This window comes from Salvia splendens, chromosome 7 (assembly GCF_004379255.2).
Source record: "Salvia splendens isolate huo1 chromosome 7, SspV2, whole genome shotgun sequence".
Taxonomy (NCBI): domain Eukaryota; kingdom Viridiplantae; phylum Streptophyta; class Magnoliopsida; order Lamiales; family Lamiaceae; genus Salvia; species Salvia splendens.
In genome coordinates this window covers 16,910,687-16,982,775 of record NC_056038.1, presented here as the reverse complement: position 1 = coordinate 16,982,775, position 72,089 = coordinate 16,910,687, and the positions used below count along the sequence as shown (strand labels likewise).

The 72,089-nt window shown below is 39.1% G+C and overlaps 4 protein-coding genes and 2 long non-coding RNA genes across 7 annotated transcripts; 4 read left to right on the top strand and 2 right to left on the bottom strand.

The window, feature by feature from the left end:
• The first annotated feature begins 31,841 nt into the window (after positions 1–31,841).
• LOC121810501 (probable ATP-dependent helicase PF08_0048) lies at positions 31,842–32,327 on the top strand. The gene has a single exon (XM_042211265.1). It carries the CDS (start codon positions 31,842–31,844, stop codon positions 32,325–32,327), a length of 486 nt encoding a protein of 161 aa, XP_042067199.1.
• Positions 32,328–40,059: 7,732 nt separating this feature from the next.
• Positions 40,060–40,433, top strand: LOC121741437. The gene is made up of 3 exons (XR_006037866.1): positions 40,060–40,121; positions 40,208–40,327; positions 40,418–40,433. It is a non-coding gene; the product is annotated as an uncharacterized LOC121741437 (long non-coding RNA).
• Positions 40,434–52,565: 12,132 nt separating this feature from the next.
• On the bottom strand, positions 52,566–53,576 carry LOC121810500 (L10-interacting MYB domain-containing protein-like). Its single transcript, XM_042211263.1, has 2 exons — positions 53,241–53,576; positions 52,566–53,155 (listed from the first exon to the last, which is right to left on the bottom strand). Exons 1-2 carry the CDS (start codon positions 53,574–53,576, stop codon positions 52,745–52,747), a joined length of 747 nt encoding a protein of 248 aa, XP_042067197.1. The 3' UTR covers positions 52,566–52,744.
• A 1,232-nt stretch (positions 53,577–54,808) lies between these two features.
• On the bottom strand, positions 54,809–58,433 carry LOC121741250. 2 transcript variants are annotated; one of them, XM_042133960.1, is made up of 7 exons: positions 58,151–58,433; positions 58,026–58,080; positions 57,078–57,167; positions 56,313–56,874; positions 55,984–56,209; positions 55,432–55,877; positions 54,809–55,297 (listed from the first exon to the last, which is right to left on the bottom strand). In XM_042133960.1, the coding sequence occupies exons 4-7, from the start codon at positions 56,841–56,843 to the stop codon at positions 55,283–55,285; spliced, it is 1,218 nt and encodes a 405-aa protein (XP_041989894.1). In that variant the 5' UTR covers positions 56,844–56,874; positions 57,078–57,167; positions 58,026–58,080; positions 58,151–58,433; the 3' UTR covers positions 54,809–55,282. The 2 variants fall into 2 exon arrangements, with proteins under 2 accessions (XP_041989894.1, XP_041989895.1); XM_042133961.1 differs by having other exon boundaries at positions 58,026–58,433.
• On the top strand, positions 57,183–58,647 carry LOC121741252. The gene is made up of 2 exons (XR_006037811.1): positions 57,183–58,095; positions 58,440–58,647. It is a non-coding gene; the product is annotated as an uncharacterized LOC121741252 (long non-coding RNA).
• Positions 58,648–62,323: 3,676 nt separating this feature from the next.
• LOC121810867 (glycerol-3-phosphate dehydrogenase [NAD(+)] 2, chloroplastic-like) lies at positions 62,324–65,111 on the top strand. The gene is made up of 9 exons (XM_042211590.1): positions 62,324–62,724; positions 63,215–63,351; positions 63,443–63,548; positions 63,617–63,818; positions 63,892–63,979; positions 64,072–64,219; positions 64,346–64,495; positions 64,560–64,709; positions 64,785–65,111. The coding sequence occupies exons 1-9, from the start codon at positions 62,434–62,436 to the stop codon at positions 64,797–64,799; spliced, it is 1,287 nt and encodes a 428-aa protein (XP_042067524.1). The 5' UTR covers positions 62,324–62,433; the 3' UTR covers positions 64,800–65,111.
• The last annotated feature ends 6,978 nt before the right edge of the window (positions 65,112–72,089 follow it).

Here is a 72,089-nt window from a genome sequence, read left to right as displayed (position 1 = left end):
TTGCGAGTTATTCGACATATGGGGAATGGATTTCATGGGGCCTTTCCCTTCATCCTATGGGAATCTGTATATCCTAGTTGCTGTAGACTACGTCTCCAAATGGGTGGAAGCCAAGGCCACAGGCACGTGTGAAGCCAAGGAAGTGGCCAAATTCTTAAAGAGTCATATCTTCAGCCGATTCGGTGTGCCCAGGGCGATCATATCCGATCAAGGTACACACTTCTGTAATCGCACAATTGAAGCTTTAATGAAGAAATACGGTGTGCACCATAGACTATCCAGCCCTTACCATCCGCAAGCAAATGGTCAAGCAGAAATCTCTAACCGCGAAATAAAGAAAATTTTGGAGAAGACGGTGAACACTTCTAGGAAGGATTGGAGTGTAAGGTTAGAGGATGCTCTCTGGGCGTATCGAACAGCCTACAAGACTCCCATAGGCATGTCCCCTTACCGGATTGTCTTTGGAAAGATGTGCCATTTACCAGTTGGAATCGAGCATCGAGCATACTGGGCAGTACAGAAAGTGAATATGGATGCTACAGCCAGTGAAGAGGAAAGGAAGCTGCAGCTGCAGGAGCTTGAGGAACTTAGATTGGAGTCATTCGATTCCGCCATGTGGTACAAAGAACGAACTAAATTATGGCATGATCGAAATCTGAGGACTAAGGAGCTCCATGTTGGCCAGAAAGTACTACTCTTCCAGTCAAGATTGAAGCTTATGCCAGGGAAACTCAAGTCCAAATGGACAGGACCTTACATCATAACTGTACTCCGGTCCAACGGGGCAGTAGAAATTTCAGGGAGTTTTTCTAACTCTGAACCTTTCATAGTAAATGGGAATAGGTTGAAAATATTCAGGGATAATAGCGAGGTGGGTGTAGTGGATGAAATTCCACTACAGCCACTTACATCGGTTTCATACTGATCAGTAAGATAGGAATTTGGAATTCCGCGCGGCCAGTTTCCCTTTGAATAGTATGCATATACTGGCCAAGTTGAATTCCAAATTACCTAAGAAAGTTGTAAATATTGTAAATACGTAATTAATATTTGCACGCTAGATAGTTCCTAAAAATCCAAAAAAAAATATTTTCGGGCCTTAATTTTAATTTGAAGTGCGCATAGACCAAAGGATTGCTTATCTGGTGCTATTTCAAAATGTTATTTAAGTGCCCATTTAAATTAGTCTCCTTTTTTAGGCAAGTAGAGGAGGAATTATGGAAAGGACAAAAATTTGAATTAAAGCTTGTGCAGCTTTTGCAGGGTGACAGCAAGAGAAATGGCGCGTGAGCAGAGGGAAAAGACGCGCGGACCAATCAGAGGCCAGCAACATCAACCGCCCTTCCCGTCTGAAACGTCGCGACCGGCTACCCCTGATAACCGGTTACAACCACCTGCAACTGCTCTCTCTCACCCGAATTAAACTTACCGTCCCAACACTTTTCCCTCACAAACCCTCATTTTCAATTCGCTTTCAAGAAACCCTTGTCCATCTCTCTCGCGGAAACATCATTCTCAACCCTCAACCCTACCTTTTCACCACTAAATCGCAGATTTCCACTCATGGGGAAGAAAGCTTTCGCCCGGAAAATCAAACCGCGCCGCCAAGAAACCCAGGAGGCACAACCACAGCAAAATCCACCGCCACCAGCACCGACCGCTCCGCCACCACCTATGATCTCCATGGATGCCATGATGGCATTTCTTCGTCAACAGGACCCCACTCGGGACTGGACGGCGGCATTGACTGGTTTTGATCAAATGGAGGGCGTAGGAACCACGCCCAGTGAACTCCCGCCTGCGCCGGACAGTCATGCAGCAGATTCAGTGCCGAATTCGGCAGAGCTCGACGCTATCACCGCACATTACGACTCCGACTCTGAGGAGCGTACGAAAAAGTCGAGTCAAGGCAAGACAACTCCGGAGGGGAGCGAAGGAACAGAGAAAACGCCCGAAGCGGAGCCGGTAGTTCAAGAAGTGAGAAGGCCGGAAATAGATTTGAATGAATCGGCCAGAAAACAAGGCCTAATGACAGACGAAGAATTTGACTCGATTCTGAACAGGGTCAACCAGAGAGAAGAGGACACTGCACCAATGGCTGAGGGTCTAGACCTCGTATTGGGGGCAGTAGGAAACAGGGAGAAAGCCACATCAGGAAACATACCGGAAGGCCGACCTTTCCAGTTGGTAGGAGGGGAAGGAGAAGCACCGAGTAAAGAAAAAGAGCCAGTAGATCCCCGAGTAGAAGTAGGGGATGGTAGAATGCAGGTAGGAGAGGAGGAAACAGCTGCAGAAACCAATAAACCAGAACCGGTGGCACCTCCGGTAGTGAAGCCCAAGCCCATAAAGCGGGAACTGGTGGTGAAAGCAGACCCCAAGGCAGACTCGCCCAAACCGCGGAGAATTTCGCAGAGATGCTTGGGAAAGTGGGCAGCTAGTAGGGATCAGCCGAACACAGAGGCAGATCCCATGGAAATCTTGAGTGAAGCTGAGGAGGAAGCCAGGTACCAGATAGAAAGAAAAAGGAAAGGAAAAGCCGTTGTGAAGAACAAGCCGAGTACCAAAAAACCGCGTACCGTGAACACAGGCATCGTGATCACTGAGGCTGACCAGAGGACCCCATCAAACCGGCAAACACCGAGTGACAGTGAATATGAGATCAGTGAAGAATCTGAATCTGATAGCGATACGACCATGGAAGATGAGGAGTACAAGGAGCAGCAACTCCCTAACGATCATCGGGAACTATTGCATCCACCTGCAGAACCACTCCGATATAAGCGTTGGACGGTGGAGCTCACAGATGACGTGGTGGAGGGGATGCAATTTTTTGACTCCAATGAGCTCCAATCCATCTATCGCACCAAGAACGCAAAAGGCAAGAAGGTTAAGTGTGGAAAGGTAATTCATCTCCCCTCGTTAGATGAATTGAAGGTTCGGGAATCGTTTCTCGCCCTTTTCCACGAATTGGGTTTTGAATGGCTGTTAAGGAATGAGAATTTGAATGTTCCGATCGATTTGGCCAAAAAAATTTTCGCGACCTTTCGATTCAAGGTCACAACGGATTTGGATGTAGAGTGCATCAGTTTCAGAGTATTTGGAGGAGAGATTAGGATGAATTTGATTGAATGGACTGTTCGGCTAGGGATATGCAGTTTGGAGGAGGCCATAGGGCCCGAGTGGAGAGATAGGGAGCGGGGGATTCCCCGCAGGCATGTGGACTTTGAGCCCCAGGTAGCTTGGGAAGAGCTTACTCACCCCGGGGCAGGACAGTTTCAGACCACTATCTCCCGATCTATCCATCTCAACGATCCTAATCTACGCCTGGTTCAACTCTTCTTGGGTTACAACCTTTTAGGACAGTCGAATTCGGCAGTCCGGACATCGATGACGGAATTGTATCTTATGTGGTGTGCCAAGAGAGGCAAGACGTTGCACTTAGGGTTCTGGACTGCATACACATGTCACCTCATCGCTACCCACCCAGCACGGAATATTTCCCTCTGCCATATATTGGGAATCTTTGTGAGAAACAACGTCACCATTTCAGAGGACAAAGACTTAACCCCCTTGACGATGGTGGACGCCCCAGGATTGTTTGATACCCCCCTATTCGTCCGGACGAATGCGGTATACATAAGGCAAGGCGTGCCACACTTCTACGCGATGGGAGAGGAAGCTACACCCACTGCTCGGTTGGCAGCAGCTCATGAAGCACCGGCACACGACCAGAGACAAGAGGGGATGGAAAAAGCTATGGAGGATATAGCGGAGGGAAGCAGACAGATACGGGCAGAAATGATCGGATTGACATCGGACCAGGAACAGCGTCAAGCCAGAATGGAGAAGGAAATGGATGCAGTTAGAGAGGAGAATAAGCAATTGAAAGTAGAGATGGTCAAGCTAGCGGCAGTGATGGAAAGGATGTTGGAGAGATCTGCAGAGCAGAAGACATTGGCTCAAAAGCAAGACGCTATGGAGACGTTAGTGACTACTTTGGGAGAGGAAAACCATTGATTGATCACGGAGATGGGCCGGATGGCATCCGTGATAGATGTGTTGTTGGAAGAAGTGACCAGCCGGAAGAAAGAACAAGCTACAGGAACAAGCGGCCATGGAGGCCAGGACGATGAGACCCACCCACCAGAGACAATGATAGACGAGCCCGAGGAAGAGAACGCCGAGGTGCCGGCAGCAGCCGAGGAACCGGCGAAGGAGAGTGAGGATCACACTGGAACGGAAGAGGAACCCCTGGAAAAGCATCCTACACCACCTGCCCCACGGAGGAGCATGAGACTTCGCTAAGACCACCCCCATCTGACTAGTTAGTTTTTCTTTTTATTTTCTCATTTTTAGCTTTTCGTTTTTAATTGTGTTTTGTGTGCCTAGGTAGTATAATTTCTGTTTGTGCGCGAACCCCGTTCATAACACTTAGCCTATTCTATAGTCTAAGTGTGAGAAGTTAAGGGTTTGTCTTTTGACGCATGTGTTGTGTTTTCTGTTTTTCGTAAGCATGATTGACGCACACTTAGTCCGTTGCACGGCCTAAGTGTGAGGAGTTTTGTATATATATGTGTTTTGTTGGTTGCTGTTTAGGTTTTCAAAATCTCACACTTAGCCTATTCCATAGTCTAAGTGTGAGAAGTTTTAGTTTTAATTTGTTGTTTTTGTCTGTTTGTCTATGTGTTCATCATACTGGCCATTACCTTTTCCACTTCACAGCCCTATCTGAGGGCAGACACTTGTGAAGTGGGAGGGGGGACGCAATGACCAGTATGATGAGTATGTGTATATGTGTAGTTTTTGTGTTCGTGCTTGTGTTAGTGTCCTGTTAGGTTTAGTTTTTTTTTTATTTTGTGTGTTGATTGGGCTTAAAACTCAACCGTCTTGAGCTGACGGTGAAGGGAACTGAGGGAGATAAGACGTGCTGGAAAACCGAAACCACCCTCCCTAGTACCTCCTAGTCAGGATAGATGATGTGAGTATGAGAGAAAAGCCCATACTTAGAGCCAAGCGCGAAAGCCCTCTTAAAATGTGAGTTATAAGCTTTAAGTGGAACCACTTTCCACATATATGGAAAAGAAAGAGAGGCTGCCACAAATTGCCTAGGATGAAGTGACCACGGGTAGCAAAGACTGAAGGCAGTAGGAAACCCCCCATCTGAAAAAAAAAACCACCCTTAGAACCTTTTTTTTCCTAACTCTTTTACCCAGATAAATACCCCTAGCCATTGGGACTGTGTGTGTGCAAAGCGTGAGGCGAATGAAGCCTACTGGCCAGAAAGATGTACAAGGAAGCAGACTCCAGCTGGGCAAGAAGGTTCGGAAGAAAATCGACCAGGGAGTTATCCCGAGTCCACAAAAAGGAAAAAAAAGGGAGAAGAAGAAGGAATAAGGGTGGCGAAGCCAAAAAAAAAAAAAAAAAAAAAAGAGAGAGAGAGAAGATTGTGGAGAAAAATGGTCAGAAACTTGACCACAAAAAAGAGAAGGAATAAGGGTGGCAAAGCCACAAGATGATACTGAACAGTTGGAGACCCAAGCCAGAAGCGCCAACTAAAAATCAACTGATCAAAAGCCTACAGCACACAGTTCTCCCGCATTAATAAAATAGAAATTTTGAAAACTTAGAGCCTTAGGAACATCTACCCCAAAACGCTGCAACCCAATAGCCCCATTACAAGCCTTTAAGTCCTTCAGTAGCTGCATGTGAGATCTAAGTCCGAAGCAAGTGTGGTTGAGCATATTGAGAGAATGCGGTCCTAACATTCCTGGTGAGGTATGAGAGACCGAGTGAATCTAGTGTTTGGCCGAGAGTTTGGGCGATCTTGACAAACAGATGTACTGACCAGGAAGGAGTGGGGGTGGCAGGAGTTCAAGGCTGTCTAAGGCCGGATTGGACCAGATCCCGAGGTAAGGGATGGTTGAAAATATAGCCCAATTCTTTGTGTTTTTGTGTTTGTGTGTTTGTATGTTTTTTTTTCTGTGTTTGACCAAGTGTTTTTCTTTGCGTCGAGTCTAGTTTAGGTAGAGTCGGTCAGGGGAGTAACCAGGCTAGAATTCGACTTAATCGTTTTTTGTTTGTTCTTCACGCTTGAGGACAAGCATGTGGTAAGTGTGAGCAGTTTGATAAGTCGTATTCTAGGCCTAGGTTACTGGTCAGTATGATGTGCGTAATTGAATTATATCTGCAAAAACTAGTTGCTTAAGCGTGCAGGGTAAGCATTCTAGCCAGTAGGCAGAGTTTCAGACACTTCAAGTGAAAAGGGCGTCAGGACGATTACGTACTGACCAGTATACATGCAAATATGGCTCGAGATGGAGAAGGAGGATAGCTGGGACTGCTCAATCACAATTAAGGGCAAAGAAGTCATCTCACCGCAAGGTCTTACCCTAAAAATCAAGGGTAAGCCTCCCTATAAAAGGAAGCCACTTGGAGAAAGAAAGAGGATCATCAATAGAATCATCATCATCACTCTTAGGTAGAATTCTCTCGGAGTTCAGTCCTTCAGCCCAGTCCAGAATCTCGTTTCTCGCCACTGCCATGGTCACTTGAAGATCTAGATGTTCTCGGAGTTCCAAATCGTCCGTTCCAGCCAGCAAGACCGTAGTTAGAGATATCATCGCCCGGAGTGGCAAAACACTTTATTCGCTTTCGTAGTTTAATTTACTTGCTTTCTTTACGTTGGATCTTTGTTGCTTTTGGATATTTTCTGCTTTTGAAGTACTTGTTGAAGATCTGAACGTGTTTATGCTATGAAGTTGATTTCCGTTTCGGTTATTGTGTTGATTTATTTTCCTTCCTATTTCGCCTAGTTAGCTTAGATCTAAGGTTCCTTGGTGTTTTAAGTGTTGAATCTTTTCTTTCTTTGTTTCCATCAAAATTCCTTTAGTTAAGTGTGGAACTGTTGATCGTGAGTGAATCGCTGCATGTGAAGTCTTGTTTGAGTTCGTTTTCGTTTTCCTGCTGACCAGTACGCGGAGTTGCATTTTCTGTGTTTTGATTTCAGATTTGGTGTTCTTATTTGTGGATCTGTGTTCGCGATTTGATAAACTGTGTTTCCGTGTTGAATCTGGAATTATTTTCTGATTTTAGTTTGTGTTGTTGAAGAAGATGATGTCCCTGTCTAATGTTGGGGACCACTTTGCTTTTTAGATGTTTTTTGCTTTTTGTCCTTTACTTTTAGTTATAACCTGCAGATCTGTCAGCCTAGTCACCTTGACTACCACCACCCTCTGAATATTCTGTCTAGCCCAAAATAGAATCCCATACCTTCCAAATATTTTCTGTTACAAAAATGTCTCCCTATTTCCACGTACACAGCTGCACCCCTACACTCCTTTCCCCATTCTAGTCAGTAGGAAATTACCTTTAAGTTCTTGCCTAGGTAAAGACTCAACCCGAGCGTGGTAGCTAACCAAACCATCCAGAATATCACCACAATAGTTTTAACGCACCATCTCTGTGGGATTCGACCCTTACCACCACTATACTGATCAGTAGAAGTGGGTTGAGGAATTTTTGAAACCAGAGTCTAGGCTTAGTTAGGATCTCTATCCTGACCAGTAGGATATATCCTTGCTTGAACGACACCTAAGCACCCTGAGGAGAAATCCAATCGTTTCATGGCTCATCGGAAAAATACTTTCAGGAGGGGCGGCGGCAAAATAGGCTTCGTAGGCGGCATAGCATTGTTGATAGTATTCTTGTTCTTCACACTCCGCTTCCACAATGATCCAATCCATATCGTTCGGATCTATTTTTGAATTTAGAGAGTGTTTGAGTGAGAGAGGAAGATGAAGGTGAGTTGTATGAAAAAATATGAGAGAAGTATGAGTGAGAGATAAGTTGATATAAAAAAGGATGATAAAGTGGGTATTTTTAGATGATTTTGGAAAAAAAATTTAAAAAAACGGTTGAAAAACGGCTATATTTTTGGGAATCCGAGTTTTTTTTTCATATTATTTTTGATTTTTTATGAATTTTTTAAAAATATTAAATTTAACGGAATAAAAACGAGTCCAATCGCGCATGGGGCGATTGGGCATCACCGCCCAACCGGAAGCTGCCACATCGCTTGCTCTTCCACAAGAGCATGTCTGTACCGTCGGCAAGAGCGCAGCGGCGAGCACGTCGCTTACCGCGCCGTCGGCACGGCAGGTGCTCTTGCCCAAGAGCACTGATGGGGGTGCTCTAAGATCTTATCCAATTGATTCTTATTACCTTTAGGTGTCTCTAGTATTATTAAGTCAATCACTTAGCTAGATTAAGCCCTTCCCGAGGTGAGAAGTCCATAGGTTAGGCGTTAAAATTAAAGGCCTCACACAAAACCTCAACTCTCCCGAGTTCTATTGAATTTATGTGTGAATTATTCCTATTTCAAGAATAACTATTTCATCTCCAGATTTTTCTAATTAATCCTAACACATTCAATAATTAACTACTCAATTGAATGAAGAAAGCTCAATATAATCAAACAATAACAAGAGCTAGGTAAATAAGAGATCAATTGGATAAAAACTAGTATAAACTTAATGCATCATCACCAAGAATTCTACAAGGAAAACCAAGTTTAGATCAAAGGGTTCAATCAAATACATAAAAAAAATTAAAATCAAACTAGATACTCTTGTGGAATGAATATATGGAGTGGAAACTCTAATCTTCGATTTGAAGTCTTCAATCTTCAATTCCTTTCCAAAGGGTGTTCTTGGATGAGTGTGAAAGGTGAAGGAGGCGGCTGGGTGTAAAGTTCTCCCAAACCCTAGGTTATTTTTCCTCTTTATCTCTCTTTCAACACAAAATTCGCGTAAGTCCGACTGTTTTTCACCTTTCCGGCTGACTTAATGACATAGAGATACCCAGGCAGGTGAAATTATCTGGAATTCTCACGATTTGGGGTTAGCATGTTGGAATTTTCTGGACAGCGTAGTGTTCGTATAACGTTCATAACTTCTTCTACCGGACTCCGATTGAGGCGTTTAAGATACCCACGCTAAGCTATTTCGAAGAAGAGAAGAAACATATGCATTAAGGTTTAATTGGACTTCAAAATCGCCAGAAATACTATCTCGAACCAAGGCTGCTGCACATCCACATATTTTATACCTTTTCTACACATTACTCAAAAAATGGTCAAAATACCAACATAATAGCGAAATAGATATAAACATGCCTAATAATAGAAGAAATGTGATCAAATTCATACAAAACTACCCTCTAAAATCATGTAAAATCCAAGTATGTCAGTGTCAAAGTTACGATTTCACGCGTTTTAATACTGGGAAATCCCAAAAATGTGGGATTACTTACCAAAAAACCGTCCATGATTCAATTTCGTAAACGTTAATACAGTAAAAATAAATGTCAAGATAAAACTGAGAGATATATGGAATTTAATATGATAACATGGAAAGATTGAGGGGATCTAATAATTGTCCTATATAATGATTAGAACTTTGTAAGTGAATAAAATTAGTGTTATTTTGTGCATCATCACAATAGAACGATTTTAATGGTGTTGATATTCTCTCACGGCAGTATATTCATGTCATGTCATTGTGTGATATTTTTAATATATTATATTGATTTTGTTTATTAAAAATATATAAATTTTTTAGATAAAATCAATTCTTGCAATTTAAATATGTTGCATTCTAGGAACGAAGTTGATTGGTACTTTTTCATATGATGTTCTTCAGAACTCGATCACGGATCTTCTAACTGTTTCCCGGACTTCAGTTTTGATCTTAGAGTGAACTAAACTTATCAAAATTATCTAAGTCTTAAATAGTGAAGAGACAAGAAAAAGGGAAAAATAGTAGAAAGAATAGCAACAAAATAAAGAATAGGAGAAGAAAAGAAAGAAAGGTTGGTTATAAAAGAAAAATCGAAGGACGTGGGAAAGTGTGTTGAAGTTAGAAAAAATGTCTAGATTAATGTAAAAAAAGTCTTGAGTTTTGAAAGAAGAAATGGAGTCTATATTACTCTACATAGGATTTTTATATTTAGTCACTTTTTAGCTAAATACTCTTAACCTACCAAAGAGCCTATATTACAACCAAAATAAAGACAATGAGTAGAAAAGAGACGAGATTTTGAGCAAGCCTTGGGTAAACTTTGCAGGATTCATTATTTGAGAGCCTATATTCATATTAATTTATACACTTTAAGAGAGAGTGATAAATACACTTCCCATCTTAAACTAAGTAACAGTTTTAAATTACACAAGTCACCGTCAATAAGAATAAAACAAGTAACATTCAACAAGTAAATAACGGTTTTGAATTAAGGGAAACAAGGAAATTCCAGAGATATGATTTCACAACTTCAACTTATCCAAAATATGTGAAAAGCATACATTTGAGCGAAGTGTAATGTACTGAGTGTGTTCACGCAATGTTAGCACAAAGATAATAGCACATACTGATCAAGAGACGTTGATCAACGGATCAAGACAACTCCTAGCCAATCTAACTTGTCATTGGATGCGCAAACAGACTGAGACTCACTCCTCTTTTGAAGACCTTAACCCGCAATACTATGAACAATAAAAGGGAAGTAAGAGTCGATCCCACAGAGATGAGGGTTTTCACATTTGTTGTTGACATTTGGGGGTTGGCTGCTGATACGATTATATCTTCCGAAATATCTCTCATATCTCTATTATTATATTATCATATTTTTTACATATCTTTATTATCTTGTTCACCAAGTTAGGTTATTCATAGGAGTATTATAAATAGGACCTATTGTTATTCTCATTATTCAATCAATGAAATCATAATTATTGTCTTTTATCTTTATTTAGTTTTTCCGTTTAGAATTTTTTATTGTCGACAGAGCACGGTTTCTCTGCGACTTTCTTTATCTTTTTTCACTTGATAAGGGTCTTTTCCTTAACAATTGGTGCTTTCATTGAGAGCTCATGGCTGAAGTCAATCTTTGTTCATGGTGGGAGATATCGCAAGCATCTGAAGGCTTGCAATTGAATTCAACAGCAGCAACGTGGGAGAATATTCTCGCCCGGCTCGCCCGGCTCGAGACCCGATTGGTTGAGCATAAGCGCAGGGTGGCAGCAACGCTCCCTCCGTTGCAACCCGAACCTGATCCACCCGACCAACCCCGGTTGTACACCACCGCACAGCCACCTCACGCGCCCTACCAGCCACCGTTGCAGCCCGTATATCAACCCCCGCACCATCCGATCAGAGCGTTAGATCAACAGCCATCATATCCATATCCACAGGATGGGCGACTCCACCCACAACACCATCCCTACCAAGCCCGTCAGCCCACTTCCTGGGACCCGCCATGGCTGAGCCAGGAAACTGCATATCATCAACCATCGTCCTACGAGCCAGATTTGTACTCGCCACCACCACCATCTTGTTAGGACCCGCCAAGGTTGCGCACGCAGCAGGGATACTCACCATATGATCAGCCTTATCAACCGCCTCAGCGGCCACAGCCACCCCCGCAACACTCACCATCCTGCTGGTGTCCACCGACAGCCACGCCGCTGCCCACTGCTGCTGTCCCGATCTCAACCCCTGCCAATGGGTTTGTTGAAATCCAACATTTGCTGCGTCCGCCGGAGCATGCCCAATTTCAAATTTTCGCTGAACCTATCTCGATTCCATTGACGTAGAGATGCCGATCATGGAAGAGGTTTGGACAGAAGAATTGCCTCCGATTGAGGTGATAGACGAGGAGGATGGCTCTATTGAGGATGGATTTGATTATTCCACCGAGAAGATTCTTGATTCTTCTGCTGGTTTTTGTGGTGTTGAAAAGGCTGAGAAGAAAACGAAACCCAGTAAGGATCACAAGCGCGAGGAGGAACTAGTTCAAGGGCAGTTTGAGTGCTCGATGCAACTGAATGCTTTTCCAATCAAGGTTTTTCAAGCTAAGGTTGATTTTGGTAATTCCATGAGGTGCAACGCGTCAATGGAATTATAGAGTGATTCATCACATGTTAAGAATGTTGCAAATATGAATCATCGATTAACATCACTCGATGTCGATGCCCGTTTGATTCCTCCGCAAAATGACACTCTATGCTTGAGCATTCATGGACGCATTGATGCAGGGAGACGCTCAACTATTCGGTGTATGTTTGACCCAGGAGGATTCCTCAACACTCATCGTTGCTTCATGGTGCCCACCTTGAGGACAAGGTGGATTTCAACCCTGGGGGAGTTGATACGATTATTATTATTATTATTATTATTATTATTATTATTATTATTATTATTATTATTATTATTATTATTATTATTATTATTATTATTATTATTATTATTATTATTATTATTATTTAATTAGTTAATTATGGATTTGCATATCTTTTTCATATCTTTTGTCTTGCTCATTAAGTTAATATCCACTATTATAAATAGTGGACATTGTTAGTAATTTTGTTCATTCAAGAAATATCAATTATCCTTCTGTTTTATTTTCTCTTACTCTCTTTCCTTTTAAACGTGCAAAACGCACAAAACCCTAATTTTGACGCCGGATTGATCGACGGGCAAAAGCTCCCGCGATGTTCGATGCAAAATCTACGAGTTAAGGAACTTCATCCTTAACAATTGGTGCTTTCATTGAGAGCTCTTCCTCCGAATCGCTGTCTACATGTCGTACGGCTACACCGGATATCACCTCCGACAGGCGGATTACCACCCATGGCAGCCCGTACCTCAACCCCTGCTCCATCCGATCAGAGCGTTAGATCAACAACCATCATATCCATATCCACAGGATGAGAGACTCCACCCACAACACCATCCCTACCAAGCCCGTCAACCCACTTCCTGGGACCCGCCATGGTTGCGCCAGGAAACTGCGTGTCAGCAACCATCGTCCAACGAGACAGATTTGTACTCGCCACCACCGCCCTCTTGTTGGGACCCGCCAAGGTTGTGCACGCAGCAGGGATACTCCTAGCCTTATCAACCGCCTCAGCAGCCACACCACACCGCGCTCAGACAACCCACTAGCTGGGATCCACCTGTCTACTGGGAGACAACGGGACAACGCCCTTTCCACGAGGTCTCGGCATACGATCATCCGCTGCCCCCTAACCATAACTCAGGATGGAATTAGCCTGCGCCGTAGCCACCTTGTCCAGCCACCACCACGGCACATCCGACTCTCGCACAACTTCAACAATTGTTGGAAGCGTGCTACAGGATGGAGTCTCGCCTTGTTGCATCCGACCGACGCATCGACAACATGCTTCCTCCCGAGCTGCCTAAACCTGCGCAGCTCTACGGCTCCCAAATTTCCGGGTTTGGGGACCTCGTCCAGCACCTTCTTCCATCAGGAAAGAGCAAGGCTTCGCCGGGGCCGTCGGGTTTAGTCTCCTACAACTCATTGGCTCCGCCGCAGCAATCGAGTAAAACACCACCACCCTTTGAGCACTACTTCCACAATCTGTCGACGCCGTCAAAAGACTACCACCAGCAGCTTCCTCCTCCAAAAACCTATCAGCCGCCCCCACCGTCGGCTTTGATTCCTGATTGTGATCGAGTTGAGGAAGGCTTTGCTGATTCTGCCAAGAAGATTCCTGTTTCTTTTTTGTTGTTTTTGGTGGAGTCGAAAATGTTGAGAGGATAGAGAAGTCCAGTCCGGATTTCGCACGTAAAGAGAAACCGGTTCACGGTTGCATCGAGATTCTGTGCGCACGACAATTGAATGCTTCTCGATTCAAGATTCCCCAAGTCCAGATTGGTTTGGGTAGTTCCATTGTGGACAACGCATCACTGAAATTATTGAGTGATTCATCTCATGTCAGGGTTGTCGCAAGTATGAATCATCGATCAACATCGTTCGACGCTGATGCCCAGTTGATTCCTCTGCAAAATTACACTCTATGTTTGAGCATTCATGGACGCATTGATGCAGGGAGACGTTCAACTATTCGGTGTATGTTTGACCTAGGAGGATTTCTCGACACTCATCGTTGCTTCATGGTGCCCACCTTGAGGACAAGGTGGATTTCAACCGTGGGGGAGTTGATACGATTATTATTATTATTATTATTATTTAGTTAGCTAATTATGGATTTGCATATCTTTTTCATATCTTTTGTCTTGCTTATTAAGTTAGTATCCACTATTATAAATAGTGGACATTGTTAGTTATTTTGATCATTCAAGAAATATCAATTATCCTTCTATTTTATTTTCTCTTACTATTTTTCCTTTCAAACGTGCAAAACGCACAAAATCATAATTTTGACGCCGGATTGATCGACAGGCAAAAGCTCCCGCGACGTTCGACGCAAAATCTACGAGTTAAGGAACTTCTTCCTTAACAATTGGTGCTTTCATCGTGATCTCTTCCTCCGAATCGCTGACATGTCGTACAGCTACACCGGATATCAACTCCGGCAGGCGGATTGCCACCCATGGCAGCCTGTATCCGATCAGAGCGTTAGATCAACAAACATCATATCCATATCCACAGGATGGGAGACTCCACCCACAACACAATCCCTACCAAGCCCGTCAACCCACTTCTTGGGACCCGCCATGGCTACGCCAGGAAACTGCGTATCAGCAACCATCTTCCTACGAGCCATATTTGTACTCGGAGGATGACATGATGGAGGTAATTCGGAGGATGAGAACCGAATGATTGGAGGACAACGTTTGTTGGACAAAGATGGCAATGGGCAAGTCTCCTTGAAAGTTCTCGACATCGCTATGGTCATCTCATCTATGGGCGTGAGTCGCACGGAGCCAACAGCTAAACCAAACTGCAGCGATGCTGGAACACCTACTTGCTAGGGTGGTGCGTTTCGAGGCAAGACTTGATGAACACGAAAGACGTTTGACACTGAGGCCCGAACCTGACCCCCCGGATTGGCAGCAGCCATACCGGCCTACAACCGAGGCGCGCACTCAGACCCGCCCAACGGACTGCCGCAGAATTACTTCCAACCCGTTCCCGACCAGCAAGTCCCGACCGATGGTCTCATGTCAGCGTATGATCCTGAGCTTTACCGCCACCAATTCAACCCTTACCCAGCCCCGCCGCCACCATCAGTGGCTATCTTCTTGCCGTGTAGCTCCGATAGGATTCATACCTTATCAATAATTCCCGCAGCTGCTGCCCCATCGCAGGTTCCCGAATGTGATGGGGTTGGCATACACTACAAGGGAAAGCTGATTGATGGAACAATTTTCGATCCCACTTTTGAACGAGGGGATCCAATTGATATCAAACTTGGTAGTGGACAAGTAATCAAACGATGACTACTAGTATTTGGATGTGCTTGGGTGAGAAAAGAAAGTTGAAAATCCTTTCCAAACTCAATTTTGGCGAGCATGTTTTCGATCCTGGAGGATTCCTCGTTGTTAGCTTCGTGGTTCCCACCTTGAGGACAAGGTGGTTTTCAACCGTGGGGGAGTTGATACGATTATATCTTCCGAAATATCTCACGTATCTCTATTATTATATTATCATATTTTTCAATATCTTTATTATCTTGTTCACCAAGTTAGGTTATTCATAGGAGTATTATAAATAGGACCTATTGTTATTCTCATTATTCAATCAATGAAATCATAATTATTGTCTTTTATCGTTATTTAGTTTTTCCGTTTAGAATTTTCGATTGTCGACAGAGCACGGTTTCTCTGCGACTTTCTTTATCTTTTTCACTTGATAAAGGTTTTTCCCTTATCAGCTGCTGTCACGCTTCACAGTGGTTTAAGATTTGAATTACCGAACGGAACGACCTGGACTTACTACTACCTAACTGATCAACTTAACCTAAAATATATGTTCAACTAACTGCTGACTGCTACCATGGACGGATCAACCTAGAAATCAACTGAATTAAACTGTGAGATTCACGATAGACTTTCCCGAAATAGCTAAACATGGATAACAATAAAGGTGGAGACCAGGTCCCTTAACTAACAGTCATCAGAAAAGCATGCGAAAAGTAAAGGAATAAAGCTGCAATTCTAGATCTGAATCTCTAACTACTTCATCTTCTTTACCACATCCTTTAAAAATCACCAACAACATAAAATTTAACATTCAAAGCAACCATAACGTGGATCTACAAGTAAACTCAACTATATCTATTGCTTCTAATCTACTTGATCAATGTAAACAGAATCTAAACAGCGGAAATCATAATTCATGCAAAAACTCGGAACACAAAACTCCAGATCTACGTATTTCAACAACAATCCCAAAGAATCCTACACAATCAAGCAGATCTGAGGAAACTAAACATAACTCACTAAGATCTTACCTCCTACATTATCAATTGCGAAAAGCATCCAATCAAAGTAAACAAGCTGTTTGAAATGTAAACCGACAAACTCTGTGAAACATTCATGACTTAAACATCGATAAACCAAACAGATTCAGCTCAAAACAAAGATAGCACACCTAAGATGTGTAGAACAATGAACTAATTCAAAACATTAGATGCAGATAAGTGGATCCAGAAGTCTCTTCACAAACATGAGGTTTAAGCTAAAAAAAGTTTCAAAAATGGATTGTAGCAGGACGAAATTTAAACGATTGTATCTTCGCCCTTCTCGGACGGTGGAACTCAAACAACCAAACTTAAAAACTAAGAAACGCCACCAAACCAACACCTAAAATCCCTAACTCCAAGTGTGTAGAATCATGACAAGGGAAATGGAGAGTAAACTGTGAACTCGAAACTCAGGTCGGGTGAGAGCCGATGATAAGTCGTGCCTCAATCTTCCTTCCCCTTCTCTATTTATAGGGAGGCTATAGGCTCAGATCCCTAGGGCACTCCTCTTCCAAAATGTCACTTCTGCCTCTCCTTAAGGATCTTTAAAATATGCTTCATCTCCTTTTGCTACCTCCACTCTCTGCTCACTTGATCAGTTCGCAGCAGGTGTAAAAATGCTCCATTTTCTCCTTTATCCGCCGTCCGCTTATTTCCTTTATGCAGTTTCTGTTCAGCGGAATTCTCTACACACCTGGCTCAAATTCATTCATTAGTTCCCAAAAATTGTAGAATTTCACCCCAAAATAGATGCATGAAACGAGCCTTATCAATATGACTACTGAGTTACTATGACGAGTAAACTAATTATTCACCCTAAACCTTAATCTTAGCTAGTAACTCCAAACAGATTAATAAGACCCTTATAATGCCCTTAATCTTAGGTTTACCTTTTTGGAGATATTAACTGTAGTGTTGTCAATTCTAACGTAACATATGGATACTCTCTCGATTCCCCACATGCCATCAAATCAAATGTCATTTCTCGAGCAACTAAACGCATTATCGCACAAAACTGAACAAAGTAAATACTCCATCCATCCCAAAAAGTATGTGCACTCTCAATTTTCGTTTGTCCCATAAAAATATGATCATTTTCATTCATAGAAAGTTGTCCCAAATAATTACCTATGTGTTAGGATTAGTATACTGAAAAGCATATTTCGAGCATGTTGCACGGATAGAATTGCTTGTATACAATAAACTCTACAATCCACTTTAACCCAAAGCGAGAAGAAGTAATTTTATCACATTGGTGTTTGCTTGTGCATTTGTACGATGTTTCTCAAACATTTATATGTATAAGAAGCAAACAAGTTTATTTTTTCTGCATAGTAGACTGGTCGTGAACAACGTTCATAAAAGGTGATGCAGTCAGTTCTTTGTAGAAGAGAAACAAAATTTCCCAACCTAGATAGGATTTGGCTACCTATCGTGAAAGGTTGCACTGTCAGTCCACATGTTTCCTTACCTTAGGAAATAAACGACACTGTTGTGGTATAACACTGAAGGGCCTAACAGTTGAGCCTTTTTTGCTATTTAATAAAAGACGAGGTCTCGGTGATTGTTATTTCTTAATCATTGTTGACATAACATTGAGCATATGACATTGATTATACACTACTTTGATTTATCAAATGGTGTGGATTTTTCGCAATCCAAGAATCCTCATATCTTGGGTAGTGGTGATCAATGTCTAGTGGCAGATTATGCACTATTTTACTGTATAATACTCCCTCCGTCCCTCCGTAGTAGAGGCACTTTTTCAGCACGGGATTTAAGAAAAGTTGTGTTAGTGAGTTAATGAATAATAAAGTAGGAAAGGAAAAAGGTAGAGAGATAAAGAGAGAATAAAGTAAGAGAGCGTAAAGTAAAAGAGAAGAAAAGTTGTTGCTTTTTGCCAAATAAGGTAACGACTCAGCTACAATGGAACAACCCAAAAAGGAATACGACTCAGCTACAGAGGGATGGATGGCGTAATATTCTGTTGGACTTGTATTAAGTTGGGGCTCAATTTAATTAGTAAAGTCCAACAGGTTTGACCCAAGTCCAACCTCCAATGATCCATAATCTGGCCTATCATAACTCTATATAAGGGAGATTAGATAGAAGAAAATTAATTAATATTATTACAAATTGCATTCTCTTCTCTACAGATTGAACGTGTTTTTCAGTTCTCTCCAAAACTGAAAATTTGGCTTCTTTCTAATCAAGCCCTTTCCGATTCTGACAAGCTTTGCCCACCCAAAAGTTATTATCTAAGTTCGGGATACAGATTATAAGGTTCGTGGTTGAGTACGAAAAACATCACGTCGAGAAGGCGCCAGCAATCGTCGATTCTTTGAAGAATCAGATTAGTAATTCTAAATCGTAGGAATTCATAAATTAGGGTTTTAATTCCTTTTACATGAATTATTTCTGTTCTTGTATGAAATTATGTGTTTAACATTAGAGTAATTGATCCCATAATCAGTTAAATAGATCTGTATGCATGATTTATTTGTTTATGCATGACTACTACTGTGCAACCCAACACTACTATATACAGGGGTGAAGCCAGAAAATTGTACGCCAGGAGGTAAAAATATAAATATATACAAATAAATGAATAAACATAAAACGATAAAGATAATAAAATAAACTCCATAACCAAATAATTACAATTGTTCCCGAAGAGGTCTCATAACTTGAAAACTACTCAAAATTCTTTCAACATCAATCTTGCAAAATATATCTCTCTCGATATAAGTAACCAAACAATCATTCTGATGGACTTGGCAGCGGAAGCACAAATAAATCAGAGAATTAGATCTATTTAGCATATTATTCAGACAAATTCTATTCGCGCAATTATCACATGTATTAAGCTCATAAATTTAATTAAAACATGCTTTTGATTAATTTAAACCTAAAACATGCTTTTCTATGGAATAGAAGTTATACCTTCTTGATTCTCCAAAGAATCGTAGATGGCTTGCTACTTCTCCACGCAACGATCTTCAATACTCGACCACGGATCTTCTGACCGGTTCCCAAACTGTATTCCGATATCAGTGTGGGCTGATCTTATCAGAGTACTAGGACTTCAATAAAGAAGATAGAACTCCCACTTGATGTAGGAGAGAGAAAAATTAGACCTCTACAGAGAATAGAGAGGGACGAAATGTAGGTGTAAAAATTAATTGTATTTTGTCTCTCCTTTATTCTCTTATTTATATTAAGTTCATATTTGGGCTCAGTCAGTGATCTATGGAGGTTTGGATGTGGCCTCACCCAATTAGCTTTACTAATTAAATTGAACCCACAATTTAAAACAAGCTTATATTGGAATATCATTATCAACACTACAGTAATAATATTGCACTACCCATCCAAATTCGAAATTACAAGTAATCTGGGTTTTCATTTGGTTTAAATGTTTATTTCCCTCACTTAAGATAGAAATATCCATTAATTAATTATTGTCTACTATAGACGTAATTAATTAACTTCTTATTAACTCCAAGAGTGGACTTAGCACGAAACACTTATTTATTATTCATAGAGCAATCAAACTCTAACTAGCTAGGTTCCGAATAATAAAACCTTATTTCACGCTCCTCTTGAGGACATTATCAAACGAGGCTCACATCGTGTGCGTTTCAACATAATAGCAATCCTAGCACCACTAGACATTAATCACCACTACGCAATATATCAGAATTATTGGGTTACGAAAAACCCGCACCATTTGATTAGTCAAAGTAGTGCATAATCAATATCATATGCTCAATGCTAACATATGTTGTTTAAGAAATAGTTATTTATCAAGACCTCGTCTTTTAGCAGATAACATAAAGACATGTCTTGTTGTTAGATCCGTTCAATGCTATACCACACCAATGTCATCTTATTTCAGTAAGGCTGAGAAATATGCGGATGGACATTGCATCCTTTCACTATAGGTAATCAATGCCTATGTAGGTTGTGAAATTCTATTTTTTCTTTGTTCAGAACTGACCGTGTTACCTTAAAGTGGATATCGCCCACAACCAGTCTACTAAAACAAAGACATTGACTTGTTACGTTTCTTATAACATTTAAATATGTAATAAACAACCATTAAATGTAAAACATAACATCATTATGACAAAAATAATATGTTTTATTCCTTGGAAAATAAAATAAGAGTTATTATAATATTCAATCACTCGAAAGGTGATTTCTAGTATACAAAACTATAACACATTCATCCAAGAGTCTCCCATATTATTACGAAGACGATTTTTCACAATTTTCATAGCCGGAAATATTTCTCAACTTATGCGGTCACAACTGGTAGGACCAAAGCCAACTTCACAAGAAAATAAACCAATGGATAGACAATATGTTTTCCTGCAGCAACTAACCTCTTAGAAAGATCTCCCATACTTTCAAGATTAGAGAACTCCTCATTTGATCTCATGTCGCGGATGTAAGTCTCGAGTTGTTTGTCAAGCAACCGAAAACTAACTTCAGAGAACTCAAAGGATAACAATGAGCAAGTTCAATCAATTTGGATTTGTTAAAAGCAGCAAAGGAACTCTTTGGGCTTAAGCAAGACACACAAATAAGCAAATTTGTGTTAGCCTCATTGAAGCGATTGTTGAGTTCTTGTAGTTGCCAATTGATCACACCATTAAAAAGCTCAAACCTGAAATAATTCAAGTTCGTCAAAACATCACCTTTCCTTCGAGGTCAACCAGGAGTCTTATACGCATCCTTCATATCCAAGATTTCAATATCATTTTTTCTCAGAAAATATAGACACTTCCCTGATCAGAGACTCCCATCCTTCATCCCGCATATCTTCTAGATGTTGTTTTATTACTTCAACTAAGGCCATCACATTCACAATATCTTTATCTTTCCTTTGCAATGCCAAAGATAATTCATTCGTGATTGCCAAGATTGTCGTCATCAAGTTTAAAATGAATGCAAACTCAAAAGTCGGCACAACACCTAATAACAAAAATGCTTCTCCATTTTGTTCTCCAGTACTATCTTCCCCAATGGTTTGGAGAACCTAAATAACTAGAGTGAACATGATAGATAAATTTATCAATGACCTATAATGGGACCCCCAACGTGTATCACCAGCTCTTTGAAGACTTCTTTTGATTAGAACCTGTGCCCGTTGAGAGTTCAACACAATCAAATACTCCCAAAAGTCTTTCTATTTGCTTCTCCTGAAGTAAATCTTTGCGCTTGCATGAAGCTCCAACTATAGTAGTTATATTGCTCACCAAGTTAAAAAAAACAGCAACTTGTCGCTTTTTCTTTGCCGCAGCAACAAGAGCTAGTTGAAATTGATGAGCAAAATAATGAACATAATAGGCAGAGGAGTTCTCTTGCAGGATCAGTGCCTTGAGTCCATTGAATTCACCTCGTGTAAACTTGTTGTCTACTAGATTCGAACACAGGTTTGGAGTTGAGTAAACGAGAGAAGTCGCGTGAGTTGAAATGCGCTTTCAGCTCAAGATTGGAAGCGTAATTGCTAGCCATAGGATCTGATAAAATGTGATAGATTAGATCTCGGCCGTTCTTTTGTATAACTAGCTGCTTAACTAGTTGAGTGTGTTTGTTTCTTTCTTTTCAACTTCCTCTCTCTTCGATCTTAGCTTAAGGTTCTTTTTCCCCAAATTGTGGATGTAAAATTTATCTTTCAATTCAGTTCATTTTGTCTACACTCAGTGTTCTTGGTTTTCATCTTGTTACTCGATTGATTTCTGACGTTCTCATCAACAAGTGGTGTCGTCTGCGGGAAGCTTATCAACTGGAGGAGTTCTGAAATCAATCGAGAATGGCTTCGCGATTTGAGGCGGAGAAGTTCAATGGCAAGAATGACTACGGTATATGGAAAATGAAGATGCGAGCACTTTTGATCCAGCACGGATTGGCGAGTACATTACAGCCGAAGGATCCGGATGGAAAGGGGAAAGAAACTCTCGATGAGAAGGCGCAACTACGACATAAAGATATATGAAAGTGCACGGTGCGGTGATCCTCTGCCTTAGGGATAAGGTGTTGCGGGAAGTGCAAGATGAGAAGACTGCAGCTAGAATCCCTAAGAGGTTGGATGAGCTGTATCTTGGCAAATCCCAGGCTAACCGACTATATTTGAAAAGAAGGCTTTATTCCTATTGGATGAATTGTATGATGATTTTACAAAATCAGTTGAAGATTTAGAGGCAGTAGATGTTAAGCTTGGTGATGAGGACACAGCGATTCTTGTGTTGAATGTCTTGCCTAAGTCGTACGATCAAATGAGAGATGCTATACTATATAGGAGAGATAAGCCCATAACCTTGGCAGAAGTACATTAAGCTTTGATGGCAAAAGAGGATGGGAAGACATCATGATTTGAGGGAATATGACTCACAAGTTCCATAAAGTTTGCGTATCAAAAAGTTCAAGACCAAGAAGGGAGGTAAAAAGGATGCCACCAAATCAAATTCAAAGGATTAGAAGGAGACCAGATCCTACCACTGGTGCAAGAAGCATGGGCATTTGAAGCGAGATTGTTTTGCTTGGAAGAAGAAGGAAGCTGAGGAAGCTGCAGACAACAAATACACCTCAGATTTTGTGCAAGAAGTGGAAAATGCTCATGCCTTGAACATCATGGAGGAGGTTGGATTCTTGACTCAGGGTGCAGTTTTAATATATGTTCAAAGATACATTGGTTTGAAACAATCTCTGAGATAGCATGTTAAGTGGTTTTAGGTAATAATCAAGTCTGCAACATTGATGGAATTGGAAAAATAAGGCTGAGACTTGCTAATAAGTCAATCAAAATCTTGACTTAGGTTAGATATATTCCAGAAGTGAAGAGGAATTTGTTATCTCTTGGTGCTTTGTAAAAGAAAGGATACTCATTATGTTCCTCAAATGGTGTGATGGTTGTAGATATGGGTGGAGAGACAATATTGCAAGCTGAGAGAAAGGGCAGTTTGTATTACTTGAATGCTACTGTCATCAAACATGGTGAGTTGAATTCTGTGTAAGCTGAGTCAGTGAAGTTGTGGCATATGAGGCTAGCCACCCTGCTTTTGGAAGCATTGATCAATTGATTAAGAAAAAGGTGATCACAAGTGCTGGGCAGAAAAATGACCAGTCTTGTGAAGAGTGCATTTTGGCCAAATCCAAGAAATTATCCTGTTCCAAAGTTAAACATACTTCATCTGCTCCCTTAGACTATGCCCACTATCTATGGGACCTGCTCCAGTCAATTCAGTTGGAGGAGGAAGATATCATATGAGTATCATAGATGACTACTCTAGAAAAATATGGCTCTATGTTTTGAAGGAGAAGAGTGAGGCTTTTGGAAAATTCAAGGATTGGTGTAAATTGATGGAGACTGAGAAAATGGGTTGCTTGAAGTGTCTAAACAAAGGGCTAGAGTTTCTATCAAAGGGGTTTGAGAACTTCTGTCTAGAGAAGGGAATCAAAAGGCATAGAACTGTGCCCTTGAATCCTCAATGGAATGGGGTTGCAGAAAGAGCAAATAGAACGATCATTGAGAGTGTAAGGTCTATGTTGCTGGCCTCTGGAATGGCAAAGAAATTTTGGGCTGAAGCTGCTGCCACAACTGTGAAATTGATGAATATGTGTCCTTCTTCCAGAATAGTGATACCCTCGGATTTTGCACTATTTTAAAGATATTTTTTTGTCCGTTTTGACTGTCAAAGTTGCATTACATGTCTATTATTTGCATATTTTATACATTTTGGTATAAAAACGTCAAATCTGGAAGCTAGAACTGAAGCATAACCCAGGGGCCCACTGGACCCATGCCAACAGTCGCTGCAACGAGTCCAGAGGGTCGGGGAGCTGTCCACCGGCCCGCTGTGTTCAAATTCAATTTTCCGTCGATCCTGATATCCGTTCTACATTTCATTCTCTTCGTCTTCGAAAGAGCTTTACGGTGGTACTTTGATCATCTCAATCGGAGTTTTTGTGGAAAGAGTTATGGCTGTTCTACCAATGTCGCGCAAAACTGTCAAATGCAGAATTTTAGGATGAAATTCAAAGAAGGAAAGAAGACATTACCTTGTGAAGCCAAATCTTTTCTTTAACGTATGGGCCATGAAAATTCCATATTTAGTACTCCCTCCGTCCCATGCTACTCGCACTTTTCATTTTAGGCCGTAAATTTGGGATTGATTTTTTTGTGTAATTAAAAAAGAATTTTAGGTGTAATGAGACATCACTTAATAAAAGAGCTCTTAACTTAAACTAACATATTAATTAAATGCATTAATTCTAACTTAAATTATAAATAGTGTAAGAACTTTGTGACGAGCCGAAAAGCAAACGTGCGAGTAGCACGGGACGGAGGGAGTATTACTTAGAGGAAACTGTTTTCCAAATTTAAATCCTTTCCAAGCCTATATATACCCCATAACCTAATTCATAATATTCACCAATTCATAGCCCCCAAAAGGGGAGCCTTCATGGCTCCCCCCTCCATTCTCCAACCCTAATTCCTCCATCCATCATTCCATAACCATTCTTGGAGATTCGAGCAAGGCAAGAGAAGACTAAATATTGCACAACAATTCATCCTTGGGTTTTGTTTGCTTTTTCTTTATGTTTTGTACTTTAATTTGTAGTTTTTTCTATTTGTCTATAAGTAGCTAAACTATGAGATTTCTTTGGATGTGTTAGTAACTTTTATTAGTTTATACAATTCTGTTTTGCTATTTAATATCCGTTTTGTTCTTACTTCATTTCTTCCCTAAGTTTTTTTTAAATTAACTCCTATATAAGGGAGAAAATTACAAATAAACTCTTATACTATAGATAGGAGGAAATTACAACTGATGTCAAGAGGTCTCGAACTCGGCACCTCATACAATAATGTCTAAGCTCCTTGCCGCTACGACAAAGGCTCTGGACATGATGTCAAGAAGGCTCGTTTCTTCCCTAAGTTGTTCTATAATACTTCATGTTTGAGTGACACATTCAGTGATGATTTAATATAACTTGCTACATAATCGTGAGAGGAGGTTGGCGAGTTAGATCCACTTAGTAGACACTACAATTACCTTCCCTTAAAACGGCACTGTTAATTGAGAGTGAGGACTTTATAAGGGTCTTAGGAGCTTTTGGGAGTTACGGATCTAGAATTGACGCCCCTAGTGTAAGTAATTTACGCTTGTGCCGCATGGGCAAAACTTATGTGACTCGTTCTATCGAAGTATGAACTGTGCTAGTGCGTTGTAGTTGGAATTTATATAATCATAATTGTGAAACCACTATTCTTGGAATTCCCCTATTTGTCTACTTTATTTGTCTTATTTTATTTGTTCTTGCTCAATTAAACCAAATCTCTTGTTTCTCTAGATAGTATATGACGCTTAGTACATGATAGCCAGTTGCAATTATATTCCCCGTGTTCGATATCCCAATACTGACCTTTAGCTATACTATATCTACCATGTATATTTGCAGGTATTTTTATTGTTAATAAAAAGTACATCAAGTTTTTGGCGCCGTTGGCGGGGAATATTCTTGCTTTAAGCTGATATTGTAGAAAGGTTGATAATACTAATTTAGAGTATAGTATTATTTAATTTTAGTTTTCTTTCTTTTGATTTCTTTTTAGGTACATGAGGAGAGCAAGGAGCGCAACAACAGAGGTGTTCCAATATTACTTTATTTTTTTACGTTTTAATTTTTCTTTTCCTTTTTCTTAAAAAAATAAATAAAATAAAATAAAATTGGAGCAGCGAAAGAGGAACAGTGAGGACAAACCATCCTCGACTACAGTCAGTGACCGCTGTGGTGAGTCAGAAGCGGCATTCTATATAAGGTATGTTTCCTTCTTCCTTCTTTAATTCTTTCTAAACCTACCATCCACTTCCTCCCTTTCTTTAAATTCTACTTCTCCACATTATTCACACACCCACACTCCAAATTCACATCACTCAATTAAATTCTTTGGATTCTACCTAATTGTTCTTGTGCTCAATTTTCAACCAACGCAAGGTACGTTCTTCTTGTAATTTCTGAGCTTTGATCTTGAATTCTTTCATTGGATGACTTTGTTGTTGGTATATATTTTGGTAGTTTAGATTGGAGTTTGATGGGGGTGATATACTTTTGATAATTTGTTGGTGAATTTGTCAGTTGGATTTATTGGAATTAATTATTATTAGGTATGCTTGAATTAGCTTCTTGTTGTGGATGAAATTGAATACCCCATTGACTTGATTGTTGATATGCATAGTTCATGTTCATAGCATTGTGAGGCTATTTTATCTTGCATGACTTGTGTATACTTTTTAGCTTAAATTGTTTTGCATGATCTTGGTTTACTGTTGAAAATTCTTGCAAATTATTGGGAGATAAAGATCATGGGGATGATTTTGAATCAAGGTAGATTAATTGGTTTTTCATATGATTATTTTTACGCCTTGATTTGGTTCGAGTTTGGGGGATTGCCAAATATTATGTGTTGTATCCTACTACAATTTTCTTCATTCTATGCTAACATTGCGAATTTGTAGGTACAAAGGCATCCCAACGGAATTCCCACGATGGGAGATATGTCATGAACTTCAAAGAACGTCAAGCTAAAGACGAAAAATAAGCGCTTGTTGGGAGGCAATGCAACCATTTATTTCCAATTTTTTAAAAGTTATTTTTGTGTTTGATTTTGTTTTTGTGTTGATTGAAAATTTTCGCAGGTTCTGGACTCTCGCCAGCGACCGTTGCGCACTCTACAGCACTCACTAGAAACATTCTGACTCGTCACCAGCGACCGCTATCCATTTACAGTTTTCCAGTCACAATTTTTTGAATTTTTCGAATTTTTGCCCCATCCAGCCACTATGCGAAAATTTCAAGGTATGTTTCCTTTTTTGTAGTTTACTCACGTCCCTACCAACTCTATAAACTTATTTTACACTTTGTTGTAAATAAGTTTGGGGGGATGAAGTGGTGGACCGTGAGTTTAGGTTTTTGCTTTAGTTTTTATGTTTTTAGTTTTTGTTTTTGTTTTTAAAACCCGAGGTAAATTGTGTCATGAGCATAACATGAAGAACTTAGAAACACGTATGTTTAGGGACACATTAGACCGAGTTGCAAATGATATGAAGTTCTTTTCATCTTTGATTAAGTATAGCTTGACATTTTGAAATGATGGTTTGGTAAAAAGGTGCATAATTAGTGAATTGCTTGTTCGCCTTGAATCATGCTTATACCTTGTGAGATTTGAGCCTAATTTCTTTCTTGTGTGATTTATCTGCATTCATGTATATGTTTCTAGAACTTGCTCCTAGTCTGCCTAAGTTTACATAGTGTTTAAGTTGATTTAGGAGAATGTTAGGTCATCTTTTCTTATCTACTTTTTATACCTAAATTTTTGACCCTCTCTAAATTTCAAAACTTTCCCTTTGGAGCCAATTTTGAGCCTTTAAGCATATTATTTGGAAGCCAAAATAAATTGGGACATTTTCTTGGATTAGTATAGTTGTTATTATCTTTTGTAAAAGAATTGGAGAGATAAGGAGAAAAGTTGCCAAAAAAAGTAGTGTGCTTAATGTAGAAAAAGTGCAAATTGTGAAATAGAATAATTCAAAATGTGTGCTTGATCTTAAAAAGGATGCTTATGAAAAAGAAAGAAAAGAAAAAGAAAAGAAAAGTTGTGAAAGGTTGTGAAAGGTAAAGAAAAAATCAAAGGCTTGGAAAGTGAGATTAAGAAGAAAAATAAGTGTTAGAAGTGTCTTGGATTTTTAGAAAAGTGGAGTCATTTTAACTCTACTTGGGATATTTTAATTTTTAAGTCACTTCTTAGCCAAATTTTCCTCACCTACCAAAGAGTCTACATTACAACAAAAAATAAAGACCTTTCAGACTTTTGATGCTTAATTACAGCTAGTAGAGGATGGATTAGACTTTGAGCAAGCCTATGGTAAACTTTGCATGATGCATGATTTGTGTGCTTATACACATTACCCTTATACACTTTGAGAGTGAGAGATAAATACATTTCTCATCTTTGGAAGTTTGCCACAAATGAGTGCATGAATTCAAGGTGTTCCACGAGTTAGTAATGAAAGTGCACTAATATACCTTGGTTGATTTGATTGCGTTAATTCATGCTTAATCTACTTATTCCATACTTTGAGGCAATAATGAAGTCTAGTCCTTGTGCAATCCGTGCTTCTATTTTATGCTTCTTTCTTGTTTTGTTTGAGGACAAACAAATATTCAAGTTTGGGGGTATGATACGCTCGGATTTTGCACTATTTTAAGGTCATTTTTTGGTCCATTTTGATTGTCAAAGTTGCATTACATGTCCATTATTTGCATATTTTATCCATTTTGGTATGTTGACGTGATTTGAGAGAAATGTGCAAAATAGAGCTGAAAAGGGGCATAAAAACGTCAAATCTGGAAGCTGGAACTGAAGCGTAACCCAGCGGCTTGCTGGACTCATGCAAGCGGTCGCTGCAACAAGTCCAGAGGGTTCTGGAGCTGTCCAGCGGCCCGTTGCGCCCGGTCAGGCACGATAGCCTGTGTTCAAACTCAATTTTCTTGTGATCCTGAAGTCCTATCAAGGCGTTCTATATGTCATTCTATTCGTCTTCGAAAGAGCTTCGCGGTGGTACCTTGATCATCACAATCTGAGATCTGTGGAGAAAGTTATAGCTATTCTACCAAAGTCGCGCAAAGCTGTCAAGTGCAGAATATTTGGCGGAAATTCAAAGAATGAAATAAGACATTACCTTGTAAAGCCAAATTTTTTCCTTAACCTATGGGCCACGAAAATTCCATATTTACTATTACTTGGAGGAAACTTTTTACCAAATTTAAATCCTTTTCAAGCCTATATATACCTCATAACCTAATTCATAATATTCACCAATTCATAGCTCCCAAAAGGGGAGCCTTCATGGCTCCCCCCTACATTCTCCATCCCTAATTCCTCCATACATCATTCCATCACCATTCTTGGAGATTGGAGCAAGGAAAGAGAAGACTAAATATTGCACAACAATTCATCCTTGGATTTTGTTTGCTTTTTCTTTATGTTTTGTACTTTAATTTGTAGTTTTTGCTATTTGTCTATAAGTAGGTAAACTATGAGATTTCTTTGGATGTTTTAGTAACTTTTATTGGTTTATACAATTCCGTTTTGCTATTTAATATCCGTTTTGTTCGTACTTCATTTTTTCCCTAAGTTGTTCTATATTACTTCACGTTTGAGTGACACATTCAGTGATGATTTAATATAACTTGCTACATAATCGTGAGAGGAGGTTGGCGAGTTAGATCCACTTAGTAGACATTACAATTATCTTCCCTTAAAACGGCACTGTTAATTGAGAGTGGGGACTTTATAAGGGTCTTAGGAGCTTTTGGAGTTACGGATCTAGGATTGACGCCCCTAGTGGTAGTAATCTACGTTTGTGCCACATGAGAAAAACTTATGTGATATTCTATCGAAGTATGAACTGTGCTTGGGTGTTGTAGTTGGAATTTGTATAACCATAATTGTGAAACCACTATTCTTGGAATTCTCCTATTTGCCTAATGTATTTGCTTTATTTTATTTGTTTTTGCTTAGATAAACCAAATCTCTTATTTCTCTAGATAGTATATGACGCTTAGTACATGATAGCCAGTTGCAATTATATTCCTTGTGTTCGATATCCCGGTACTGGCCTTTAGCTATACTAGATCTACCTTGTATACTTGCAGGTATTTTTAGTGTTAATAAAAAGTGCATCATATAGGAGGTGATACTCCATATTCCAGATAGTATGGGGATTTTGGAAGCTTCACTCATCTCAGAATTTTTGGTTGCAAAGCTTATGCACACATGAAACAATCCAAACTTGATGCAGGGGCACTTAAATGTGTAATGTTGGGATATCAGCCTGGTGTGAAAGGATATAGTGGTGTGTGGAGCCTGGGAATCATACAGTATTCATTAGCAGAGATGTGGTGTTCAATGAATCAGAAATGTATTTCAATGCTATGAGTCAGACTACAGTAAAGAGAGAGAGAGAGCTGGATTCAGATGCTTCTGGAGTTGAGGTGGAGAATCAGCCAGGGTCTGGTGCTGAAATTGAGTCTAAGACCACTGAGATCAACAGTGATGAAGAAGAGAATAATGCTCAGAGTGTTCACATATATCATCAACCAGATTTGAGAAATTATCAATTGGCCAGAGACAGGGTCAGGAGACGAAATATTAAGCCTACAGCCAAGTATGTGGATTCAGAGATGCTGTATTTTGCACTATGTGTAGATGAGCATGTGGTGTTCTCAGGCAGCTATAAACTGCTCAGAAAGGGTTAAGTGGCTGCAAGCAATGATTGAAGAAATTGAATCACTAATTGTTGCCCGACTTTTTTGAACCCTAAAATTTTTTGCATTTATTGCTTTGAAGTCCGTGGATTAAATGACGAGTGAAATGATTATTTGATATTCTTGTGACCTAATTGGATCTAGGGTTTTGATTGTGCGTTGATCGAGTCAACTTTGTTGATTACGTGACGTGGCTGTTTGAAAAATTGATGCAGGATGAATTTAATTATTATTCGAATAAGTGGTTTTATTGTCGATGCAAAATAACCTTTTTATGAGTTTGATTTGCGATGGCAAAATTTCAATTCAAATTAAAAAAAATTCTTTTCCTTGAGGGATACTTATTGGACTCAATTTCGTGTTGGATCTAATAAATTATATAATTAATATAAGTCCAATCTTGTGAAATATAAATTGCGTGCTCTACAATTTAGATATAGAGTGATGATTTAGAGACATAATGTCTCCAAGCCATAATACCCATATGTCAATTTGCCATAAGCCAAATTATAATATGGACTAATATACCCTTATTTTGAATTAAATAATAATTGAATAAATAAATATATATCAATTAATCATAAAAGGAAAGGCAATTCATATCAAATTACTATCTTTTATCTAAATATACATCAATCAAATTATTATCAAAAGTCAACTCATATCAAATTACATTGTTTTACCTAATACACTCAATCAAAAATAAAGATTTACAACTGCAGAAATATCTTCACTCCTCCATCGGTCGACCAGCCTCCACCGTCTCCGTCGACCAGCCTCCACCATCCGGCCCTCCTCGTCACAGGTTGCGGCATCTTCAGCCTTGTTCACCCAAATCATTGGTGCCACGATATATGAAAACATCAAAGGTACCGTCCCTATGCTCTTATTTATATGTGTTTTAGGCTTCGTATACATGTTCATGGTCAAGCATTTCTCCTCATCTCAATGTGTTCTATCACTTATCCTCTTGAAAACTTGCTTTCACTATGTACAATCATTATTTATTGTCTGCTTAAATTGGTATTTCTATGCATTGATCACATATAACAGATTGAAACCCGAAGCCTGAACTGACTAGTTTTTACTAACTATAGGTGTATTTTGTTTCTTTATCTCTTCTTGTAGTCAGATTGTCTTTTTCTTGTTGATAACATATTTGCATTTACTCCAATGTTGGCTTAGGTGCGAGTTCGATCAGATCATGTGTTCAGGTATGATGAACGAGATATATGAGGAAATTTTTGGCAACAATCATGAGTTATCAGAAGAGGATAACAACAATGGTGAAGAAGAATATGATGTGACAGTGGAAGAGGAAGGTAACAACAATGATGAAGAAGGAGATGATGTGATAGAAGAAGATGACGAAAATAACAACAGAGAAGAAGAAGCTACTGTGATCCTAGATTCTAATGGTGTAGACGACGACGATGATGATGATGTTTCGGGTGAAGATCTTATAGCCAAGATGGCTCCTATGAAGGGAATGGAATATGATTCAAAAGAGAGCCTTATGAAAGCCTATCAAAATTATGCGAAGCTGCAAGGCTTTTCTATTGCAATACGTAGCTCGTCGTCTAAGTATTACGTGCTTGCTTGCTTCAAAGGGCGAAAGCCTAAGGATGTAATTATGAAGTTTACCAGACAAACGCAGTGTCCGGCTCTTGTTAATTGCATTGTGAGACTAATGGTAAAGTGATTGTGTCGAATGTTGAGTTGAATCACAATCACAGTCTTGAGCCGCAATTGTCAATGTTTATGCCGGGTAACCGAGAGTTAAGTTAGAACATGAAACGCCTGCTGGAAAGTCGAGATATTGCAGGCTATAGGACTTGTAAAAACGTGAGGACTCTAGAAGTTATGGCTAGAGGTCCTCAGAATCTAGGTGTCACTGAGCGAGTTTGTAGGAATTTCATAGATAAAAGGAGAAGGTTGAGACTTGGAGAGGGGGATGCCAAAGCTATACACGGGCTGTTTTTGAGAAGGCAACTGCAAGATAAAAACTTTTTTCACATTATGGATGTTGACAATGAAGGTCGTCTGCGTAATGTGATGTGGGTACATCCTCGTAGTATAGCTGCGTACGAAGAGTTCCACGATGTTGTGAGTTTTGATACAACTTACCTTGTAAACAAATAAAAGATGTTGTTGGCGACGGTTGTCGGAGTTAACCAACATAACCAATCAATATTATTGGGATGTGGTTTATTGAGTCACGAGCAGTCCGAATTATTTAAATGGTTCTTTAGCAACTGGTTACTGGCCATGAAAGGTGTTCAACCTACAGCAATGCTGACAGATCAATGTGAGAGTATAAAGATTGCCGTGAAGGCAGTTTTTCCAATGACTATACATAGACTTTGTCTATGGCATATTGCCAGTAAAATTCCACAGAAGTTCAAAGGTGTGGCTGATTTTCGTAGTTGTTCGTCTAATTTCTACTCAACGATATATGATAGTCTCAGTATTGCAGAATTCGAGTCAAGGTGGACAGATTTTCTATCTAAACACAGTCTTCATAACAATAGGTGGCTGAAAGATTTGTTTGATGAAAAGGAGAACTGGGCACCCATCTATTTGAATCATATTTTTTGGGCTGGTATGGTATCGACCTAACGAAGTGAATCTATGCACGCATTCTTTGATGTTTTGTGAACTCAAAGAGCACGTTGAAACTGTTTGTGGAACAATACGAGAACGCTATTCAAAACAAAATTCAGAAGGAGATGAACGCTGATTACCAATCCAAGTGCATGATGCTGAAACCGGTGTCAACTTTTCAATGGGAGAAACAATTGCTAGGTGAATACACTCATAACATCGGCCTCTTGTTGCAAGTGGAAATCAAGAAAATTAGCAGTTGTAATGTGGAAGATGTCGCAATTGGTGAAGATGGTGTGCATCGTTGCAAGATAAAGGAGATGCGATTAGTGCATAATGTTTTTCACAAGGAATACACTTACACTGTCGAGTATCGTCCTTTTGGGGAATATATAAGCTGCAACTACCGTAGGTATGAATTTAAAGGCATATTTTGCGTTCATATCTTCAAAGTCTTGGTGTTAAGATATTTTTAATTTTTTCTCGCCTTTTTGATCAAGGATATTTTTCCGTCAATTTATCATTATTCTTTTTTTCCGTCAATTTATCATTATTCTTTTAAGTATATGGAATATTCATCTTAAATCGAAGACCATAAAGTACAAATGTTACTTTCTTTCATTTTTGTGTTTTCATTTTTATTATTGTGTTTCCTATTATTTTTCTATTTTTATGTTTGGTCTTTATATTTTTATTTATATTTTCATGTCTAACTATTAACTATTATCATGTATACTATTTTTATATCTCTATAGAATATATGTCAATTTTTATACTAAACATATGACCAAAATACAAAGTTAGTCCAAAACATATATTTTTTGAAAACGGGGTTCATAACAAATAAAATCGTTGTCGATCCGGTCCTTTTTTACGATTCCGTCAATTTCTGACAGTCAAAAGTGGATTATCAAATTTTTGACTGATTAGGCTTAATCTAGGATTATTAATCACCTAATTACTTTCTAGTTAAATTGTTTTCTAATTATTTTTCCATTCCTAACAAAAAGCAAACGTTTATTATGTTGTACTAGTTTGACATTTAGTATATTTTTTGCTTCATCTCCGACGAAGTCCCATAATGTAGCAAAATCAAACGCAAAAATTCAGATTCAAACTCCAGATGCAAAACATACATATGCATTTCAACATGCATCGTACAACATTCAAAATTCAAAATTCAGAAATTTCAACAAAAATTATGAATTTCATTCATATCCATCAAATTACTTGAATACACAAACAAGTGTTACAACAACAACAACAACCATAGACAATACTACACAACATTCACTAATTTCTCAACATTATGCTATATTTATGATAATTCAAGGCTAAACAATCAAAATCGGAACCGGCCACTAAAGGTTGACGAACTGACGGCTTTGTCTTCGTCGATGAACTCACGCCACTTAAAGAAACAACATTCATTTCTCTCACATACAACAAACTAAAGCTTCCTCTTATCAGTTTTGCTTGGTTGGTGACAATACGAGCGATGCCACCATCTTGCAATTGCAGAAAACGAAGCTAAATCGGTTGTCTCGGGCGGCGGCACCGTTGGCGAAACCCCTGTTGTACCTCGACTCGGCCATATCCGACGGGTTTTGTGGTTGTTGCAGAGAAGGAGAAATTAGGGTTCTTGTTGTTGGATGTGGGGAAGAAAGAGAATAAAGAGAGGTAGATATAAACATGACGAAGTGTAATGCCCCGACTTTTTTTTTTGGTGTTCTCGAAAGGACGTCCTTCGTTTAAGCCAGTTTTCACGATTGTTTCTTTTTATCGAATAAAAGAAATATTTACATTACATCGATCAAAAGGAATTTCGATTTACGGTTGGTACTTGGAATAACACCAAAGTATTAAATATTTAAAATAGTTCTAAAGTTAATCCAATAAAGTAAATATATTTGAGCCTATCAAATATATCAGCAACGTCCAAGATATTAGTTAGATTGGGCTGAGGTACAAGTAATTTAGGCCTATGTATTTAAAATAAAATATAATGTTTGGACAAATTACTTAAGTCCAAGTACATATTTGTTTTCTGCGATTCTCTGTCTTCCAGAAATCTGTGCTCCAGCTTCTCTGTTCTCTGCCACGTCTATGCCGTTACACTCCACCACCTAAAGAAATTAATTTCATCAATTAACAGCCATCATTTCAATTAAATTGAAATTTAATAGGATTTAATCCATAATTTATTTCCCCTTTTTAATTGCAATAAACACACCTTTAATCCAATTAAATCGCAATTAACACAATTAGCAATTCGAAACAGTATATATACTCCTCTCTCTATACCAACGTCTTCATCACACAATCAAACTCAGAGAGTTAGTAAGAAGAGAGAGAGAGTGCGCGCGCTAGAGGTTGGCAAGAATTTGGAGTTCGTATTCAATCCTTTTAAGAATTCTTTCCCCATTCAAACTCTATTTTCTTCATGTAATCAACTATAGAATAATCACATAATTCGAACAGTAGCATCAATTAAGCACCAAGCGGGCACCCCTTTAATGTTGTAACTCAAAAACACTAGAAAGAACAAAACTTGAATAAACGAACTTGTCTTCGGGGCTGCCAAACAGCAGCCGGTGGCGCGGCGGATCGATGACGCCAACGCGGGCTGCTCAAAGAACGGCGACGGAGGCAGGCGGCTGGGGGAGCTGCTGCTAGAGTATCGCGTGGGCAGTGGCTGACGAACAGCAGCAGCGTCGACACAGCTGCTGGCTGTGGTTCAGAGCGCAGGCGCCGGTGCTGAGAAAGACGAATTTGTCCAGCATCGGTCGGTGTCTGCGAAGGAACGACGGGACAACATGTGACAGTGGCTGCACGACCGCGGCGCTGTGTGAGACCGAGAAGGGAGGTGCAGCGCCGAATGGTGTCTCGAGGGAGTTGGGGATTTCTCTCAATTTGGGGGAAATTTTAATGAGAGGAACGAGATGGAAGAATGGAAAGTATAATTTTGAGGTCCATCTTTTCATTGGTCTTTGGGCCGTATGAATTAATTTTGGGGTGGAAAATAAACTAAATAGTTGGGCTGCTAGTTTAATTTGAGCTTGGGCTCGAAGATTTAATTAAGTGCTTGAACTGAAAATTCCTAAGGAAGAACGAAACTTTAACATGAACTCCACGTAGGATGCATCCATTTATTTATTTAGATGATTTCTTTGAATCTAAATAGTATATGCTTTTATTGTTCGCTAAAAAGGCTATCTCTGTGAGCAAGTTAAGGTTGGAGTAAAAAATCTCAAGTTAGGGAATTTAAGCGAACGAGGTAGAATTTCTTTTAAATAAAGAAAATATCTTTGAAGTATTTAAATTCTCAGTATGTTTTGTCTTGCCATGTTTTATTTTGAGCATTGCCTATCTGTTTGTCTATAAAGAGTATCAACCCTACTAGACCAGTTTAAAGAAATCGAATTCGGGTTTGAGTCTGGGGTGAGCCCATACTCAGGCTAGTGTACATCAGGGACCGTGCACCATCGTTCGACTTGGCCGGTCATTGTGACCGTGGAATGTGGCCACATTTCCGACACCAGAAAAAGGTTCAGATATGGCTAGTGTACACCAGGGACCGTGCACCATCGTTCGACTTGGCCGGTCATTGTGACCGTGGAATGTGGCCACATTCCCGACACCAGAAAAAGGTTCAGATGTGGTAATTGTTCCAGGAAAAATAGATCGCGTGATCACACTTTTTACAGAGAAAAGATTTTAGTGTTCTCGGGCATTTTAAATAAAATTCCGAGCTCACTCAGTGATGGCTTGACAAAACCAGTTTTATGGAAAAATATTTGTCGTGTGTCTACTGAGTATATCAAATACTCAGCTCTGCATGTATTTTAAAAATGTGCAGGTTGAGCAGTGATGACAACGGACGGTGTTGAGCAGAGACGCCACATGTTCTTTAATAGTGATTTGTATGCATCGTCTCCATACATGATGGCATTCGCTCTTGGATGCTTCCGCCAAAATAGTATTTCTTTTGAGTTCGTGTAATTGTCGAGAAAATACTCTGATTTTATTCAAGTTATTTTTATGATTTCAAGCCAAGTCCAATTATACAGTTGTTTCCCCCTTCTTCCCCGCTTCTTTAATCTTCCACTAGTCGCGATCAACCGTTCTTTCTATCTTTAGAAAGGGTGGGCGTGACAAGTAGTGAATCGGGTTTTTATAATTACTAATTTCCCGGTTTTTTTATTTTGCATTTTACTAATATTTCAGAAATTATTTTTTTATAAAATTAGCTACGGTAGTAAAAATTGGCTAATCCGGTAAAAAATTCGCTAATCCACGGTTGACCCCAGAAATTGACGGAATCGTAAAAAAAAGGACCGCATTGACAACGATTTTATTTGTTATAAACCCGATATTTAAAAAGTGAATATTTTGGACCAACTTCGTATTTTCATCATATATTTAGGACTAATTTTGATCTTTAGTCATCTTTTATGTCTCAAATGTTATATATCGTCTGTTTTATTACATAATTTATCATCTTTTTATGTCTCAAAGTTATATATTGTCAGTTTTGTTACCTAATTTCCCTTCAATTAGGAGTGATAATAATTTTATAATGGGTGATAGAAAAGATCGACAATACGTAGGTTTGAATGATTCCACAAATGTGTGGTGGTGGAGGATCAAGCTCACTGCATATCGATGATCATTATGTAATCATAATTATGCACATACACATAATTAGTACTAACTCTCTCCTAGTCTTATTTAGTTTTAACACGAATTATAAGAAATATAAAGAAAAGTGTGTTGAATAACTTAGTGAAATATGAATCTCACTTATACATATATATGAATCTCACTTATATATATATATATATATATAGGGATGTATTATATAGAATAACGCTCCCATATATATATATATATATATATATATGGTAGTGCTAATCTCCTTTTCCTCCCTTAGATTTAAGTTCCTTCTTAATTGGAATCGTTAGATTTGAGGGATGGACGATCCGGATGAGAAGCTTACTAATGATCCCGTCCTTGCATTATTAGGGCCCTTTTGTGCATTATATGGGTAAATTAGTAAATGTACAGTACCAAAACCGCCCAAAAACGGAATGTGCGAAATTTAAGAGGGATTTTGCTATCACCTTCCATCTACTCCCTCAATTCATCACTGCAAATTGTCTCCCCACATTCCCACCACTCTCTAAACCCTAGCCGCCACCTGAAGCAACCGAAAATCTACAGAGAGACCGCGATTTTTGGAAAGTTTGCCGTCCAAACATTATTCCCGTAGTGCGCGACCATTTTGTTGAAGGCGGCGAAAAGGTAGGGTTTCAAAAAGGTTAATTTTTCTGTAATACTCACCGTGAATCGGCAATATCCGCCGCCTACCACCCCACCTTCTCGTCGATTCAATAATTTATCCCCAAAAAAGTCTCTGTTTTCAAACTCACCTTGGTCTCGATTTGCTGAAATCATAAATTCATTTTTCTTTTTTATTAGGGTTCTGCCTATTATTGGGTGTGAAATTATTTTCTGGTTTACCATGCTTTAGTTGCAGATTTTGTCAATGAAATCTTAGCGGGTTTTGATATTTGTTTCGTCTCGCAGATACATTATGATGAAGAGAGGTCGACCTTCAAGATCTCAACCAACGCCGGCTGAAGGTGATGGATCTATTTCATTTGCATGTAGAATTCCTGGTGTTGATGTACATCATTTAGTATTCCTTGGTGCATTCGTCAGTGGTTTTTTTGTAAATGGGGGTAGGTGAATGTAATTTTCTGTTTGCATTACTTGATTGATTGGGTACATTATTAGTCACTGATTACACATTATTCGTCAAGTATTATCCATTATTTGATTGATTGTGTATACGGGTGATTGGGTGAATGCAATATTCCTATGCACATTATTTGATTGAATCTATACATTATTTAACTATTAGTATTCATTATTTATCAATTAATAGGTATTATTTGATTGTTTGTGTACATGGGTGAATGGGTGAATGCAATATTTCTGTGTGCATTATTTTATTGAATCTGTTCATTATTTAGCTAGTAATTTACATTATTTGTCAAGTATTGAGCATTATGTGATTGCTTGTACATGAGTGAATAGGTGAATGCATTATTCCTGTGTGCATTTTTTGATTGAATCTGTACATTATGTAGCTAGAAGTTTACATTATTTATCAAGTATTAAACATTATTTGACTGCTTGTGTACTTGGGTGAATGGCTGAATGCAATATTCTTGTGTGCATTATTTTATTGAATCTGTACATTATTTAGCTAATAGTTTACATTATTTATCAAGTATTGGGTATTATGTGACTGCTTGTGTACATGGGTGAATAGGTGAATGTCATATTCCTTTGTGCATTATTTGATTGTCTTTGTACATTATTTATCTATTTTTATACATTATTTCTCAAGTATTATGCATTATTTGACTGCTTGTGTATATGAATCTAGTTGGTGCAATGTAATATTCCGTTGTGCATTATCTTATTGTTTCTGTACATTATTTAGCAAGTATTATACATCGACCATCAAGTATTATACATTCAATATTTATGTGTGCATTATTTTACATTATTTAGCTATTAATTTACATTATTTGTCAAGTATTGATCATTATGTGATTGCTTGTGTACATGAGTGAATAGGTACATGCATTATTCATGTGTGCATTTTTTGATTGAACTGTGCATTATGTAGCTAGAAGTTTACATTATTTATCAAGTATTAGACATTATTTGACTGCTTGTGTACTTGGGTGAATGGCTAAATGCAATATTCTTATGTGCATTGTTTTATTGAATTTGTACATTATTTAGCTAGTAGCAGCTCTCTGTTGAGAGATTAAGTTCCATGAAGAAATATGTTTTTGGACTGGGTTCTGCTCAGGTGACTTGACACTGTATAACTTTCAATCTGAAGTAGGATAAAGCCCAAGCATGTCATTTCATTTTAATGTGCCTGAATAAATACAGGTCTTGGTGACAGCTGTGGTTGTTGGCTTACTTGCTCGTTATGCTTCTGGGCTGCCTGGTCCAGCTGCAATTGTCATTGGCAATGGCCTTGCGCTGTCTTCAACTGCTGTAGTCCTTCAGGTAGGCATCCTTTGATCTTTTATCTATTTTTGTTTGTGTTTTGAGGTATCAGTGCCAAATGCAGAAAGAATATATGTGGCACATATCGAGGTTTTGCAGGAACGTGTATTTATCATGTATTGAGTATTATGTGACTGCTTGTGTACATGGGTGAATAGGTGAATGTCATATTCCTTTGTGCATTATTTGAATGCCTTTGTACATTATTTATCTATTTTTATACATTATTTCTCAAGTATTATGCATTATTTGACTGCTTGTGTATATGAATCTAGTTGGTGCAATGTAATATTCCGTTGTGCATTATCTGATTGCTTCTGTACATTATTTAGCAAGTACTATACATCGACCATCAAGTATTATATATTCAATCATGTTCTGATGTTGTATGTTGGAAAGCAGTGAAGCAGCTTAGATTGGACATCGACGAAGCGGTCGATGATGTAATTCCAGTTGGAATTGCCCAGAAATTCCGGGAGAGATTAGCAGAGGTCGGGACAAGTACAGCTCAGGAAGAGCCTGAGCATAGGAAACCAAGGGGGAGGAAGGTCGACCATCTATACAGCCTCAGATATGGCCACTGGTGGGGAAGTGCTGAGCAAACTAAATTGATGTATACAATCATAACAAAAACATATCAGGAAAAATTATACATTACAGTACATACATTGTACACCAATGATTAGATAGATTACATTTTACAGTATTATTTGTACATTACATTTATCGATTAATACTACCCCCTAGTCGAGATGATGAATAAACCCCAGAGGAAGGACTGATACTCGTGGACTTTAGTTACGGTTGCATTGCTTAAACCATACTACACCCTAGCCCCAAGGATTGCTAAACCCTTGGGGAATAATTGAAACGTGCCCCAAACAAGCAACCAGTGTCAATCTTAAACTATTCATGAAATTGTATAACATAAACAAACAAAACGGTTCAGAAAACATATACATTGCAGTTCACAAATCGTCCATTATATAGTCAATAACATGCACTACCTAGTACAATTTGGTGCATTATGTGTATCGGCTTAAACTACTACCCTAGCGACGCTGATAACTAAACCATAGAAGAAGGACTGATACTCATGGACTTTAGTTACGGTTGCGTTTCTTGAACCATATTACACCCTAGCAATCCTTGGGGAATGAGTGAAACGTGCCCCAAACAAGCAACCAGTGCCAATCTTAAACTATTCGTGAAATTGTATAACATAAACAAACAAAACGGTTCAGAAAACATATACATTGCAGTTCACAAATCGTCCATATATAGTCAATAACATCCATTACCTAGTACAATTTGGTGCATTATGTGTATCGGCTTAAACTACTACCCTAGCGACGCTGATAACTAAACCATAGAAGAAGGATTGATACTCGTGTACTTTAGTTACGATTGCATTGCTTAAACCATACTACACCCTAGCCCCAAAGATTTCAAAACCCTTGGGGAATGATTGAAACGTGCCCCAAACAAGCAAACAGTGCCAATCTTAAACTATTCATGAAATTGTATAACATAAACAAACAAAACGGCTCAGAACACTTATACATTACAGTTCATACATCGTGCATTATACAATCCATAACATGTAGGAATATTTATTCCTATATGTGACCTATGTAGATATTGGTTTAATAATAAAGATCAAGTTCAAACATATCAGTTGGATTCTAATATGAAAGACGATACCGTGATGGATCGGTTTCGATTAAAGAATTAGAATCGGGTGTATTGATAACCCTCTTCTCTTGCCTTGCATAGATGATATAAATATGTGTATATTAATGTGTATAGAATATTAAAAGCTGTAGGATAAATCTGATGTTTATATGAAAAGGTGTGAACGAACGGACACGACTCTTCTTGAAAGGTTGTGTGTTGCCTATATATACAATCAGATTTTATAGCTTTAGATACACAATTTTACTACAGAATTTTATATACAGAAAAGTCATATTGATATTGAATTCTTCTTCATCAAAAGAATTCATAAAGGAAAGGCCAAAGAGACGAAAAGATCAACCGCAGCTTTTAGGGGAAACATCAACTCGTGGAATACAACCCTACATCAAATATAAGCTATGGATGGAGGTTGGTATATCATCTCTTTGATGTGTTATGTGTTATGGTTGAATTAATACAAATCTAGAATGTGATTTCGGTATAGAAATCGGTAAAGCATCAAAAGATGGCTAACAGTTTGTATCAGAGCCAGCCTAGATTTGTTAATTCACCATATTAAGTGTTCAAAATTGAAATATGGATGTTTATGTTTCATTTTGGTGTTATTTGGTTCCGCTGCGCATTGGGTGATTGTTTCATGGAATGTTGAAACATGAAAATCGAAGGGAGAATTCAGAATACAGAGAAAACGCCCGACCGGGCGATAATATGCCCGGCCCGGGCGTTGTCAAAGAATGCGTCGGTTGACAAACGCTCGTTCGGGCGTTTAGACGGTATACAAACGCCCGATCGGGCGAACTTTCTGGAATCATCGATGCTAATGCCCGACCGGGCGTTTAGACGGTATACAAACGCCCGACCGGGCGAACTTTCTGGAATCATCGATGCTAACTCCCGATCGAGCGTTTAGATGGTATAAAAACGCCCGATCGGGCGAACTCTCTGGACTCACCAATGACAATTTCGTACATGTTATTTTTTAATCCTTTTAAGTTGCATATTGATGTTATATGACATGCTTATCACCAAAGTGGTCTTGTTATATGATATTATGATTATGGAAAAGGATGTAAAGTTATTTATTTATTGATCATGATTAAAGGATGCTAAATGACATGAAAGTTGATTGGTCAATAACTTTATTATCTATATACTTGGAGATCACCCAAAGGTGGATCATTGTATATAAGTTAATAAAACGAAAAGGATTAATTTTGTCTACAGTATCACATGTAGTATGTATACCCAAAGGCAACATGCTTATTTGATATGTATATGATACGATTGATCATTAAAGTATATTCTAGCATCGATGATAGTATGTGTGTTTAAGTATTGCCCAAAGGTTGCTTGAATGCATGTTGTTTAAAGTTTATTACAGTTATCTGAATCGGTGTTTAAAGTTCAAAGCACTAATTGTAATCATGTATAAATGTTGCAGCTTCGTCTAATATATATGCATCTGCAAACTCTGTCGTAAAGTTCAATGGGCAGAACTATGGTGAATGGTCAGAACAGATCCAGTTTTCACTGGGTGTTATGTCACTTGACCATGCCATACTTACGGAAGATGAGCCTGCAGCCATTACGGAAGAGAGCCCTGAAACGGACAAGTCTCGATATGAGACTTGGGAGCGCTCTAACAGGCTAAGTCTCAATCTTATGAGGATGACGATGGCGGAAAGTTTTAAGCCATCTACGCCTAAGACGGAGAGTGCAAGGGAATTCATAGAAAGGATAAAGGAGTGTTCACAATCGGAATTGGCCGACAAGTCAATTGTAGGGAGCTTAATGAGTGAACTCACTACAAGAAAGTTTGACTGGTCACAGCCTATTCATGATCATGTAATACACATGTCAAACTTGGCAGCAAGGCTCTCGACCTTGGGAATGGAGGTTCACGAACAGTTCTTGGTTCAATTCATCATAAACTCTCTTCCTATTGAATTTGGCCAGTTCCAGGTGAATTATAACACCATAAAAGATAAATGGGACCTTAAAGAACTAAAGGCCATGTTGGTACAAGAGGAAGGGAGACTAAAGAAAGTGGGTGGCCAAGTTGTGAATCTAATGGGTCATGGAGGATAAAGCACCAGTAAGGGAAAGGCAAGTAAAAGGGACAAACGCAAGGATTCTTCTTATCCTAAAGGTCCCGAAAAGAAGATCCAGAAGGAGAGGAAGTGTTTCTTCTGTAGAGAAACGGGACACTTCAAGAAGGATTGTCCGAAAAGAAAGGCATGGTTTGATAAGAAAGGTAAACATAACAGTTTCGTTTGCTTTGAATCAAATCTTATTGAAGTACCTAATAATACTTGGTGGTTAGATTCTGGTGCTACTACTCATGTGTCTCATATTGAACAGGGATTCAGTACGATCCGACCTATAAAAGGAAGTGAACAATACTTGTTCATGGGAAACAGGATGAAGGCACAAATTAAAGGCATCGGGACCTACAGACTGATCTTAGACACAGGATGTCATATAGATCTTAAGGAATGTCTCTATGTACCAGATTGTGCTAGAAATCTTGTATCTGTTAGTCGGTTGGATAGATTAGGTTTTAAAATCAAGTTTGTAAATAGTGTATTCACATTGTACAGAAATGATTACTTCTATGGAAGTGGTACTTTGTTTGATTCACTCTATAGTTTCAATCTTGATGCAAAGTTTTCTGAATCCTTGTTTAATATTGAAAGTAGAGGCATAAAACGTAGTATGTCAAGTGAATGTTCAGCTTACTTGTGGCATCAAAGACTAGGTCACATATCCAAAGAAAGGGTAATGAGGTTGGTAAAGAGTGAAATTCTTCCTCAATTGGATTTTAGTGATCTAGATATGTGTATAGATTGCATAAAGGGAAAACAAACTAAACACATAGTAAAGAAACCAGCCACAAAGAGTTCTCAACTTCTTGAGTTAATTCATACTGATATATGTGGTCCTTTTGATGTACCTTTATGGGATGGTAGAAATTATTTTATCACCTTCATTGATGATTTCTCACGATATGGTTATATATATCTATTGCGTGAAAAGGCTGAATCGGTGAATGTATTGAAGATATTCATAGATGAAGTGGAAAGGAAATTAGATAGAAAAGTAAAAGTTGTGAGATCAGATAGAGGTGGTGAATTCTACGGAAAATTTAATGAGTCTGCACAATGTCCGGGCCCATTTGCAAAGTACCTCGAAAGTAAGGGCATTTGTGCACAATATACAATGCCCGGTACTCCGCAGCAGAATGGTGTAGCGGAAAGGCGGAATCGTACTCTTTTGGATATGGTTAGATGCATGTTAAGTGGATGTAATTTACCTCTTTCGTTGTGGATTTATGCATTAAGGACTGCAACATATATGCTTAATCCAATTCCTAGTAAGGCAGTTCCAAAGACCCCCTTTTGAACTGTGGACGGGAAGGAAACCGAGTTTAAAGCATATATGTATTTGGGGTTGCCCTGCAGAAGTAAAGTTGTATAATCCACATGAAAAGAAATTGGATTTAAAGACGGTCAGTGGATTCTTCATTGGCTATCCAGATAAGTCGAAGGGATATACATTCTATTGTCCTAACCATAGTACGAAGATAGTTGAGACGGGAAATGCTAGATTCATTGAAAACAATGAAACTAGTGGGAGGGATGAACCTCGAAAAGTGGACCTTAATGAAGTTCAAGAAAAGGTTGTTCATCCACCTTTTGTTGCACCTAAGATTGTTGTTCCTATTGAGCAACATGAAGTGCATAACCCACCTGTTGAGATTGAAGATGAATCAGTCATAATTCAAGAACGGAATGATGAACCAATAGAGCCTTTAAGGCGATCAGTAAGGGAACGTCGATCGGTCATATCGGATGACTATGTGGTATATTCCGTTGAAAGTGAATGTGACTTGAGCATTGATAAAGATCCGATCTCATTCCAACAAGCCATGGAAAGTGACAATTCTGAAAATTTGTTAAATGCAGCAAAGGATGAGATGAAATCTATGAGCGATAACGATGTTTGGGACTTAGTAAAATTGCCTAAAGGTTTTAAAGCCATTGGTTGTAAATGGATCTTTAAAACGAAACGTGATTCGAAAGGTGACATTGAAAGGTACAAGGCTCGCCTTGTCGCCAAAGGTTTCACTCAAAAGGATGGCATTGACTACAAAGAAACCTTCTCTCCAGTTTCAAAGAAGGATTCTTTAAGAATTGTGTTGGCTTTGGTGGCTCATTATGATTTAGAGCTTCACCAAATGGATGTAAAGACGGTTTTCCTAAATGAAGTACTTGAAGATGAGGTATACATGAAACAACCCGAATGATTCATGATAGAAGGACAAGAAGGTTTAGTATGTAAGTTGAGAAAGTCAATATATGGACTCAAACAAGCTTCTAGACAATGGTATATGAAGTTTAATGATATCATTGTTTCATATGGTTTTGTAGAGATCATCGTTGATAGATGTATCTATATTAAAATCAGTGGGAGCAAGTTTATTATATTGGTCCTATATGTTGATGACATTTTGCTAGCTGCAAATGACATGAGCTTACTACATGATGTAAAGAAGTATCACTCTTTGAATTTCAAAATGAAGGATATGGGTGAGGCATCTTATGTGATCGGAATAGAGATATTCCGGGATAGATCACAAGGATTATTAAGTTTGTCTCAGAAAGGTTATATCAATAAAGTCTTAGAGAGATATAGAATGGACAAATGCTCCGCAGGAATTGCTCCAATTCAGAAGGGGGATAAATTTAGTAAAATGCAATGTCCGAAAAATGAATTGGAGCGTAAGGAGATGGAAAAGATTCCCTATGCATCAGTGGTTGGGAGTTTGAACTATGTTCAAACATGTACTCGACCAGATATCACCTTTGCGGTTGGTATGTTGGGTCGATATCAAAGTGATCCCGGAATGGACCATTGGAAGGCTGCAAAGAAAGTCCTCAGGTACTTGCAAGGCACCAAAGAGCACATGCTTACGTATAGAAGATCTGATCATCTAGAGGTAATTGGATATTCAGATTCAGACTATGCCGGATGCGTTGATAGTAGAAAGTCAACGCTTGGCTATTTGTTCCTTTTAGCCGAGGGAGCAGTATCATGGAAAAGTGGAAAGCAGTCTGTCATTGCTACTTCCACTATGGAGGCCGAATTTGTGGCATGCTTTGAGGCCACTGTTCACGGATTGTGGTTGCGGAACTTTATTTCAGGGCTTAGAATTGTCGACTCTATAGCTAGACCGCTGAAAATTTATTGTGATAATTCCGCAGCTGTCTTCTTCTCAAAGAACGATAAGTACTCGAAGGGTGCTAAGCACATGGAGTTGAAATACTTATCGGTTAAAGAAGAAGTGCAGAAACAAAGAGTGTACTTTGAGCATATTAGGACGGATATGATGATAGCGGATCCGTTAACTAAAGGACTACCACCCTGTATGTTTATTGGCCATGTAGAGCGTATGGGTATTATAGATAAAGCCTTGCTATTTTAGATGTGTGCTCATGTATTGTAAAACACTCTTGTGAATTCAATAAAAGTTATGTTTCTGCTTGTTTATATGTTATCATTAAAGTTTGTATACAGTATGGATGTTTAGATAACATACGTTGAATTGAGAATTAAAGTTCATCTCAATGAAAGGTTTATTCATATAAATTTAGAATTGATTTGTGATACATGGAAGGAATCATGTCGACTAAATGATTGTGTGACCGCCATGATTCAATCAAGTCTAGCTTTATAGGTATTTAAAGGATATATGAATTTGATTGTAAAGTGCGCATAAAGGATTATTAAGCCATTGAAAGCTACAAAGGTCAAGTGGGAGAATGTAGGAATATTTATTCCTATATGTGACCTATGTAGATATTGGTTTAATAATAAAGATCAAGTTCAAACATATCAGTTGGATTCTAATATGAAAGACGATACCGTGATGGATCGGTTTCGATTAAAGAATTAGAATCGGGTGTATTGATAACCCTCTTCTCTTGCCTTGCATAGATGATATAAATATGTGTATATTAATGTGTATAGAATATTAAAAGCTGTAGGATAAATCTGATGTTTATATGAAAAGGTGTGAACGAACGGACACGACTCTTCTTGAAAGGTTGTGTGTTGCCTATATATACAATCAGATTTTATAGCTTTAGATACACAATTTTACTACAGAATTTTATATACAGAAAAGTCATATTGATATTGAATTCTTCTTCATCAAAAGAATTCATAAAGGAAAGGCCAAAGAGACGAAAAGATCAACCGCAGCTTTTAGGGGAAACATCAACTCGTGGAATACAACCCTACATCAAATATAAGCTATGGATGGAGGTTGGTATATCATCTCTTTGATGTGTTATGTGTTATGGTTGAATTAATATAAATCTAGAATGTGATTTCGGTATAGAAATCGGTAAAGCATCAAAAGATGGCTAACAAACCAATCTATATTTTAATTTTCAAAGTGGGCGCGTCTTTATTAAATTGAGGTTGCCTTTCATTTGATAAAAGGATTTTCTCCTTCGATGATATTTATTTTGTTCTTTTATATAATAATCTGGATCTAGAATGAAATTTTATGGGTGCGAAATTGCACTTTCTTAACCATAAAATATTCTACTTTCGTTCCTTGTTAATAGAAATATTTCTTACACGAAGAATAATAAATAAATAGTGTATTACGTGGATGGTGAATAAAGTAAGAGAGATGAAAAGAAAATAAAGGAAAAGAGAGTGACTTTTTGCCAAAAATAAAAATGACTCAATTATCTTGAAACTTCCCAAAATAAAAAAATGACTCAATTAACATGAAACAGAGGAGTACAATGGAGGAAAACAAAGATTTTTTTATTTTAGAAAGAGGTAAATTAGTAATTTTATTACTGACGCGAACCCAAGTGTTTAACATCATATAATAAAATGACATCGAGGGTCATGGATTGATTGAGGTCCGAGAAGAGGGCAAAGACATGACAAGGAGTCAAGTTAGATTTAGGGTATGATTCAAACAGTAATTGGCCTATTAAAATGATTTCCAAATGCTCTTTTTAGAACACTATTGTCACGACCGCCCCTTTTTAGGGTTAATAAATGCGGGTGGTTGCGACTAATGGAACTTTAAGAAATGATAATTTTCTAGGGTTTCAATAAAGAGTTTGACAAAGATAATTAATATTCAAATAACAAGGGAAAATCAGAGTAAATGCTTAGGTTTTAAAACCAAAGTCAACAATTATCATAATTTATAATCCAAGTGTGAAAAGGGGTTCAAAAACATAATGGAGAAAAATAGTCATAATTCAGCGAAAGCATCCAAGAGTAAGAGTGACGCCATGTATGAAGACACGACGCCCCTCGGAGTTCCAAATAAACCCAACAATGATTAAGGTTCGACTCAACACCACCTAATGCTCGTCGCCGCTCAACCTGCACATAAGGAAAACACATGTAGGGCTGAGTACTATAAAATACTCAGTAGACTTATGTCGAAAACACAGTTATCAAAAATATTATATTTATCATGCCAATTACAAGTAACCATCGGGGTTTTAGCTTTAGAAAGGCTCGAGGCACCAAAAATATTTCATCGTTCAAAATCATAACTGCGTAGTCATTTTTCCATAGACGTCAACCATATCTGCCCATACATGACTTGGAATGTGGCCACAAACCAAGTCACTAGACCAGCCAACCCATACGTTGGCACACGGTCTACCATAGGTGTACACTAATCCAAGTAGGGTTTGCTACAAGGACCCGAATTCGATTTAAATAATAAATGGCAAAGCCATTTCAGATAGGCACGTTAAAACCAAAATACAGCATGATAAACGTATTCACATTTCATTCCCATCGATAAAATAGTTAGGACATTGTCCTTACTTAAAAGAAAGCTCACCTCGAGTGCTTAATCCGAAATTATATTCTTTCCCTTGCGAGGAATAACCTTTCGAAATTAAAATAACTCATAGATCAACCCAAAGAATCAAGCAATAATTAAGATGCATGCATCCTAAGGCTTCGATTATTTTTATCGATAAGGTTAAAATTTCTCCCCGTCCACATTAGATAAAGGGGGCTGACCCAATATACTCCCATCCCAACATGTACATACATCGTCCCATTCCACTTTAAAACAAGATCAAATAAAATGGGCCAACACTAAGGGCATGTTTGATAACATGAGTAGGAGAGTCCAAGAAAAGAAACAAAATGAGAAAATACACCAAAATATTGAGAAAATAAACCAAATTATTGAGAAAGTGGGTTTCTGGGTTTTGCTTTGATACAAAATAAGATGCGTTTTTTTAGTGCTTAGAAATGGCCAGAAACACCACATACTCCCTTGTGCAGACATTATTGCCCTCCATCTTTACCACTTTTCTCCAACATACCACTCTAACCCTAGAATATATAATTTCCTCCTCATTTCTTCCTCCCAGCAGCAGCAGCTCGAAGACTCAGGTATGCTTCAATGAAATTCCCTCAAAGTTTGATTTTATCCCAAGTTATTAACAATATCTTGCTTGAAATCAAGATATTTGAGTTTTAATGAGGATACCCATCGAGAACCAATGATTTTTTGTTCTAAGAATGTGTCTTTCCTTATTACTTAGCAGATTTGCTCACTATGGGAGAATCTGGCAATTGGAACACGTCTCAAATGGTTGAAGGTGAGTTATTTTGCCTTACCAAATCTTGTGTTGTTAGTTATAGAATACCCTACCCACATTCATATGCTTTTGTCGGAATAGATTCCCAAATTGGGGAAAGGGCTGGTCGCAGGCCGAAGACAGATCGGACTCGACGCAGCTGGTCTACTCGTGAGGAAGAGGCCTTGATGTTAGCACTAAAAGACCTTGTTGTAAACAAGTGGAAATCAGATAACGGCTTTCGTGGTGGGTATCTAGCTCGGATTGAGGAAATCATCAAGCGTGAATGCCCGAACAGCGACATTAAGGCAACCCCCCATATCAGCTCCAAGCTCCAGCAATGGAAAAAAAACTACTCCTTTCTGGTTAACATGCTCAATCGAAGCGGCGTTGGCTTCAATTACAAGGGCGATCACAAGATTGATTGTGATAACGACCAATGGGAGCAAATTGTTAGGGTGTGCTTCTTACTATTATTGACTTTTACTTATGTTTACACCTGTTTTTTGTAAGAGCGACTGTGTTTGATTTGTGATGGGTGTTTAATGGTGTTGTAGCTAGATAACAATGCACGCTACATGCGTTTCAAGTCGTGGCCTCTGTTTGATGAATGGAAAGAGATTTTTGGTAAGGATCGTGCAACGGGATCTTCTGGTCGGGATTTGCAGGAGCTTTACCATGGTGTGCGCTCACATCTCAACGTGGGTAATGGGAGTCAGGAGGCTGAGTTTGAAGCTAGTGCTGATGGCCATTCTGGAACTAATACGGATAACACCACGAACTCACAAGGAATACCAGTTAACACCATGGGCTCAGAAGAAATACCAGATCAGAGTACGGGAGACAGTGACACCGGAACTCAGCTTCCCGCACAGTCAAACGGTGACACTAGAAAAAAATGTCCAAAGAAAACAGGTAACAAGCGCAAACTCGTTGATAGGGCTGATGCTTTGCTTGAATTGCTTGCTAAAGGGCAGGATGAAACCAACGCTAGGCTTGATAAGTTGGCTGGTAGGATTGGGTTTGAGTTCGATGCTAGCAAGGCAAGAAAGAAAGTGTTTGGCATGCTAGGTAATATTCAAGGCATTACTCTTGGGCAACAAATCGACGCCGCTGAATTCATCCTCAGCAAAGTTGAACATTTGGACTTGTTCAATAGCCTTCCTGAAGCTTTTCACCACACTTATGTCCTTCGTGCATTGGAGAAGATCCATCGTTAATTCGTGTGGTTATTTGCTTCATCTTTTGACTTAGCTATTTTGTAGGAGATGATATCTAATCCTCCTTATGTGCATAGAACTATAATCGCACTTATTATATTTTGTCTAGTTTCTACTGATGCTCAAATGTATGAGCTTAAAACATTGGGCTTCGGCCTTGGTTTGTATTTGACGACTGTTGTGATGACTCTATTTGTGGAATCTATGGAACCTCGTAAATATGTTACGTATTATGACTATAATTTTCTGTCAAATTACTTATAATTCCATGTTTATTGTACTGTCATGGGCTTCTTCCCTTTTAATGGTGCTACTGATTGCTGCATATAAATGAGTTTTTGTTGTTGGCATCTGATTTTCTTGTCCAGCTGTATAATCAGACAAAAAAAATCCAGGGGAGCTAATAAAAAATACTTTTTTTGATAGAGAATGAATGACAAAAGGTAATTATTATTGAAGTTTTTAGATGAGGACAATAAGTGTTTTATAGGAGTTATTTTTCAAATGGCCTTCAACCAGATGAGATTCATGAAGAATCGACTGAAGCTGTATGATGTGTAATTTTCAAATGGCTTTATAAGAATTACTGATTCTCTTGCAATAATGGCATTTCTTATTCAGCTTTATCCCTATTTTCTGAAACTCATGTTTATTTCACAAACAAAGTTACATAACATGTCGCATAGAGCAACTTTTGGAATTGAAATAATTCTACGGACTACACATGAGATTACATATTTTTAAAACCACACACTCATAACATGCATAAGACGACAACAATCATGTCGCAAGATAGACTTATTTTCCAAGTGGAAATCCTAAGTTTACAGCATAGTAGATAAGAGTCACGATTATGGTCGGTGCCACCATAAAGTTGGGTTTGACGATGCACAAGAGCTACTGTTTGAGGAGTCAACCGTCCTTGTTGGGGCGTTGTCAAAGCCGTGGTAGATGAAATTTTCAGGTCGTTGTCCAAGATCCCTATCACGAATCTCCATGGAATTTGATGACTCACAGTCACGGGAGTGTGAACTCTCATTGAACAGCTTGCGTGGCAGTAGATGGCTATCATGATTATATCCACTTACATAATCTTCACACTGGCCCTCATCAACATCCGGATTTAGATCAATGGTGATATCCGAGAGCACAATAGTTTCTATATCGTTCTCGCTCACATTGATGTCACCACTAAACAACATCTTAAGCAGCTTGAACTCTGGTTCTCCATTCTTTGTATATGCTCTAGCAAAGTCATTTTTCTAATCACAAGAAACTCAAAAAAATTATTTTTAAAAAGAGCACCATATCAGTACATCATAACAAAAAAATTAAGCTCAAAATAACCTTAAGGATGGCCGTCCAAGTTTTTTCAGAAGCAAAAACCTTGTTCGACGAGGGCTCGAATCGTGTATTCGGATGCTCGACCAATGATTTGAAGGTTTGGTAGCGATGCTCCAGGAATTGCAACCGATTATAGATGTCGTCCCTATTCACACGAGTACCTGTCTCCTCCTCGATTGTAGCTTCAGCTTCATACAAGAATTCGTGCGGGATGACCGTACCCTTGAACTTATGCAACTGCTTCTCTCTTAGAATACTAGTAAGAATCAGAGTGTCATGCTCATCTGTCCATATCTCATGATAAAGATATTCATCTTGAGATTTGGGTTGATAAGCCATTTTTTGTTTGCGTTGTGAAGCTATGTTACTCATATTTATAAGCTACACAATTGAGTAGAAAATATTTTTCAATCTAGATATGAATGTTACGTTTTTTTGTCTCCAAGCAAGCATGTGATAAAGCTGATTCACCTATCTTCATGGAATAAAGCTGATTCATGAATTAACAATTCATTTCACAAAACTCTTGTAGTATTCAAGTAGGTTCACTTTCACGTGAAGCTGAAGGATACTATGACAATTCAGAAGATTCACCTATCTTCATGGAATAAAGCTGATTCATGAATTAACAATTCATTTCACTAAACTCTTGTAGTATTCAAGTAGGTTCACTTTCACGTGAATCTGAAGGATGCTATGACAATTCAGAAGATTCACCTATCTTCATGGAATAAAGCTGATTCATGCATTAACAATTCATTTCACCAAACTCTTGTAGTATTCAAGTAGGTTCACTTTCACGTGAAGCGGAAGGATGCTATGACAATTCAGAAGATTTAAATATTGATAGTTTTAGATTTTTGGATGATAAAATGATACTTTTGCATCATAAAATGATACTTTGACGGGACAAAATGATAGTTTGAAATGGATAAAATGATAATTTTGTTTAATAATGATAGTTTTATATTTTTGGATGATAAAATGATACTTTTGCATCATAAAATGATACTTTGAGGGGATAAAATGATAGTTTCAAATGGATAAAATGATACTTTTGTTTAATAATGATAGTTTTAGATTTTTAAATGATAAAATGATAGTTTTAGATTTTTAGATGATAAAATGATACTTTTGCATCATAAAATGATAGTTTGAGGGGACAAAATGATAGTTTCAAATGGAGAAAATGATACCTTTGTATGATAAAATGATTGTTTGAGTTCTTTGGTTGGATAAAATGATACTTTTGCATCATAAAATGATAGTTTGAGTGAACAAAATGATAGTTTCAAATGATAAAATGATACTCCATCTCCAAAAAAATAGTCTTATTTTAAAACTGGAAACTTTTACTCATATTATATTTTTTATTTTTTTAATTACCTCCTCTCTTGAATAGCTCTCATGGTTTATAATAAATAAATAAGCCTTTAATTCAAGTATGTTCACTTTCACGTGAAGCTGAAGGAGGCTATGACAATTCAGAAGATTCACCTCACAAGATCATAATAGAGTCAAATCAGTTTTTCTAACCACACATAAAGGCAAATAAAAAGTTAAGACATAAATTACAAACTAATATAACATATATATAGTCAAGAGAGATCCAAATAGAGGTCAATAGTGTATGCCCCAACATCAAAGATGTGAATAGTTTGGCAGCAACACAGTGGAATGCCTACATGCCTACAACAATTTACCAATAATTACACCAAGAAGTACAAGAACCATGCTCATAAAAACTACAACAACACATGTCTCAAATTCTGATAAAGTGAGTGCTCGGGTGGGAACGGCTGATATTGCTTCAGATGTGGGCTTCTCACTCGTTGTTGATGCTTGACGCATAAAAACTTGATCTTCGGAAGTTGAAGAGTAATTTTGGAATTCATCGCACCATATGAAAGATTGAAAATGCTTCCCGTTAACTGGACATTTGTAGTAAAACCGACCAGGATTATTGGCAAAACTTTCCTCCACAGCGAACAATCATCTTTCCATTCCCACAATGACATTGTGGTGCGGACTCATGGTCGACTATATCATGGCCCTTCATTCTGAGAACAAAGAAGCACAATAAAATGTTAACATCGTTATTTGTACAAATAACCAATCTTAGACAAAATGCAGATAGTATGCGAGTACACAGTATGACTTAAAATGTTCAAAAATCAAGACGCACGATACTCACACGCATCCACATGCCAGCTGCCATTTGATCCCGTTTGTTATTCCAATCGATTGTAGGATCAATAAATTCTATATGCTCAGTATCATCTTGCTCAGCAAACATTTCATTGTCAACCATGTTAGTGTCAACTAACTGTTCCATAGGATCCACTGCCATCTCTCCCCTTATGTAATTATGTAGAAGAAAACAAGCCATTATCAACATAATTTGTGTTTCGATTGGATAGTAAGATGCACTACGTAGAATACTCCAACGCATCTTAAGAACAACGAAAGCCCGTTGAATAATGTTCCTTGCACTCGTATGTCGCATATTGAACATTTCACGAGGATTCTTAGGCCTCTCAGTGTCCGGACCCCATTCATGCAGATGATATCGAACTCCTTTGTAGGGTGTCAAAAAACCTTCACTATTTGCATACCCGTTGTCACACAAATAATAATTACCTACAGGTGCATCATAATCCATTGTTGTTATGATTTACGCCGATGGAATTTAGAGCTTAACATTATACAAAAGACTATTAGCCTAGACGACAGACACATAGATTACCTTTGGGGACTTTAATACCAAATGGACGAGAAATTGCATCTCGTAGGATACGTGCATCACCTGCGGACCCCTCCCAACCCGGTAAAACATATACAAAACGCATGTCCCTCGTGTACGCTGCCAAGGTATTTGTGGCTATTTGCCCTTTCCTAGTTCGATATCTTGGCTTATCAGCCAATGGAACTCGGACGTTAATATATGTCCCATCTAATGCACCTAAGCAACCCTACAAGTTAACACATATATATTTATCAATAAACACTACATACCAAGTTTCCACGAAAAATCTATATAATCCGATTCATGTGAGTAAATCTTAGACAATTTACCTTAAACCACTTCCACCTAGGGTCAACACTGTTGTCAGGTACCGAAGTTGGCTTAGCTATAAACATTTTATGCACCAGTATGATGGCTCGGAGGACAACATGGACATAGTATGAAACTGTTTGACCAGACCTTAAAAAATCAAAACTAACCACCCGGTTCTTTTTGTGATGTGATAAAACACATAAAAATAAAGCCACTTGTTCCTCTACTTTAACAAATGATCCATCTACCAACCCAGCTCCTTCTCTAAGAAGAATACATAGTCTCCCGAAACAATTTCGGTCCATGCGTAGATTATTTATGCAGTCCCTATCACTAACACCTGTCAATCTAGTAAGACGATTGACCTGGGTAGGTATGCGGGTCAGACGGCGAAATAAACGCCGTGCCTGGTTCTTTTTAATCCACTTAGAACCATTAGTCAGTTTCAAGAAATCACGGATAATGATCACGGTTCGTGTGTTGTGCTTTTGTAGTATGTCTTCAATAAGCAAGGCGATTTCTTCGTCGGACAATGAACTTTCACTCATAATTATAAAGCAACACAACACTTGGAAATGCCTGCCAATTAAATTACCCAAACTCAATTCATGCCAAAAAAACCCAAGTACTGCGAAAATAAATCTCTGCCAATTAACAAACCAAAACCATAAAGAATAAGAAAATACAAAACATAATGGTTTGACCATTTTATAATGAATGTCGTGCCTGGACGGACTGTATTTGGAGAAATCACAAATTGAAGTCATGAAATTAGGGTTTACCTGCAGTGGCTATAATTTCACCAATTGACCGAAATAGAGTTCTTCAACGAAGAAGAATCCTTCGATTGTGTGTAAATCTTCCAAATAGAGCTGCACAAAACAAGAGGCCAATTTTAATGAGATAAATTCGCGTAAAAAAAGATATTGATTTGTTACAATCGTGTGGTGTTCGAAAATCTGAGAGAAAACGGGAAGAGAAGATGGATTGACGGGAAGAGAAAATCGTGTGGTGTTCGAAAAGAAATCGTGTGATGTTTGCTGTGAATCTGCCCAAATGAGAAAGAGAGAAAGAAGATAGAAGAAAGAGTTTGAGCGTGAGCATCAAAGTCAAGGAGGGCTAATTTTGGAAGGCAATTTTATTTCTTGATGGAGTGGAAAATAAACTAGGGTTGAAAGGGAGATAAGTTTCCAGAAATAAGTTGGTATACACTCTTGGGCCCTTGTCGGGCCGACGTATTTTGCGGGCTTTCTTACAAAAGTTGAAAGTGTATCAAAGCATGGAAAAAACAAGTAAATGGGCTTGTTTCTTGGATTTTCTGGGCTATCAAACATGCCCTAAATATAAATAGCCCAAAACTCAAAGTGAGAGAATTAAATATGGTAATGCTACTTCTTTCCAGAAACACGCGTACACCACTTCCCATTCATATCATCACCACCAAATTGAAACACATACACAAATCCTGTTGGCCCTCAAAAATCACCACACAAAATTGAACAAAAAATTGAGCTCTCGCCAACCTCTCAACCGTCGCCGCGGCAGCCCCAATTCCATTCGCCTCGATCAACCTAAGTTCTTAATTTGATTTTGAGAATTAAATTTCGATTCATTATTTGGATGGTTCGAGTTATCAATTTGATTTGTTACAGATTAGGTGTTTTACTTGTATCGACTACATGACATGCGATTGAAGGAAGCACTTGACGTTGGGGTGGAAGAAATTATACCTGCTGTTGGTGACAGGGCAAAGATTGTATTTTCAACACTCCTTCACTCACGTTTCTGGTAGGAACAAAAGTAAGTTGATTACAAGCTTTAGAATTAGAGAAAATCAGAGCATGATTTGAGGTACCTTGAACTTGATCTGATTATTGGAATTGGGAGAGGAATGATATCTAGCTCTCTCCTCGAAAATCTCGGTTGAGTGAGGATTGAGAAAGAATCGCCTTGTTCTTGTGAGTGAATTGAAAATTGTGTGTCAAGTGAATTGTGTGATAGCAGATTAGGGTAAATATAAAGAAATAGCGTGATTTGTGAATGAGTATTTTGGGAAGGATTGGAATTGATTTGAGGGATTGATTCCACAGTCAAGTGACGTTAATTGTAATTGACTGATTTTTAGATTTATTTTCTTTCTGCAGCTGAATTAAAAAGGATGGAACTTTCGGCTCAAGGCAAAAGGAATTTCCATTTGGACTCACACTAAAACGGATTTATATTAATTAATTTGGGCTCAAGATCCATTTAAATTGTATAGCCCACCATTTATATTTCATAAGATTGGACTTGTATTATTTAATTTATCAGATACATCACGGAATTGGATCCAATAATTATCCCGCGGGAAAATAATTATTTAAATTCATATTGTGATTTCACCATCGTGATTCAAACTCGTAAAAGGGTTATTTCGCCTCGACAATAAAACCACTCATTTGAATAATAATTAAATTCATCCCGCATAAATTTTTCAAACAGCCACGTCACGTAATCAACGAAGCTGACTCAGTCAACGCACAGTCAAAATCCTAAATCCAATTTGGTCACGAGAAAATCAAATAACAATTCCACTCCTTATTTAATCCACGGACTTCAAGGCATTAAATGCAAAAAATTTTGGGTTCGAAAATTAGGGTTCAAAAAGTGGGGTGTTACATTGTCTTAATCTTCGAAAGAGCTTCGCGTGAGTCTCTTGTATGCCTCAATCAGAGTTCGGATGAGAGAGTTATGACCGGTTTACGAAGACTACGTAGAGTAGTGCCAAACCAGCGACTTGTTGGCGCAGAACTGACTCCTGAACGGTCCTAGCGAGTCGTTGCGACGCGCTGGCAAGTTTAGACTCTTTTTTGAAGTTATTTTTTTTCATCCTTTTTGAGTTAGTGTTAGCTTCTAGTTGACTTGAACTACTTTTAGCTCAAGAAATCACCCACAAGCGTGCAGGCCTAAATATAGTTGATGGCAACTGAAGTTATCGTATCCACAAGGACTAGATTGCCGGCTTAAGTGTCATAACTTGATTTCTAACACTATTTAGACTACGAAAGGTTGTTTTTTGTTTTCATCTAATTAAAGTAATAAAGTAAGTAAAGGTATAACAAGATGAAGAAAGTAGGGTTTAGGATCCAATTACAACGGGAAAGACGTGAAACTCAGTCAACGTTTTTGTTCACCTATGTTGCACCTCTAGTACTTTTACCACATGTGTCTGCACAAACTTTAAATCACATACGTCTGTATGGATCAACTCTAGAAGTTTCATGCCCCGTTATACTGAGTGGAATGATAGTTTGGCCATTTTGGCTTCAAAATACACTTCACATCTTTCGTGTAATTTAAACTTATCTACTTTTAGTAAATTAAGGTTTACTAATCATTTTATAGCATTTAGATTTACATGTCCCTATAAATCATAACACTCAAGCAAATAGGAGGATTGATTATCTCACTTATTGCTTATTTCTTTTTCACAGTGCATGACTGTTACATTATGCTAAAAAAGCTCATTCACTAGGTGGTCTCCACCTATGAACTTTTCATACTTGGTCAACATAACTTTTCACACTCAAATTCTAGTGATAAACCATGATTTAAGCCTGACACGATATTGTTTCGGATATTTGCAACATGGAACGCATCCTTAAGGTTGAGAACTTTTCCAGTTCTTAATTTAAGAATACATTATCCACACCAACACCACATAAGAGGTTTGGTTTTCCATACGTATCTTTCTACCTCCAACAGATTTGAAAGTAGACAAAAATGCTTCTTTCGAAGCACACATGACTTGTGCACCCGTATCGACAAACCATTTCATTTGGATTTTTACAGTGGTTCTCGTCGAAGACCATTGCGACCACCTCGTGGTCCGTGTTGATTTTGACAACACATTAAAAAATTTGCACAATATTGTCCTCAACAATATATCCACAATTATATTAAACCTAAGGTGTATTGTTATTTTTAACAACACATGCATCTCAATTTGTACTACCAAATCTAAGTGGTCTTGCTTGTAAATGACAAACGATAAACACAATTCTTAAGAAAACAAATCTTAAAGAATTTTAACCATTTCGTAACGCAAGAACATTTCTACTAATCGTTGCTTCATTCCAGCTTCAGAGTTCATGTTCCTTCAATTGACATAATCGTGTCTTAAAATAACACAATAATTTGTCTTGAGATTGCTAGAAATATTGGGATAATTTCCCAAGCCGTTTACAAGTGGTACTCTAACTGTACAATCGAATGAAAAATAATAGCAATAAGTGGAAAGGAAATTACAGCGGAAATAATAAAACAAACCAACAATAAATCGAGTCGAGGAAAGCCCTATTTCCACAAGACAAATTACGCCCCGGCTAGTACTCACGAATGGACATATTGTCCCCAAAGATTAAACAACTTCCTCCTAGCATGTATAAGTACATCAAACCAGCTAGGCACCGACAAACTTGACGGAGTTCTGAGAATTGAGTCAACAGTGCTCTAAAATGCAAACTAAGATGCTAGAGAACAAAAGAGAGAATAGAGAAATACTTTTTGAATTGTGGTGTATTTTTCTCTTTACAACTCCATGCCTTTTATTGGCACAAAATGTGGAATTGGAAGGTCATCGAATTAAAACACCATACACCACAACTTTAAAACAATGGAGGTTACAAGAGGCGAAAAGCCAAAAGCCTTAAGAATAAAAGGCATGGAGTTGTAAAGAGAAAAATACACCACAATTCAAAAAGTATTTCTCTATTCTCTCTTTTGTTCTCTAGCATCTTAGTTTGCATTTTAGAGCACTGTTGACTCAATTCTCAGAACTCCGTCAAGTTTGTCGGTGCCTAGCTGGTTTGATGTACTTATACATGCTAGGAGGAAGTTGTTTAATCTTTGGGGACAATATGTCCATTCGTGAGCACTAGTCGGGGCGTAATTTGTCTTGTGGAAATAGGGCTTTCCTCGACTCGAACAATATTCCTTTTGGGATATTGATCCCTAAGTCGAACAAAAGGTAGTCATATTTTTGTACTCGCTTAAAGAAAATGACTAACTTAGTTGGGACGGATGGAGTCGTATTTTTGTACTCCCTTCGTCCCAACTAAGTTAGTCATTTTCTTTTGGGATATTGATCCCTAATATCATGAAACTTTCAAAAGGTAGGATTTTTCCACGAACTTTAAAATTGACAAATAATATCACGAACTTTACCCGAGTTTGTTATTTTCCACCAATAAAAAAATTCCGGCTATATTAATGGATGGAAGAGCAATTTTTGGAGGATGTACTTCAAGAAAAACTATCCTCAAAGATTGAAGAACTTGAAGCTCTCGAAGTTTTTGTTTAGAAATTAGGAAAAAAAATCTGTATCATGATATTTTGCCATAACTTTTTCACCGGGGGGAAACAACAAACTCGGGTAAAATTCATGATATTATTTGCCAAATTTTTAAATTCATGGGAAAAACCCAACTTTTTAAAAGTTTCATCATATTCGAGACCATATCCCTTTTCTTTTTTAACAAAAATAAAAATTAATTCGACGTTACTTTATTCCATCATTTACATTATTTTCTTTTTATCGATTCTTCTTTATTCATCTTATCTACTCCCCCGTCCCAAGGAAGATGTCTTCCTTGGGACGGTACGAGATTTTATGCATGCTAATTTTAAAGTGTTTAAAAAGGGAGAGACAAAGTTGTTGGGTGTTCAAAAGTAGAAAAGACGAATAAAGTAAGAGAGACAAAAAGTTATTGATGTTTAAAAGTATGAGAGATGTAAAAAGTATGAGAGATAAAATGTTATTGGGTATTTAAAAATAAGAGAGATGAATAAAGTAAGAAATAGAAGAGAAAATTAAATATTTTAAATATTTTTTAAATAAGAAAGACGCCATCTTATTTGGGAAAGATAAAAAAGGAAATTGAGTCATCTTTGGGTTACCTTTTAACATATTTTTTTAGTTTTTTTTGCCTAAATTTAGTTGCAACTTTGAACTTTGAAGAGTACTTCACATTTGGAAGAAAAGGCGAAAGAGAATGGATTTGTGAGCGGCGGACACGTGTGGTGCAGATATTGGATAAAAACATCGATTCAGTTCAAGAAGTGGAATCAGAAACCGAAAAAGAAGGTGCTGTGCTTCAAATGGCTGCTTCACTCTTCGAGCCGCCATTTTCACCCAACAATTCCTTCTCTTCTTTCCCAACAATCAAACCCAATCCCAATAGCTTCTTTCTCCCTCTCCCCCGCCCCCCCACCGCCTTGTCTCCTATCTGTCTCTGCGCCGCCGATGATATCATCGTTCCGCAGGAGGAGCAGAGCGAGAGGAGCACAGACCGAAGAAAGGTGGTGCGTGTGGCGTGGGAAAAGCTCCTCCGCTGGTCCCGCTCATTGCGCTCTAAGGCCAAAACCGATGTTCTTGAACGCACCAAAAAGGTCTCCTTTCTCTTTCTTGTCTTCTGTTTCTATCTATGTTTTACTGTAAAATTGGTGCTATTGGATTGTGGAGTCAATTTTCTACAATGAAGAGTTTCTAAATTTAGGAAACGGATTAAAAATGAAAGAATTTCTATTTTTAGGATTGGGAAACGAATGAAGTATTACCCCCTGCTCCTTATTAATAGAGACCCTTATTTTTGGCATGAGAATTAAGAATACATTAAGAATAGTATGTTAAGTGAATGGTGAATAAAGTAAGAAAAACAAAGAGAATAAAATAAGAGATATGATTACTTTTTGTCAAAAATAAAAATGACTCAATTATCTTGGAACTTCCTAAAATAGAAAAATGAGTCAATTAACATGAAACGGAAGGAGTATATAAATAAATTCCTTTGATTACTTATTTTCTTGTTTGTCGGTTGCTGCTGTATTTGGTATTTTTCCTTATTTGGCAAAGTGATGTAGTAATGGTTGGTGGGCTTAGGTTGTGGTGCTTGGAGGTGGTTCTTTTGGAACTGCTATGGCAGCTCATGTTGCTGATAGAAAATCTCAGCTACAAGTTCATTTGCTTGTAAGAGATGCTCAAGTTTGTCAATCCATTAATCAGACTCATCTTAATTGGTATCACTACTACATAGTTCTTATTCATTCAGTTTTGTGAAGCTATTGTTATAAGTATAATATATGTATGTGTGTTCCTCTTTTGCTTTAGTAAGTATTTTCCAACACACAAGCTGCCAGAGAATGTTGTTGCCACCACAGATGCTAGAGAAGCTCTACAGGGTGCAGACTTTTGCTTCCATGCTGTGCCTGTCCAGGTTGTTGCATTTCTTCTTCTTTTTGCAATTAGATTGTCTTTCTTCTAATCGAATGTCTCTTGCTGCAGTTCAGTGCCTCGTTCCTTGAGGGCATTGCTGAATTTGTTCATCCCACCCTGCCTTTTATTTCCCTCAGCAAAGGCTTGGAGCTTAATACATATAGAATGATGTCTCAAATAATTCCCCGAGCACTGAGAAATCCTCGCCAGCCCTACGTGGTTCTATCTGGCCCTTCATTTTCTCTCGAGCTGATGAACAAGTTACCCACAGGTGCGTGCCTTGCTTTAGGTGCTACATATTACATGATCTCGACTGACTTAAACTTGTGTTCGTGTATGTGCAGCTATGGTGGTGGCATCAAAGGACAAAAATATGGCAAATGCTGTTCAGCAACTTCTTTCTTCTAGGAACATGAGAATCAACACTTCAAGGTTGTAATAGTACTAATGATTTGATCTCACGCGCAAGCTTCAGAGAGTGTGTGAAGCATATGTATGTGCAGCAGTAACACCTGATGTTACAGTGATGTTACAGGGGTTGAAATTGCAGGTGCTCTTAAGAACGTACTTGCTATAGCTGCTGGGATCGTAGAAGGGCTTAATCTTGGGAATAATTCCATGGCAGCTCTTGTCACACAAGGGTGCTCTGAGATAAGATGGCTGGCAACAAAGGTTTGTTTGTTTATGAATAATACTTCACATTCAATGGATTGTTAAAGGCTTTTGAATCTTAGAGTTCTAGTCCTATGTTCGCGTGTTTTTCAATCGATTTGTTGATTCTCACTAATCTCCAATCAGATGGGAGCCAAGTCAACAACACTGACCGGTTTGTCTGGAAACGGAGATATCATGCTCACGTGTTTTGTGAATCTTTCAAGAAACAGAAGGGTTGGTGTTCGTCTTGGATCCGGTGAAAAACTTGATGACATTCTCAGTTCTATGAACCAGGTGCCTTGAGAACAACCACTTGAACCCAAAGTTGATGTGAATTCCTAACAGCTGTGGTTTTCAGGTGGCTGAAGGCATATCCACTGCAGGAGCTGTGATTGCATTGGCACAGAAATATAAGGTTAAGCTGCCGGTGTTGACAGCAGTTGCTCGCATTGTTGATAACGAACTGACTCCAACAAAGGCTGTCTATGAACTAATGAATCTGCCCCAGGTTGGTTGGTTTGTTTGTTTAATTGTTGTGAGAGATGGGATTTTTAGGATAATCCTTTGATTTCATGGTGTGTAGGTTGAAGAAGTTTAGGTGTTGGTGAAGATCACACATATACTACATTCACACATTATTTGACATGAGAAGATAGGCTGCAGAGTTTTGGCTTCTTGACGATTACTTGTTTTTGGGTTGTATAGAAGAAGCAAGTTTTACTGAGAATCATCAATTGGGCATTAAGTTTCGAGATTCCAGTCGTTCGTAAAGGGATGTTATGTCGTACGACCTTCAGTTGAGCCTTACATTGGGGATCCATGTTGATATTGATGTTGTAGTTGTAGTTGTAGGTATATGCACTATAAGCATCTTCCATCTTCCCTTTAACCAAAAACATGATCCAATGCCTTCCTTTGTTTCCTTTCCACTTTTGATGCCAACTCTCCACCCACTACTACTGTGGCACCGGTCAGTGATATGCCCTCCTCGTCGTCTTCACCCGTCTCGTACGCGTACCTAATATGATCCAATCCTCATCTTGATATCAAATTTTAACTGTTCACTAGTTTCAAGCCTTGGCCAACTATTGTGAAATGATCAAATGTGTCAACTCAACATACAAGTCTATCATTGACACACCACAATCATTAAAGAAGTGTGAACATTTTCTTGAACTGCATTTTTTGGGCTACAAATTTCAGAGGCCTCTTAACATAAACACTTTGACATAATGAATGGCGATCAAATAATTTTGGGCCTAATTTCTTATCTCTGTTACTCACATAAGTATTTTTTTTTTTGTATTTTTATAGTGCAAATCATGTTCTATTTTTTTGAATGTTGAAGTTATGCTTACAACTTCTGTGACCTGCTGACCACTTTTTGCATTCTTAAACTGCATACTAATTTTATTTACCAATGGGGTATTCGGTTTGCAAAATTGTATCTGTGATTAAATTTGTAGTGTGTTTAGTTAATGAAATTCAACTCCACAACTCAATTCTAAATAGATAATCATGGGATAATTAGTCATAACAAACCCTCTACGACTAAAATAATCTCACAATTCAATCCTATATTATATCTTGGTATTATTTTATCTTGGAAATCGAACACCACCTAAGTAGATTGAAGGTTCCGGCTTTGTAGAAGTATAGCACAAACACATATTAGAGTTAACAAAGAAAAATAACTGTATTACATTACTCGACAAGTCACCTGAAGCAATGAGCAAAACTTCTCGAGTTGAAAGAATAGTAGCAGTGTTTTTACAAGGTAAAAAAGAATATGCTTTTCATTGAAATGCATTCTATTACAGATGACAAATGGTTAAAGGAGACATATACAACACAAAATCGTCTGAATTAAAAAAAAACACACAAAATTTACAGACTCGTCTAAACCGAGGCACCTAATTTGGATTACCTGATGATGTTCTGTTTATCCTTTGAGCACCTAGCCTTGGGGCAGCAGGTTTAACCCCTCGGCCTCGTCCACCTGACATTGGCTTGTGCCCGGCTGTAGGTGGAGGCGCAGCAATGGACGCCCAAAGTTCGTCGCTGGAAGAACCACTTGATTTCAGATTCAAAGACTTGGAAGATGATTTCGGAACAGGCGCAGCGATTGCTCCCCAAGGATCATCCTCATCCACTACTTTCTGATCTCGGAAACTCCTTCCGAGAACCGGGTAGGTGTCGCCATGGTGGCACTGGCGGGCCCAGCCCTACCTTGGTACCAGCTATTGCGGAAACAGGTCCCCAATCTCACTTGGGCCCGGTTCGCGTGGGAGTTAATGAAACGTTTCGGAGGGAATGGAGCTTTGGATGAGTATGAAGCCTTTGCAGTCGTACGCCATACCGGAACTGTCGCTGAATATGTAGCAGCGTTCGAAGCGCGCCTCGCGCAGGTTCCGGATATATCGTGCCATCAATGCTTGGGTTTCTTTATGGCGGCCCTCCGACCAAGATCACTGCTTACGAAGATGCGGTCGAATTAGCACTGGACATCGACATGTTAGCATCCAACCACTCCTAGCGATCAGCACCTACCATCTCTTCCACCCCGACTCCCGCGTACACAGGACAACCATGCCGCTCCTCCTCAAAGGGTTACTCCCAATTCTCCTCCACCGGCTCTTCTTGCCCGGTGTCAAAACGTTTCCGGAACGTGTCACCAGAGGAATATCAGAGGCATATCGGAGGCATATCACAGCAGGTACATGTGTCAAGTGCGGCCTTAAGTTCGGGCCGACTCATTGATGCCCCCCGAAAACCCTCAATGTCATCTGCGAGGACGACGGGGAGGAATCGGATGAACCTCAGCTCGAGGAGTCCGCTGTGTTGACGATGAAATAAAGCCGCAGCTCTCTGTGTTGTCTTTAAATGGGCTAGATACGTCCCATACAATGAAGCTATTTGGTGAAATTGATTCACACCAGGTCAAGGTGATGGTGGATAGCGACGCAAAAACTGCTTCATATCAGAGCAGTGCGCCCAGAGGCTTCAACTCCGAATTACACGCACAACGCCCTACTCGGTGGTGCTGGGCGATGGATCCACTCGCCGGGTGGCAGGGATATGCCGGAGCATTCTTCTGACATTGGAGAAGGAGAAATTTGAAGTATCGTGTTATGTCTTCCTTCTCCGGAACATCGACATAATTTTGGGGGTCTCGTGGCTTGCTTCCCTCGGCAACGTCATGGCTAATTGGCATCACTCATCTATGGATTTTTCAGTCAACGGTCGTCCCGTATCACTCCAAGGAGATCCGACTCTAATGCGCAAAGCCTGTTCCACTCAGGACCTCTGTTGCCTCGACGAAGGGGACTGCTGCTGGATCTTCCATTCGGTCGAAAAAGAGACAGTTTCAGAGCCGTTTGGGATCTGTCCAGCTCTGCCGCGGGCAGCCCAGTCAGACCTGCTGCAGCTAATTGATGAATTTCCTTCGATCACAGAAACCACTGCGGGGCTGCCCCTCGCCGCCGCACCGATCACCGCATTCCACTTCTACAGGTACTGACCCTGTCTTCGTTCTCCCGTATCGCTATAATCATTTGCAGAAGGACGAAATGGAGAAGCTGGTCGCTCAGTTTTGTGGTCCACACGGATCAGAGCGCAGTTTGCGGCAGCTTTTAGCTCATCCGCTTGCAACCCCGGCACAACAAAACTGGGCATCGAAATTATTAGGCTACGATTTTACAATCGTCTACAAGGAGGGCATGTTAAATAAAGCGGCCGACGTCCTTTCCCGGCGAGATGAGGAGACTCTAGAATTCTCGGCCATCTCCCTCCCATCATGGCCGGAGTGGTCGACCATTCAGGAAGATTTACCTTCGGACCCGGCGCTGCTGAAAATCAGATTTGCCTTGGAGGCAGGTCAGCCGACATCACCACACTACAAGCTGGTGCATGACATTCTATTTTACAAGGTAGGATCGTTGATCCCCCCACTCCCCATGGATACCGAAGCTGCTCGCAGAGTTCCATGTCACACCGGTGGGTGGTCACTCCGGCGCATACCGCACATATCGCCGGCTGGCTTCCAATGTTTACTGGCCCGGGATGATGGGGCAGGTCACAAATTTCGTCGCGGCTTGAGTGAGACGGGGCGACCGTTTACTGTGAAATCCATGGACGATCTCGGCCAATTTGCCATGACGTAGCCGAGGGAGGCGAGCCATGCGACACCACAAATTCCTCATTCTCCAATGTTAGAGGCACGTCCCTGCAAATCCCCGCTGCGCGACGTGTGGAGCCATCGCCTAGTACCACCGAGTAGGGTGAAGTAGGAGTAACTGGCAGCTCGAGCCGGTGGGCGCACTGCTCGGATATAAAACAGTAGTTAGCGCCGCTATCGACCATTACCTTAACCTGTTGTGAGACGATTCTCCCAAATAATTTCATCGTATTGGTCGTGTGCAGGCCGTTGAGCGATAGAACAGATAGTTGTGGTTCAGCCCCGGTCTCCAAAACTTCAGATTCCTCGGGCTCAGAGCCAGTGGGCGATTCGTCGTTCTCCTCGCAGATCAGGACGTTGAGAGCAGTGTTGTTAGGGTCGCGGGTCGGTCCGGGGCGATGAGGCTGGACCCCGGGTCGCGGGGCGATGGGGCGCCGGGGCGAGGGACCCATGAATCGGGGCGCAAAATTATTTATTATTTATATATTAGTAATAATAATGATTAAAGATAATTCAGTATAATATAAATACTTATATTTACATAACAGGAAAAAAATATTTTTAAAGTTCAATTTTGACATTGGGTAGAAAAGAATTATTGGAGGAATTATAATCAATTTACTTATTATAATATTTAATTAATGGATTTTATAATACAGTCATTTTGGAAAAAGATGAAAGATTGGAAGAAATAATAAATTATTATTTTATTTATCTTCATTTAAATAAACATAATTATAATTTTAAATCTCTTCATTTAATCATAAAACAAATTATCAAATAAACATATAATTATTATTTTATTTCTCTTAATTTAATTCATAAAACAAAATTAGGTAAAATGAAAAGCTCCATAAATAGAGATTGTGATGTTCTAAAGATTACTAAATTAGCTTTATATAAACCTAAAATTAAATTATAAATATAAGGAATTAATAAAATATGTTACTCATACAAATAATAAAATAAAAATAAACAATAATTGATGGAGTACTACATGAATAAGTCAAAAAGCAATTTCGTTTCCCAATGTAAACTCTCTCTCTCTATCCTGTCTCCGTCTCCCCTCCCTCTTCTTTTTTCTGTGTAAAACAAAAAATCTGCAGGGCGGACGGTAAACAGGTAAGCCCCCGCCGCTAGTTCCGTCTCTCGCTCCAGTCGCCCCGACCGCCCAGAGCGCGCCCCGACGGCGCCCCACGTATCTTGCTCGGCTCACCCATGTTGGGGCGAAGCCGGCCTCGATCATGGCGACCCGCGCCCCGAGCACGCCCCGGGCGCGTTTTTGACAACACTGGTTGAGAGTCTTGGGGGGGCATCTATGGGGTGGTCCGAACTTTAGCCTGCACTTGACACATGTACCTGCTGCTATGTGCCGCCTATATTCCTCCGGAGACACGTTCCGGAAACGTTTGGATACCGGCTTCGACGAGGCCGCTAAGTACGAGGGGGTTTGGGAGTACCCCTTTGAGACCGAGCAGGTTGATTGAGCTGTGTATGGGTGGGTGGGTGGGTAGGTGGTTGGGAAGGTGCAGGTCGCTGGGGCTGGGTGGACGCCATCATGTCGATGTCCAGCGCCAATTCGACCGCATCCTCATAGGTAGTAATTTTGGAGGCCTTCATTTGTAGACAGACCTCCGGGAGGAGTGCTGCCATGAAGAATCCCAAGTATTGCTGCCATGAGATGTCTGGAACCTGCGCGAGGCGCGCCTCGAAAGCTGCCACGAATTCTGTCAGAGAGCCAGTGTGGCGGACTGCGGCGAATGCTTCATACTCATTCAACGCCCCAGTGCCGCCAAAACGTTTCAATTCCCTTGCGAAACGAGCCCACGTCAGATCCGGAACTCGATGTCGCATCAACTGGTACCAAGGGAGGGCAGCGCCTGCCAAAGCCACCATTGTGATGCCCACCCGGTCCTCGGAAGAGGTTCCCGAGGTCAAAAAGTATTGCTCTGCCCGTGCAAGCCATGCGAGGGCGTCCGAGCCATCAAAGGTAGGCATGGGCGACGATGAGGTACCACCGGCGGTTGTCGTCTTTGACCCCTGATTCGCTGAGGTGGATCCGTCCTCGGGGTTGGAAGAGTTTCAGCGAAGCGAAACCCGCATGCATCTCCTGAAGCATGACGGTCAGTTCGGTGCGGACCTCTGGTCATCAGTGCGGAAGAACTGAGCATTCGGTTCCTTCACTGCCGCGTCTAACAAGAGTCTACCCTGCTGCAATTCATCCGTCGCCTTCTCCAATTCATCCAGTCGCGTGTCCGCTCGAGAGTTCACCATCGTTCGCCGCACCAATTGTTAGGAGTGAAAGGCGAAAGGGAGTCAGGGAGCACGAGTTATGCTCACTAATCAAACCATTAAATTGTAATTGCAGAGAAAGAGAGAGAAATGATCACTTTTATTGAAGAGAATAGAATGAAATAACAATCCTCCGCAGAGGCCTACGACCAAGTCGTCCATAACAATTGATCTCTCCAAGATATCCTGAACTCCCTAGCTTACACTTATTTATACTGTAAAGTAAATAACTAGAATGCATAAGAATAGGAACTGCATGACTTGCTCCTCGATCTACTCCTTCACCGCGCCTGCTTCCTTGATTTTCTCGCTTCCACCAACTGCCTTCCCACTTCCTCGGCGGCTGTAAACCTTCCAGCCGTTGACCATATCACCCTACAAGTAGCAGGTGCTACTGGACACAATGTAGTTATGTATGAGTTAACCATGTGCACAGAAGTTGCACTTACCTTTGGAGCCAGGACAAGCATGGAGTTTAGTGTCAGTTCCCTTAGGAAGGCAGATGTATCGGAAAATCCATTCGCAACATGAGGGTAAACCTAGAACAGAAAAACGATCTTCTTCACTTCCTAATCTTCTAGATAGCATATTTGAACTGTGCGCATTACACTATTGGGTTGTAGATTATAAATAATCACATAAAAGCTTACTTGCTCATCAATCATAATGACTCTCCATATTGATCAATGTGTTGAAGAGGACCGACACGAATAGCACGGTCATTTGAAGCAAAAAGTTTGATAATTGTTGGTACTATCTAAAAAGGTATAAAGTGATAATAAGTTTAATAACAAGAAATTGTGTGCCCCATTTTTAGAGAATACAGCTCACACAAACCAAAGCAAGATACCAGAACCTCCCACTGGAGTATTAAGAAATAGAAACCTTAGCACCATACTCTTCTGGTGAAAGGCAAGAGCCCATTTTTAACAATGCCGTCAAAGCGGGTGCAGTAGCTGAACCAAACTCTAACGCTGATGCTAGCAACGGAAGCAGCTAGAGAAAGCAAAAATTGCAGTAAGTCAGAGACAGGGACAAGAATAAACATTAAAAGATTTCAGAATTAATAAGATACCTTCTTCTGAACTATCAGGCGGGGCAGCTGGTCCGCAAGATTTGGAAGCTTACGGAAAAAGTTATCCTTTTCTACGCTATCCTTCAAGTTAAGGATTTCCATAAACTGTGTCGTGTCCACCAACTTATTTTGGAAATATTCTGTCAATACATAGCCAGACTTCAGTTCATGAAAAAGATTCTACATTACGAAGTAACGAAAGAATATGCAAAGTCATATGCAAGAATATTCTTTGTTGCAGTAATTAGGATTGCTAATCATGTAAGAGAAGAAAAAAAAGAATAAGCACCATAAAGGAAACAGCATTGCTATGAACATTCCAAGAATACAAATTTTAAGCTTAG

Bases quoted from the DNA above. Each gene is read 5' to 3' on its own strand.
- LOC121810501 (XM_042211265.1), top strand. From the start codon at position 31,842: ATGATGAACGAGATATATGAGGAAATTTTTGGCAACAATCATGAGTTA.
- LOC121810500 (XM_042211263.1), bottom strand. From the start codon at position 53,576: ATGGCTTATCAACCCAAATCTCAAGATGAATATCTTTATCATGAGATA. The intron at 53,156-53,240 runs GTTATTTTGAGC...TCTTGTGATTAG, and splicing joins CTTGGACGGCCATCCTTAAG to AAAAATGACTTTGCTAGAGC.
- LOC121741250 (XM_042133961.1), bottom strand. From the start codon at position 56,843: ATGAGTGAAAGTTCATTGTCCGACGAAGAAATCGCCTTGCTTATTGAA. The intron at 56,210-56,312 runs GTAAATTGTCTA...GTTAACTTGTAG, and splicing joins CTAGGTGGAAGTGGTTTAAG to GGTTGCTTAGGTGCATTAGA. The intron at 55,878-55,983 runs GTAATCTATGTG...ATGCACCTGTAG, and splicing joins TGGTATTAAAGTCCCCAAAG to GTAATTATTATTTGTGTGAC.
- LOC121810867 (XM_042211590.1), top strand. From the start codon at position 62,434: ATGGCTGCTTCACTCTTCGAGCCGCCATTTTCACCCAACAATTCCTTC. The intron at 62,725-63,214 runs GTCTCCTTTCTC...TGGTGGGCTTAG, and splicing joins TTCTTGAACGCACCAAAAAG to GTTGTGGTGCTTGGAGGTGG. The intron at 63,352-63,442 runs GTATCACTACTA...CTTTTGCTTTAG, and splicing joins AATCAGACTCATCTTAATTG to TAAGTATTTTCCAACACACA.